Source organism: Microcaecilia unicolor, chromosome 11 (assembly GCF_901765095.1).
Source record: "Microcaecilia unicolor chromosome 11, aMicUni1.1, whole genome shotgun sequence".
Taxonomy (NCBI): domain Eukaryota; kingdom Metazoa; phylum Chordata; class Amphibia; order Gymnophiona; family Siphonopidae; genus Microcaecilia; species Microcaecilia unicolor.
Genome location: NC_044041.1, coordinates 78,347,970 through 78,408,917, shown reverse-complemented (window position 1 = coordinate 78,408,917; position 60,948 = coordinate 78,347,970). Strand labels below are relative to the sequence as shown.

General features: G+C 45.1%; 1 protein-coding gene across 5 annotated transcripts; it reads right to left on the bottom strand.

The window, feature by feature from the left end:
* Nucleotides 1-21,054: 21,054 nt before the first annotated feature.
* LOC115481183 (AN1-type zinc finger protein 5-like) lies at nt 21,055-41,716 on the bottom strand. Of its 5 annotated transcripts, none has more exons than XM_030220257.1 (8): nt 41,320-41,716; nt 40,569-40,819; nt 38,469-38,646; nt 26,296-26,395; nt 25,765-25,901; nt 24,759-24,815; nt 24,373-24,483; nt 21,055-21,936 (listed from the first exon to the last, which is right to left on the bottom strand). In XM_030220257.1, the coding sequence occupies exons 3-8, from the start codon at nt 38,617-38,619 to the stop codon at nt 21,788-21,790; spliced, it is 705 nt and encodes a 234-aa protein (XP_030076117.1). In that variant the 5' UTR covers nt 38,620-38,646; nt 40,569-40,819; nt 41,320-41,716; the 3' UTR covers nt 21,055-21,787. The 5 variants fall into 5 exon arrangements, with proteins under 5 accessions (XP_030076117.1, XP_030076114.1, XP_030076115.1 ...); XM_030220254.1 differs by having other exon boundaries at nt 40,592-40,819; XM_030220255.1 differs by lacking the exon at nt 41,320-41,716 and adding an exon at nt 41,199-41,217 and having other exon boundaries at nt 40,592-40,819.
* Nucleotides 41,717-60,948: the final 19,232 nt, after the last annotated feature.

The window sequence follows — 60,948 nt, the reverse complement described above, 5'->3', positions numbered from 1 at the left end:
ATTAAATACTTATTTCCCTCTGCAGAATGCAAATAAATTCATATACTTTCCACAATGTGATTTTCCGGATTTAATTTGTGATGTGCTATCTCTCACTGTTACCAATAACCTACCCTTCAATTATGGGCTGCTCATGTCTTTGTCAGTGGGCAAACTTACAAAATCAGCAAGGGATCAAATACTTATTTCCCCCACTGTATGTGCTAGGGGAATATCCAGACACCCAATTTTGGGTGGGTCTGAGCCCAAAGTAGGTGGGCATGAGAACCCCACTGGCATCTCTCCTTCCCCTCCCCCTAGTTGATTGGGGTCTCTTAACTCCACTCCCCCTTGGTACGTTCCCCTCCGTTTCCTCAATCCACTGACTGCCACCACTCTCAGAACTGCGTCTCAACTCTTCACACTCTACTGACTTTCATTTTCTTGGTGCAAAACTCTGGAACGACTTCCCACTTCACATCAGGAACCAAATCAACTCTCTCTGCATTTAAGATAGTGCCCAAATCTCATCTGTTTACTCAAGTTTTTGGTCCAGAACACAACTAGTTGTGTTTTTTTTTTCTCTTTGCCTCTATTTTTCTCCTTTTATTTGCACTGTAAACTGCTTTGAAGCCTAGTACAGGCCATATGGCGGTAAAGCTCTTCATAAAGACAGTTAATAAATCCCAATAAATAATATAAATATCAAGTGGAAATAAATAAATACTGGTGTAAGTTGGCAGTGGCATGTCCCTGTTTGGGTATGCCCTCTTATGCCATGTCAATGCTTGGCATAAGTTGGTGCACCTAGAAGTGCCAAGTGACATGCATAGTTTATAGTACTCTATAAACCACCTGCATACCTGGGAGATACACCCATGGTCTACTTACTTGTACACCCCCCCTTGCAGGTAAGTGCCATAACATCTAAGTGGTGGGTGCCAAACAGGAACTATCACCGGGCTACCACAGCAGCCCAGTGGTAGTTCCCACCCCCAGCACATGCCATTTCTGGTGCTACAAAAGTATTTTCTATTTTTGTAGCACCACTTTTTACCCAGTGGTAATCGGACAGTGCCACGAGCTGTCCAGTTACCGCTGGGTTAGCGCAGGAACCCTTACGGTCACCTCAATGGGTGGTAGTAAGTGCTCCCCTCTGAAATGGCCGCACGGCTGTTTCCTTTAAAAAAAAAAAAAAAAAGACCACCCGCTGTGATAAAAGGGGGACTCAGCATATGTCAAAAGCATGCGCTGATGCTAGCATAGTTCCCTTTTACTGCAGCTTAGTAAAAGGACCCCTTAGGTTCTATCTTATAGGATAGTGCCCTAGTGCACCACTTATAGGACATGCCTAAGTGGTGTCTACCTCTAGGTGCCATGCTAAGCAATTGCCCCCACTGCATATTCAAGTAACAGCAGAAACTCTCTGCTATCTGGATAATACTGCCAGTCCATTCTCCTGCTGCCCCTCAACTATATAGATAGTGCCCAATGGTTAGATATATTTTGAGCTCAGCATCATCCATATAGCTATTAAAAATCTACACTGGGAATTTATATATTCACCACGCACCTGTAGATGTATAGCTTCCTTTGAAAATTGACCTGATAGTGTTTAATAGCTGTGACATTCTAGTACCTTCAGAAAACAAAAGAGGTTTATATTATTTTACCATACTTACCATTGCACCAGTTGAGTGTATAGCCCAGGGCACTGGCAATTAAGGGCACCAAAATATCCAGCCTCTGACCTCACCTGGTCTACAAGCCTTTCTTCTCTCCCCCCCCCCCCCCCCCCAGTCTCTCCCCTTCTCTCTCCCACAGGTCCAGCACTGTTCCCTTACCTCTCTCACTCCATAAGAACATAAGTGTTGTCATACTGGGACAGAGTAAAGGTCCATCAAGCTCAGTATCCTGTTTCCAAAAGTGGCCAATCCAGGTCACAAGTACCTGGCAAGGCCCCAGAACAGTAAAACAGATTTTATGCTGTTTATCCTTTAAATAAGCAGTGGATTTCCCCCAAGTCCAACTTAATAATGCCTTATGGACATTTCTTTTAGGAAATTTTTAAACCCTGTTAAGCTACCTACTTTTACCACATTCTCTGGAAATGAACTCCAGAGTTTAATTATACGTTGACTGAAGAAATTTTTTCTTTAGTTTGCTTTAAATTTACTACTTAGTAGTAGCGTCATTGTGTGACTCTGAGGCATATTTTCAAAGCACTTAGCCTTCCAAAGTTCCATAGGTTTCTATGGAACTTTGGAAGGCTAAGTGCTTTGAAAATATGCCTGCCCTTGTCCTAGTATTTTTGGAAAGAGGAAACAAGTGATTCATGTCTACCCATTCCACTTCACTCAGTATTTTATAGACCTCTATCATATATCTCCTCCAAGCTGAAAAGCCCTAGCCACTTTAGCCTTTCCTTATAGGGAAGTCATCCCCACCCCTATATTATTTTCGTCGCCCTTCTCTGTACCTTTTCTAATTTCGCTATATCTTATTTCAGAATTGCATACAGTATTCAAGGTGCGATTGCAACATGGAGTAATAAAAAGGCATTATAACATTCTCATATTTGCTTTCCATTCCTTTCCTAATAATTCCTAATATTCTATTTTCTTTCTTAGTCACCACTGCACACTGAGCAGAGGAAGGGTTTCAACGTATCATCAACGATGACACCTAGATCTTTTGCCTGGATGAAGCGGTTACAGGACCTGAGGCAACATGGCTTTACCAAAGGAAAATCCTGCCAAATGAATCTTATTGACTTCTTTGACTAGGTGACCAAAGAACTGAATGAAGGACATGCGCTAGATGTAATCTACTTGGACTTCAGCAAAGCCTTTGATATGGTCCTCCACAGAAGACTTGTGAATAAGCTGAAAGGGTTGAACTTAGGACCGAAAGTGGTGAACTGGATAAGAAACTGGTTGACCGACAGGTGGCAGAGGGTGGTGGTAAATGGAATCCACTCGGAGGAAAGAAAGATGAGCAGTGGAGTTCCTCAGGGGTCGGTGCTGGGGCCTATTCTGTTTAATATATTTGTGGGAGATATTGCTGAAGGGTTGGAAGGAAAGGTGTGCCTTTTTGCGGATGACACGCAAATAGCCAATAGAGTGGATACCCTGGAGGGAGTAGAAACGATGAGAAGGGATCTCCGAACCTTAGAAGAATGGTCGAGGGTCTGGCAGTTAAAATTTAATAATTAAGCAATTGCTTAATTGTTCAATAAAGGAAACCGTTTGTGTGATAAACCCAGTTTATCAATTAGTTAAAATTTAATGCCAAGAAGTGTACAGTGATGCACTTGGGGTGCAGAAACCCGAAAGAGAGATACCGAATAGGAGGGGAGAGATTAGTAAGCTTGACTCAGGAGAGAGACCTTGGGGTGTTGGTGTCTGAGGATCTAAAGGTGAAGAAACAATGCGACAAGGCGACAGCCATGGCCAGAAGGATGCTAAGCTGCATAGAGAGGGGCATAACCAGCAGAAGAAAGGAAGTGTTGATGCCCCTCTACAAGTTGTTGGTGAGGCCCCACTTGGAGTATTGTGTTCAGTTTTGGAGGCCGTATCTTGCTAAAGATGTAAAAAGACTTGAAGCGGTGCAAAGAAAAGCTATAAAAATGGTAAGGGATTTGCATTGCATACTGTACAAGGAGACACTTGCTGACCTGAACATGTATACCTTAGAAGAAAGGAGAAACAGGGGGGACACGATACAGACATTAAAATATTTCAAAGGTATTAATACGCAAATGAACCTTTTTCGGAGACGGGAAGGTGGTAGAACTAGAGGACATGAATTGAGGATGAAGGGGGGCAGACTCAGGACTAATGTCAGGAAGTATTTTTTCACAGAGAGGATGGTGGATATGTGGAATGCCCTCCCATGGGAGATGGTGGAGATGAAAATGGTAATGGAATTCAAACATGCGTGGGATAAACACAAAGGAATCCTGTTTAGAAGGAATGGTTCCGCGGAATCTTAGCAGATATTGGGTGGCGACGCCGGTAATTGGGAAACAAAATGGGAGCTGGGCAGACTTCTACAGTCTATACCCTGATTGTCACTGGATAGGGATAGGCTGGAGTGTAAATTTTAAGGGGCTTCGACATTACCTCCAGAATTTAGTACAAGAACAATGCTGGGTAGACCTCTACGGTCTGTGCCCTGAGAAAGGCAAGGTCAAATCAAACTCGGGTATACATATAAAGTATCACATACCATGTAAATGAGTTTATCTTGTTGGGCAGATTGGATGGACCCGTACAGGTCTTTATCTGCCGTCATTTACAATGTTACTATGGATGATAATTCCTAATGTGGAACCTTGCATCACATAGCTATATTTTGGGGTATTCTTTCCCACATGCATCACTGTGCACTTGCTCACATTAAATGTCATCTGCTGTTTGAATGCCCAGTCTTGTAAGGTCTTCTTGCAGTTTTTCACAATCCTCTTGCAATTTAACACCTTTAAATAACTTTGTGTTATATCAGCAACTTTACCTCACTAGTTATTCCCATTTCTAGGTTATTTATAAATATGTTAAAAAGCAGAGGTCCCAGCACAGACCCCTGGGGAACCCCACTATCTATTCTTCTTCATTAAGAATATTGACCAGTTAACCTTACTCTCTGTTTTCTATCTTTTAACCAGTTTTTAATCTACAATAGGACATTGCCTCCTATCCCATGACTTTCTAATTTCCTCAGAAGTCTTTCATGAGGTACTTCATCAAATCCCTCACAGTCTTGTAAACTTTATGTCTGTAGCCGGCAGCAGCAACATGAGCTCGGCCAGGCACTAATGTAATTTTCTATTAGCAGGACATGGCCGAGAGAAGACCCAGGGGCTGGCCGAAGGTAGCCTGTCATACTGCTGCTGCCGGCGATCGATGTAAATTTTACAGGACTGTGTGGGAAAGAGAGTTGAAGGAGTAGTGACAGACCTGGAGGGAGGGAGGGAGACAGATGAGGATGAAAGAGAGATTGGACTGGATGGGAGATGCTGAACACACAGAGAGGGAGGGGCACTGGAAGCAATAGAATGGGGGGGGGGGGGGGGGGATGTGCCAGCAAACCACATTGGCTCAGCGCACCACTAGCCCTTAAGCTGGCCCTGATAGCAGAGTACAAGATGATCCATCTAGCTACAATGCTAATATACTAGTCTCCTCAGTATGTCGATATCAAAGCTCCATCCGCAGGACTCAGCACTTAGAGAATTACACCCACAAAGGGACACTCTGCCCAGCTCACCACCGCCGAAACGGGGGAGGGGAATTAACCCAGCTCATCCCCACACAAGTGGGGGAGGGGAATCCGTCCAGCTCATCCCCGCGGAGCGGGGGAGGGACACCACACCCGCCGATGCGGGGGGAGCTGACTGACCCTAACACCACCGAAGCAGGAGGGGTACAAAGCTGCCCTTCAGCCGCACGAAGCGGGAGGGAGCGCCGGCAGAATTTAGGTCTCAATCCAGCCCCGTAAAACGGAGGGGAGAGGAATGCAGCAGCTCACTGTAACACAAAATCGTCTCAACTCCTGAAGAATCCAATTGAAAAAACTTGAACACGAAGTCCTCCTGAACAGGAACTGAAGACTAAACTTCAACCTGAAATGCAACCAGAATATAAACAGTACAGATATCTGGGAGGGGCTATGGATTGATCAGCTATGATTAATGGAAAGAAAATTATCAGGTATGATACATAATTTTACCTTCCATATCATCATGCTGATCAATCCATAGACTGATGGGATGTACCGAAGCAGTACTCACCCAGGGCGGGACATAGAAATCCCTGACCGCAACACTGAAGCTCCAAACCGGGCCTCCGCCCGAGCAGCCACAGTCAAGCGGTAATGCCTGGAGAAGGTATGAGCCGATGTCCAAGTTGCCGCCTTGCAAATCTCTTCCAAGGAGACGGACCCGGCCTCTGCCATCGAGGCCGCCTGCGCTCTAGTGGAGTGAGCCTTCAGCTGGATAGGCGGCATCTTCCCCGCGGCCACATAAGCCGCTGCAATGGTTTCCTTGACCCATCGTGCTACTGTAGGCTTGGCAGCCTGCAGACCCTTACGAGGACCTGCGAACAGCACAAACAGATGATCCGACTTCCGGAAATCATTGGTCACTTCCAAGTATCTGATGATGACTCGTCTCACATCCAGATATTTGAGAGCAGAGTACTCCTCTGGGTAGTCCTCCCTACAAAAGGAGGGTAGGCAGAGCTGCTGATTCACATGGAAGCGAGAAACAATCTTGGGCAGGAAGGAAGGCACTGTGCGAATAGTCACTCCTGCCTCAGTGAACTGCAGGAAGGGTTCCCGACATGATAGCGCCTGGAGCTCGAAAACTTGTCTGGCTGAAGTGATAGCCACCAAAAAGACTGCTTTCAACGTCAGGTCTTTCAGAGATGCCCTCGACAAGGGATCAAAAGGAGGCTTCTGCAAGGCTCTTAGCACTAAATTGAGATTCCACGCAGGCACCACCGAGCGCAGAGGGCGTAGGTGATTAACTCCCTTGAGAAAACGCACCACATCTGGCTGCGAGGCCAGGGAAGCACCCTTCAGGCGACCCCTGAAGCAAGCCAGAGCCGCTACCTGGACTTTAAGGGAACTGAGCGACAGGCCTTTCTCCAGACCTTCTTGCAGGAACGCCAGCACTGAAGAAATTGGAGCAGTGAAGGGAGAAAGTGAGCCTGCCTCACACCACGATGCAAAGGTACGCCAAGCCCTGGCGTAAGCAGTAGAAGTAGAGCGCTTCCTTGCTCTCAGCATAGTGGCGATGACCTTGTCTGAGAAGCCCTTCTTCCTCAGACGCTGCCGCTCAATAGCCAGGCTGTAAGACCAAAGGGGGAGGGATCCTCCATCACCATGGGACCCTGATGCAACAGGCCCGGCCCCCGCTGGCAGCCGCAGAGGGCCGTCCACTGAGAGCCTGATCAAGTCCGCATACCAGGGACGTCTGGGCCAGTCCGGATCCACCAGGATTATCCGGCCCGGATGCTTTGCCACCCGGTCTAGCATCCTGCCCAACATGGGCCAGGGTGGGAACACATAGAGAAGCTCCTGTGTCGGCCACTGTTGGAGAAGAGCATCTACTACTCCCAGAGATTGAGGGTCCCGTCCTCTGCTGAAAAAGCACAGCACTTGGCAATTGGCCGATGACGCCATCAGATCTAGGCTCAGCTGAGCCGATAGCTGCCACTCTCCGGGATCCAAGGTATGGCGACTGAGAAAGTCCGCCTTGACATTCATGACTCCAGCAATGTGGGCCGCCGACAGCTATTCCAGGTTCGCTTCCGCCCACTGGCATAGATTCATGGCCTCCTTGGCTAGAAGGGCGCTCTTGGTACCTCCCTGGCGATTGACATAGGCCACAGCCGTGGCATTGTCTGACAGGACCCTTACTGGCTTCAACGCCAGTACCGGGAGAAACTCCAAAAGCGCCAACCGAATGGCTCTGAGTTCTAGGAGGTTGATAGACCACTTTGCCTCTGCAGGAGACCAGAGCCCCTGCGCTGTCCTTCCCAAGCAGTGGGCTCTCCAGCCCGTCAAAGAGGCATCCGTCGTGACGACAACCCACTCCGGGGTCAAAAGAGGCATCCCTGCGGACAACTTGTCTGTCCTCAGCCTCCAGCTCAGAGCCTTGCGCACCACTGGGTCCAAGGGAAGGCGCACAGCATAATCCTCCGACACTGGAGTCCAGCGCTGCAGCAGAGAGAGTTGTAGTGGTCTCATATGAGCCCTGGCCCAGGGCACTACTTCCATCGTGGCCGTCATAGAGCCCAACAGCTGCACATAGTCCCAAGCCCGAAGAGGAGAGGCTACTAGGAACTGGTCCACCTGAGCCTGAAGCTTGACAATCCGATTGTCTGGCAGGAACACTCTGCCCACTTGGGTGTCGAAACGAACTCCCAGATACTCCAGGGACTGAGTCGGGCGCAGCTGGCTTTTCTCCCAGTTGATGATCCACCCCAGGGAGCTCAAAAGAGCAATCACCCGGTCTACAGCTCTGCCGCACTCTGCATAAGAGGGGGCTCAGATCAACCAGTCGTCCAGATAAGGATGGACTTGTACTCCTTCCTTTCGTAGGAAGGCCGCGATGACCACCATTACTTTGGAGAAGGTCCGCGGAGTAGTAGCCAACACGAACGGAAGGGCTCTGAACTGGAAGTGTCAGCCCAGGACTGCAAAACGCAAAAAGCGTTGATGAGGAGGCCAGATGGGAATATGCAAGTAAGCTTCCTTGATGTCCAAGGATGCCAGGAACTCCCCTGCCTTCACTGCCGCTATAACAGAGCGGAGAATCTCCATTCGGAAGTGGTGAACTTTCAAGGCTCGATTGACCCCTTTGAGGTCGAGGATAGGCCGTACAGAACCTCCGTTCTTTGGTACCACAAAGTAAATGGAGTAACGTCCCTTGCCAAGCTGATCTTCTGGCACCGGAACGACCGCACTCAGGCGGATCAGATTGTCCAAAGTCTGCTGCACTGCCACAGCTTTGACCGGAGACTTGCAGGGAGAGTGCACAAACCCGTCTCTTAAGGGTCGGCAGAACTCTAGCTTGTAGCCGTCTCTGATGACTTCCAGCACCCAAGCGTCTGAAGTTACCCTGGTCCACTCGCCCAGAAACGAGGACAGGCGTCCTCCAATCTGCACTGGGCCATGGACCAGGGCCCCGTCATTGGGTACGAGACCCTGGGGGAGGACCGGAGGTCGCACCTCCGGGACGGCAGTCTCTGTGAAAGGAATGCTGCTTGGGGGAGAAGTTCCTCTTGAAGGAAGAGAGGGCAGACGAGCCCGACTTGCCCGGGTGATACCGACGGGCTTCCTGAAACTGTCCTTTGGAGGAACCGGGGCGGGCACCACTGGCCCGAGCCCTGACCTCTGGTAACCTCTTGCCCCTAGACGTGCCGAGATCGGTCACAATTTTGTCCAGCTTGACCCCAAGGAGCAGCTTGCCTTTAAAAGGCAACTTAGCCAGGCGAGACTTAGAGGCGTGGTCAGCAGACCAATGCTTCAGCCAAAGCCAACGCCGTGCAGAGACTGTCTGAGACATACCTTTAGCCGAGGCTCTCAAGACATCATACAGCAAGTCTGCCAAATAAGCCAAGCCCGATTCCAGGGCCGGCCAATCAGCCCTCAAGGAAGGATCCGAGGGGGAAGCCCGCTGCACAATCGTCAGGCACGCCCTGGCCACATAGGAGCCGCAAACTGAGGCCTGCAAACTTAAAGCAGCCGCCTTGAAGGATGACCTTAAGGCCGCCTCCAATCTTCTGTCTTGGGCGTCCTTTAGGGCCGTGCCACCTTCCACTGGCAACACCGTTTTCTTAGTCACCGCAGTGATTAAAGAATCCACGGTAGGCCAAAGAAAGGCCTCCCGTTCACCTTCAGGCAGAGGATAGAGGCGGGACATTGCCCTAGCCACTTTGAGGCTCGCTTCTGGGACATCCCATTGAGCCGAAATCAAGGTGCGCATGGCCTCATGCACGTGGAAGGTTCTAGGCGGGAGCTTCGTCCCCAGCATAATGGCGGAGCCAACAGAGGCTGAGGGAGAGAGATCCTCCGGAGAGGAAATCTTCAAAATGCTCATGGCCTGCACTAACAGGTTGGGCAAATCCTCTGAGCTAAAGATCTGCGCTGCAGAGGGGTCATCCGCTCCATCCGAGCGGGAATCCATCTCCTCCAAGTAATCCCCAAAGGACCGTTGGGAGAACTCAGATACGCTGCCCTCATCTACATCAGAGGAGACAGAGTCCTCTAGGGCCTGGAAATCCACCCGAGGGCGTTTGCTTCCGGAGGCCTCAACCCCTTTATCGGACAAGGGAGCAGGGGCAGCGTTTTGCATAAGGAAAGCCTGATGCAGCAGCAAAATGAACTCAGGGGAGAAACCCCCCAGACTGTGCACTTCAGCAGCCTGGGCCACGGCCCTAGACGCACCCTCAACCGGCGCTCGCGAGAGCGGGGGAGAAACATGCTGCGCATCCAAAATGGCGTCCGGTGCGAAACTCCAAGGAGCCGCGCGGGAAGAACGGCGCTTAACTTTGGCTGCTTTTTTGCCGTCGCCCGAATCAAGGGCGACCATAGCATTAACGTCTCCCACCTCGAGGGCGGCCCAAGAAGAAGCTGTCCAAGCAGAGTGGCCGGCCAAAATGGGGGGGGGGGGGGGCGAGCAGCGGGGGAGGGGCGTTTATGGTGGGAAAAACCGCCGCACCTGAGGAAGAACCGGGACACTGACCGGCCTCCCAACTGATGCCCAAAAAAGGCGATTCAGGTTTTGAAACCCCCGCATCCCCGCTAGATGCGCACACGCGGTCCGGGGAGCGATTCTTCGCGCCCTCGCCCTCAGACGCCATAGGCCACGTGGAGACCGATCGGGGAACCCCCTGCCCGCAACAAAAGGTAAAATTACCTGCTTCTCGCTCCGAGCTGTAATGAACTGGTGTCCCAGTGAGCAGCTGCAATAAACGCTGATATAAACATTGAAATAAACGCCCTTAAAGGACGTCCAATTTTTTTTTTTTTTTTTTTAAACGGAGCCAGCGGGAGGGGGGAGAAAAGGAGGGACCTGGCACCACCAGGTTTGCACTTGCTCAAGAAGAGCCCTCAACCCCAGGTACTCAACAAAACCTAAAGATTAGGCTTGGAGACCTAGCCAGAGCTGCTACTGTGTGTGACCACCACCTGCTGAGATAGAGAACATACTGAGGAGTTTCCGGCAGCACATGACCACATATAGGGAGGAAAAAGGATTGCTCTCTATCTCCACCTGCTGGTAGATGGACACAACCCACCAGTCTATGGATTGATCAGCATGATGATATGGAATAAACTATTTTTTAAGCCCAGCTACACTAACCGCTTTTACATCATCATCCAACAATAAATTCCAGAGCCTAACTATGCATTGTATATTCTCCTATTCGATTTTAATGTACTACTTTATCACTTCACAGTGTGTCTCCGTGTCATTGTACTTGTTGAATGAGGAAACAACTGATTTGTGTTTACTGGTTCCACTCAGGATATTACAGATCTCTATCGTATCTTCACGCAGCCGTCTCTTCTTCAAGCTAAAAAGCCCTAACCTCTTTAGTCTTTCCTCATATGAGACTCATTCCATCCCCTATCATTTTGGTCACCCTTTTCTAGCGCCGCCGAGGCACAGAGCCGCCGCCGCCGCCCCCCCCAACTCGCACCGTCACTCACACCCACCCACCCCCTTACCTTTCTGTTTTACCTCCAAGGGGGGGCCTGGCCCAGGAAAGCTGCTTCCTGCATGCCTGCTCCCTACTCCTGTCCATGCCGGGAGTCAGAACGTGGATGATTGCATTAATGCAATATCATGCTAATGCAGTCATCCGGGTCCTGGGCAGCATACAGGAGCAAGGGAGGACAGATCCGGAAGCAGGCAGCAAGAATAAGCTTACCGGGCCCGGGATGTCTCCCCCCTTGGAAGCGGGGCCCGGGGAATTTTGTCCCCCCCCCCCCCCCCCCCTTGGCAGCCCTGCCCTTTTCTGTACTTCTCTAATTCTACTATGTATTTTTTCAGATGCAGTGACCAGAATTGCACATCGCACTGAGGAGCAATACAGAGGCATTATGATATCCTTTGTGTTATTCTTTATTCCTTTCCTAATAATTTCTAATATTGTTTGCTTTTTTTTGGCTGCCACCACAAACTGAGCAGATGATTTCAACTTATTGTCCATAGTGATGCCTAGATCCTTTTCCTGGGTGATGAGTCCTAATGTGGAACCTCATGAAAGACTCCAGAGGAAATTGGAGAGTCACGGGATAGGAGGTAGTGTTCTATTGTGGATTAAAAACTGGTTAAAAGATAGAAAAACAGAGAGTAGGGTTAAATGGTCAGTATTCTTAATGAAGAAGGGTAGATAGTGGGGTTCCCCAGGGTCTGTGCTGGGACCACTGCTTTTTTAACATATTTATAAAATGACCTAGAGATAGGAGTAACTAGTGAGGTAATTAAATTTGCTGATGACACAAAGTTATTCAAAGTTGTTAAATCGCAGGAGAATTGTGAAAAATTACAAGAGGACCTTACGAGACCGGGCATCCAAATGACAGGTGATGCTCAATTTGAGCAAGTGCAAAGTGATGCTTGTGCAAAAGAACCCGAACTATAGCTACGTGATGCAAGGTTCCATTAGGAGTCACCGACCGAAAAGGGATCTAGGTGTCATCATTGATGATATGTTGAAACCCTCTGCTCGTATGCGGCGGCTAAGAAAGCAAACAGAATTATTTAGGTATTATTAGAAATGGAAATAAAAAATGACGTTATAATGCCTTCGTATTGACCCATTGGTGCAACCATACCTTAAATATTGTGTGCAATTCTGGTCACCACATCTCAAAAAAGATATACTGGAATTAGAAAAGGTACAGACAAGGGCAGCGAAAATGATAAAGGGGATGGGATGACTTCCCTATGAGGAAAGGCTAAAGCAGCTAGGGCTCTTCAGCTTGGAGAAAAGACGGCTGAAGGGAGATATGAAAGAGATCTATAAAATGAGTGGAGCGGAACAGGTAGATGTGAATCACTTGTTTGCTCTTTCCAAAAATACTAGGACCAGGGAGCACGCAATGAAGCTACAAAGTAGTAAATTTAAAACGAATCAAAGAAAATATTTCTTCACTCAACATGTAATTAAATTCTGGAATTCTTTGCTAAAGAATGTAGTAAAAGCAGTTAGCTTAGTGGGTTTTAAAAAGGCTTGGATAGCTTCCCAAAAGAAAAGTCCATAAGCCATTATTAAAATGGACTTGGGGAAAATCCACTGCTGATTTCTAGAATCCAAAAATACAAAAACAATGGCTCAGCTTTGTCCAAAAATAATTTGTAAGAATACACAACTCTAACCGGACAAAACAAATTTACTGCAACACAGATATGTTGACCGATGAAGGTGTCTCATAACATCAATAACGTCTGTATATGCCAGCTTGTTATGCGGCTCACAGGACTGTAAAAGTTTGTAATCATAGACCACCTCCAGCCAACCAGTAGTGCCATATAACAATTGTGTATCAAAGCCTGAGTATCAAATTGGCTCTCATTTATTAATTAAAGCGTTGGTGCTCAGGCACAAAAAACAATAAGTGCACTGCTGTTCAAAAAATAAACATTATTGCAATAAATTGACAAATAATGCACAAAATCAACTTAACTTGATAGAAGACGGCTCACAGAGTTCGGAGCTAAGGCTGGAGCTCATCAGGTTTCAACGGTACAATATATCACTGTACTGGCAACTCCGATAGCGCTGTAAGCCCGACAGGACCCTGTTTCGCGGTCAACTGCTTTTTCAAGGGCATAAACTTTGCAACAGCCACTGATGTCGGTAAATCGATTTACCGACATCAGTGGCTGTTGCAAAGTTTATGCCCTTGAAAAAGCAGTTGACCGCGAAACAGGGTCCTGTCGGGCTTACAGCGCTATCGGAGTTGCCAGTACAGTGATATATTGTACCGTTGAAACCTGATGAGCTCCAGCCTTAGAAGACGGCTCACAGAGTTCGGAGCTATCAAGTTAAGTTGATTTTGTGCATTATTTGTCAATTTATTGCAATGTTTATTTTTTGAACAGCAGTGCACTTATTGTTTTTTGTGCCTGAGCACCAACGCTTTAATTAATAAATGAGAGCCAATTTGATACTCAGGCTTTGATACACGATTGTTATATGGCACTACTGGTTGGCTGGAGGTGGTCTATGATTACAAACTTTTACAGTCCTGTGAGCCACATAACAAGCTGGCATATACAGACGTTATTGATGTTATGAGACACCTTCATCAGTCAACATATCTGTGTTGCAGTAAATTTGTTTTGTCCGGTTAGAGTTGTGATTTCTAGAATCAGCAGCATAAAATGTATGTACTGTTTTGGGATCTTTCCGGGTACTTGTAACCTGGATTGGCCACTGTCCCAGTATGGCAATACTTATGTTGTTAATATATTGTTTGGGATTGATTTTGAATCTTGAGTGATTTCTTCCTATGGGGTTTACTATTTGAATCAAAATTTAACACAATCACTTCTGTTTAGAACTGGCAAAGAAACAGCCAAAAACGCATCTTAAAATGAACATGTTTACAATACAAGGACTGTTTTGTTAAAATAAACCTCCCTCAAAATTCGTTTTTAGTGCCTAACACAGCAGGCAGATTCAACTATCCCATTTAATACACATGGCAAATCCACTCAGTCTCAGGTCATCTGGTAGAAAGGACAGACTAATGGTGTTAAATATTTGTTTTATGAGGGGTGGCTATGAAGACGACAAAAACAGAAAGGGACTTGGATTAATGTTTAAGGAAACAAGAGAAACAAGGTGATGGAAAAAAATCTTTTATTCATTTTATACAAGGAGATAAGTTAAAAAGAATTCAGCAGTGTATGCACAAAAGTGTGATAGAGATGCAGTACCGAATGGGATTATTTCTCCACTTGCAATGAATGAAATCATGGCACGATCTAGCTGTTGTCTTCCTTCTCTCCACCTCTAATCAAACTATACATGGCACCTTGGGTGCTTATTTAAAACATTTTGACAGTAGCAAACAGGGCTTGGAAGTCGTAAAGCAAGCACCCAAGAAACCTTCATGTGAGAATAAGGAAGCCTGCTGGGGATCTCTGCTCAGGTCTCAGAAAAGCATAAAAGTAACTCCAAACCAGAGACTATCCTTGATAAAACAAACTTGGATTTGGAGAAAAAAAGTTTAGAAATAGGACTAGGTTGAGAACCCCTGCTCCCAGGACACACCCAGACAGTCTGGTTTTCAGGATATCCACAATGAATATGCATGAAGTCATATGTACTACCTCTGTTGTATGCAAATCTCACACATACATATTCATTTTGGTTATCTTGAAAACCTGACTGACTAGGTGTGCCCCGAGGACTGCGTTGAGAACCACTGAGATAGAGGGTTCCTAGTGATATGGTATATGGGTCTAGGGTTGCCCCCTGAATCAGATCAGTACTGAGAAGCTGATCCAGGTCTGCTTGAACTACACTCCATCAATGGCCCTGAAATCCTGCTTTTCCTAGACCACTGCTGCTTGCATTCACACTAAAAGGAGAGCGGAGAGCAGGTTCCCATTACTGCCACTCATGGAGGCAGTTTAATTTCCGGACCAGTTATTCTAGGAGTAACTGCTGCTGCATTAAATATATCCGAATGAAGTTTTGGAGTTACTTCCGACATAACACAATGGGAAATTATACCACACCTAATCTTGGAATAGGTTCTACAGTGCAATAGGACCAAGGACCAAAGCCAGTTTAACCAATACACAACTGAATAGTAAATTAACTAGTCTGGGATTAGAAGGGCTTGTGTGTGAGAACAGCATACACGTCAATACCATTTCACTTTGGTTGAAACTGCCACTTTTTACCACACTGCCCTCCTGCCAATTGCATGAAAAGTACCAGCAGATAGAATAGAGCAAAACACAATTATTGCTCTGGTTCCAGAACAAAGACGACTATGCGTGTCACCTGTGACATCACTCACATTCAACTGCCTTTTGTCTTTACTGGTAGCTTGGAGAATGCTAAGTCCAATACAAGGCAAGTCAGACTATCAGCGAGAGCACATTATGGAGAAATACTTTGCTTTTATTGCAAAATCAAGCAGCAGCAGCAGAGGAAACTGATGTGGGATCAGGGTCCAATGTTATGCCCGATTTGATAATGCATGAGAGTAAAGGGCAACTTGCTATTTCACTCCTCTAAGCAGGAAGAATGTGAAAACACTGGAGCCATTCTGTAGGATTTGAATTCAGAATCAAAAATAAATCTGGAACAAAAATCAATGACCCTTCGTTCCAAACATATGGCACACTGAACATTTTGTTCTTTAATGCAAAATATCAGTGGGAGGTGAGTGCATGCAAGCAAGCACACATGCCATCCAACTTGGACAAAGGTTGTTAGAATCGGGTGGTCAAGCTACAATACAGGAAGGGAGCTCAACAGCAAAATATGTTAGCCCATATTTTCTTCTTATTAACTTTGGTGGATTATTTTTCAAACAGAATTTAAAAAAAACTGTTATTGGTGGATCACCGTCTTTCATATTACAAATTTTGAGCATTTAGGTGAGCATACGTTTCAGGCAGACAGCACTTACAGGGATACGTATAGCTCTGAAACAAATTATCTTCCCCCATCTCAGCCACTCCAAACCATTCCCAATGCAGCAACAACACAGGACACATGCCCAAGGCAGTCTGGCAAACATCAACACACCAATATCATTTCAGTCAAAAATAACAGATCAAAAAAAAAGCAAATGCATGCAATGGAAAACTAGAATATATTAATATTTATAGATCTTGTATTGGAGTTCAGACAAAAAATAAAATCAAAAAGAGCAGAGGAACAGCACTTCAAACACGCCACATTCCCCCTCCTCCTAATAACAAAACAAGGGATGAAAACAGCCCAGAACTAAGAATACAGCATGAGATGCAACCAGGAATATGAACTCCCCTTCCCACAATATCCTCCGTTTCATCCCAAAAGACTTATGTTGTAGATTCAGCTGTCCAGAGAAGCATTTTTTTCCCCCCAAGAGAAACAGATATTTGGAACTTCTTTTCATAATGCTGTTGGAAAAAGTCACCTTGAGAGCATAAAAACATTGGTAAAATAAGAACATCTGCTCTGTACATTTGAAATTATAACTTATTAAAGGTTGCATAGTGCTGTACTGTTTATGAGCAACTGATGGTATTGCAGGAGGAAAAAGAAAAAAGTCTCAGCTTCTTTCTGCGACCTGAGAAGACCCTTCAAATGCTAAAGTGGGTTAAGTCCATGCAATTAGTTTTAGGGGCGATTTTCTTCTGTTCCTTGTGTACAGAATTATAATGACCATTTAAAAATACATGAAAATAAAACTCATTTAGCCCCTCATTTGGCTGTTGCTAACAGAACAAACCACAACCATTTACTTTTGTACTATTTTAAGGGCACTATTCAAAACCGCTTATGCAGCCAACTCTCTTTATATGGTTTCCGTCCCACTTTTAATATTTACTCCTTTGTGGGTTTTGTTTGTGATGCAGACAGATTAAATTGTAATACTGTGGTGAATATTCCTGTTCTCTCACTGCAGATCCTCATAAATTTTATTTGGTGACTGTATGGAGGGAACAGATAATAAACACCAGGAAACAGTCCCCCCCCCCCCCCCCCCCCAAGAAGTCATCAGAGAACAGGGATGGTCAGGTCAGGAAATGATAACACTCAACTCTACAGTTGATCTGCACTATGTGGTAACAAAACGTGATTATAATTAAACGTCTCCAGATAGTTCTAGATTTGCAAGAGACAGGAAAACCAGCGCTGGTTATGACCCCCCACTGGATGTAGGGAGAGCTATCATTCTAATCAGATTTTGAATTCCAAGATGCAGTAAGGTAAAACTTGGAAGGTTGATGCAGAAAGCTGAGCACATGGCTTCTAAAGCAGACATTAGAGAACAACTAAAACCACATTTTTATGTTTCATCCAAAATCAAATCTGAAACGGAATTTTATTGCTCGGTTTTGGCTGAAAATGAAACCGGTCACTCCTCATCAGAGATATGTCCCCACCCCTTCCTTCCACCCTGAACAGGAGTAGCCTCCCTCAAGGACCACCCCCCCCCCAAAGAGTAACCTCCTCCCTCTGCCACCCATAGACCGCTCCCACCTACCTTACGATTGTTGATAGTCCAGTGCTGCAGTCAGGGAAGGAGTAATCCCCAGTTGCTCCTGCCCATGCCGGCTCCATTGTCAAAATGGCTGCCTCGACTTCTAGCAGCAGTCTTGCGAGACCACTGCTAGAGGTCACAGCAGCCATTTTGAGACTGAAGCCAGCATGGGTAGGAGTTATTAGGAATTGCTTCCTCCCCGACTGCACCACTAGACTACCAACGACTAAAGCAGGCCTGAGGTATGTGTGTGTGTGTGGGGGGGGGGAACTACTTCTGTCAGGGAGTGGGAGCTTCTACTGTTTGAGGGACACAGCACTGTAAAAACACACTGGCATTTTCAGCAGAAACCAAAACAGGACCAAATATGAATTTTGGGCTGGTTTTGGTGTCAAAACCAAAATTTGGTTGGCCTCTATAGAGAATGTAATGAGAAACTTTTGCAATATGCTAATAACATGCAAATCTGAAACACAAAGAACCTGTGTACTAATAAAAGCAAGAATACTATACACATGCACACAAGGTTCTGTGCAGAAGGCAGCTAGTACTGTGCAAGTATCTGAGCAAAAAAAGCATCAGCCCATATCTGCACATGCTCTGGAATGTTATTCTGCACCTATCAGCATCACAATACAACAAAGCAGTGGGTAAAAAACCAGGAGTTCCAGAGTGAAGATGAACCAAACTATTAATCAGTATATTGAGTCAATATACTGATTAATAAAGTTTGGTTCATCTTCACTCTGGAACTCCTGGGTTTTTTTACCCACTGCTTTGTTGTATTGTGACTATCCATGGGATTTCGTTGAGTTCTCCACGTTTGTGGATTCTCTACTGATATCAGCATCACAAACATTTCTTGCACCTTACATTTTTGCAATGCCAACACTTATGTACAGTACAAAATCCCAGTACAGGCACAGGTCTGAGCAGAAAAAAAAATTATATCCGTGCAACCACCACCCCTTGTTCTGTCCTAAAAGTTGCAGGTACTGTTATGCTCACAGCTAAAAGGAGAAACATGAAATCCTCATATACCCTTCTGCAGAAGAATGAGCATTCTTGGATTACTTCAATGTCAGTCCTCGAGATCTGCAACCCAGGTCAAGTTTTCAGGATTTCTACAACGAATATGTGTGAGCTATATTTACATACAATGGTAGCAGTGCATTTTTATTGGGGAAATCCTAAAAACCCAACTGGGTTGCAGACTTGAGGACCGACACTGAGCACGCCTCAACTAACCCTTCCACCCCTCTTCAGACCTAGCATTCAAATTCTTGCATTGTACTTGCCTTAAAGTCTTCTCTGCACTTCTCTACATCGAGGCCAAATAGCTAATAGCCTCAGTACTATTTGTTTTAATATGCTGTATGCTAATGTCTAATGGGAGGTTTTGCGAGGTTCAGCTTCTGCACCAAATCTTTTTCTGTATCATGCACCAAGAAACTCGTGCACAGAGGTCTCACTAATCATAAGCTTCCACTCGCACTAACTTTCTGCATCTACCCCTAGCTTAAACTCAACCTGTCCCTGATGACCTGTAATTATCTGGTCACTGGACTTCATGTGTAGTCCAGTACCCGTTACCGAAACCATCCACTGTCAGATAACCTAAATAATTTCATTCTGCAAAGCAAGCATGATTGATGGAAGAGCCTCTTAAAAGGCAGACAACCTGAATTAGTCTAGGTTAAGGGGATATGACAGGACACCTATAAAAAGTTTCAAAAATGCAGCTAGTTTATAAAGGCAACAAAGGTGGATAGGTGCTTTTATAAAATAGACTCCCAGAGCTATCTGCAACATCATACAAATGTACACCTGCTCCACAGAAGGTGTAAATGAGTATGTATGCGCAAAATACATCACAACGCCATTCCTGCTGCACCCAAAGCACATACCTGCATCCATGACACACAACTCATGACTTAGGGCCCTGTTTACAAAGGCACGTTAGTTTTTAGCGAACGCTAACTGTATAGATGCCCATAATATTCCAACGGGTGTTTACACGGTTAGTGCACGCTAATTTTTAGCATGCGCAAAAAACGCTAGCATGCCTTTGTAAACAGGGCCCTAAGGCTTTCATGCACCTACTTTAAGTGCATATACCCCCACAATTTTATAAATAACCCTTTTCCATATGTAAAGCATGGTTTCCATATAGAATATGCTTTTATAAAATTATCCCTAAGTGTCTTAGCTTCCTGTTGTTTATTTTCATCCATTTTGGCTCATGAGCACATAAATCTTCCACCTTAATAAAATCCAGCTTTTGTTTGTTTGTGTTCTCTTCCTTTCACATCCTTCAGTACAAAATGTTTGAAGAACCTCTTAAAGCCACAATGCTCACTTAAGGAAGCATCAAACAACTGATTCTTGCATGTTGATTATTTGTTACCAGAGTAACCATTAGACTATTAATAATAAGTACTACAATAATGATTTTAAAATAAGCTGAAACATTCAAAATTCACAAGAGCACCACCAGGGATGCAGATTAGTCTGATAAATTGAGTGGAACAAAGTTATCGGACCAGACTGGTGTGCAAAGGATGCTTTCAAAAGTTCTTCTCACAGCACAGGCCAGATGCACTTACAAGGCGAGGCTGTACAGAGAAGGGAAAAGGCTCCAGGAAGGACACACGGGCCACAGCATCAGAGCCAATTCTAACACAATCACAAAGGGCCAGAGGAAGCTGGTAGGAAAAAAAAAGTGATTAAAAAATAGCAATACATCATAGTCATGAGGAAAACTCTCGGGTACAGTTGCACAGCAAAGGAAGTCTGTCTTCCACAGTACAGTAAAATCTTGCTACAAGACACCGGTCTTAATAAAGTCACTAAGAGTTGCATTATTAATAGTCCCAACTGGGATCAGTGTCAGTGTTTCCATCTTACCTCTCTTCTTAAAGTCATTGGAACTATTTCAGCTTTTGTAGGGAATGAGGTAAGGGTGGGGGGGAGTTACCAACTTTGCCCATGCTTACTGACATTTCTCTCATAGTTTACTCATGTGGTAAAGGTTCTGGACAAGTTCTGAAGATTATGTCTGACCAACATTAAATGAGACAAGTATATAAAAAAAAACTAGCTGATTTAAAGACACTTTTGTGCTAACATGTTTGTACTGGAAAAGTGGAGATTTGATGATATTGTTTTACTCACCAAAAAAAAAAAAAAAAATGCTTGGATAAATGTAAAACAAACACACTCCCAAAACTGCATATAGTTATTAGAAATGCCTCCCCCAGGTTAGTATCACGAACTCACTTGGTGCACAGCCAATATTAATGGGGGGGGGGGGGGGGGGGGGTGGGGGGGGGGGGGAATAGGCAGCAGCCAAGGAGGGTAGGAGGTGGTTCAAAGTTATGAGCTGTACGTTAAAAAGGTGTCCTCTTGTAGGCAGAGCCCTGTTTTCCCTGAAAGGTACAACATCAAGCCCATAGCTACAAATTCAGCTTCTGGTTACTGGACAAACAATCCAAAATGTTTAATGCTACATTATCATTTCCTTCTCTCCCCAGCATCTCCAAGCTGTATAAAAAAGGATCAGTTTCTAAGGCTAGACCCTGTGGTAAAGGAGATGATTCTTTCACATTATCTCTGATCTTCTTCCCTTGAATGCATTTACTGAAGATATGGAGGAGTTTGTTTATCAATACAGCAAGAAGAATCATGGTAAAAACCTTGCTTGCAGATAGGGCCTACAGGCAAAAGCCTTCTTAAGCCACCAGTACAGGAGAGTTATTGGCCTCTCTACTTTCAGGACCATTTCATAGGCAGTCACTCTTACAGAAGTCCAGCCTGCTGGTGTTAATTCCGTTTTTAGCATCAGGGCTAACTGGACGATCAGTTTAAGGCCCTAGAAACCAGTTTCTTGTAGGCGACTAAGGAAAGAACATCACAGAGATACAGCATCACTGAGGAGCATGCACTCCATCCTCCACGCTGACTAGGCGTTCTAGTTCAAACACATCACCCTTAACTGTGTTTGTTTTAATCAGAGGGGGAAGAGTAGTGAAAACCACTTATTTGTCCATTTCACACGCAGAGCTCTTCACAATTTCTGGATTTTCTCAGCCACAATGATAGGGTTTTCCTTACGGATCTTCTCTGCAGCTTCGGTTTTGTAGTCGTAAGGACACTCGTGCTTGTCCGAGTATCGGTGAATGGCACAGAAGAGGTTACCGCAGCGGCAATCAAAGCCTAGAGAACAGGAGTGGTTGGAGAGATTTTAAGACATCATCATCTAAGGTGTCAGATGCGAGGGAGGAAGGATTATTATAGGAAATACATTTATTAATGCATTTCTGCAGAAGTTTTATGTCAGCTGCTAACTAAAAATAACTGTAGCAGAGAGGAGGCAGCATGAAGCTTATTAGGACCATGGGGCTCATTTTCAAAACAGAAAAACGTCCAAAAAGTGACACAAAGCAGCAGATGGATGTTTTTCTTGCAATGGAGGAGTGGCCTGGTGGTTAGGGTGGTGGACTTTGGTCCTGGGAACTGAGTTCGATTCCCACTTCAGGCACAGGCAGCTCCTTGTGACTCTGGGCAAGTCACTTAACCCTCCATTGCCCCAGGTACAAATAAGTACCTGTATACAATATGTAAGCCGCATTGAGCCTGCCACGAGTGGGAAAGCGCGGGGTACAAATGTAACAAAATAAATAATATAAACATCCAAATCGCTATTTTTGAAACATACTTTTAAGACGTTTTTCTATGCAGTTCATCTGCAGTGCGTCCAAATCACAAAGGGGCATATCGGGGCGGGGTTTGGGGGTTCCTGCAACTTGTTTTTCTGCCATAATAGAACAAAGCAAAAATGTCCAGGGCTGTTTCAATCACGACCAAGTCATAAAAAGGTGCTCTAAATGACCAGATGACCACTGCAGGGATTATGGCATGAACTCCCTCCTTTACTCCCCCAGTTTTTTATGTTTATTCCACACTTTGATGTACCACCTTTCTGTAGATACAGTAAAAAGCAGTTTACATATACTGTCCCTAATGGGCTCACAATCTAAGGTTATTTGTTCCTGGGATAACAGAGGGTTAAGTGACTTGCCCAGGGTCACAAGGAGTTGAAATGGGATTTGAACCCAGTTCCCCAGCTTCTCAACCCACTGCCGCAACCGTGGCCACTAACCTCCTCCCACCCCCCCAAAGATGTGAATGAAACAGTACATACTAGCCGTTATGACAGCCTCAGATGTTATGGCCAGTCCTATTAAAGCAACAAGAAGGTTCCTGGAGTAGCCTAGTGGTCGGTGCAATGCACTGTAGAGAAGGGGACCCAGGACCATATCCCACTCTGTTATAATTATGGTGGAAAATGTGAGCCCTCCAAAACCCATAGTTGACACCTGCAGGCATAAGGGCTACTGGAGTGGTGTACAAGTGGGTACAGAAGATTTTTGGCTACTAAGACTGCTGGCCCTCCATATGTTCCAATGGCTTGTTTTGTGTATTTTTCCCTTGAGCTTCCCCCTCCTCCCCCGAAAAGGTCACAAAAGAAAAATGCCCGGAGTGCGAATTATCTAAAAATGTCTAGGAAATGGCCATATTCAAAACACAAAGATGTTTTTCAGGTTCAAAAACAGCCACGTTCACCACTTGAATTTTGGACATTTTCAACAAACATCCAAAATCAGATTTAGACGTTATATCAAAAATGCCCCCTATGTATGCATGACAAGGTTTTCTTCTATTCTCATATGTAACATGCAATGAATTTTGCTTTCATCCTATGGAATGTACAATATCAATCCTGTGCTAACTTAAAAAAAAATAGAAAATGAGTAAAATACAGCTTAGAGATTGGGGTTGGATTCATTAAAACCGATGCCTTTAAAAAAAAAAAAAAGAGCAAGTGGAAGTCTCCAGATCTACCAAGAACACAGGGGTTTAGTTTAATGGCTCATGTGGAATACTGTTAACAGCATAGTGCCTACACCACCATGCTAGGGTAGCGATTCAAAATTCAGCACCCAATGTTTTTCATATAAACCCAAGTCAGTTACAGGTCCAGTGCTGAATAAAAGGAGCTGTAAATCCTGCTTACAACTTGGGATCTTAGGATGTACAGCTGACAACCTCAAAACTACACACTTTTTTTTTTTTATACGTTTGGTATATATTTGTGACATTTATATCCCATATTATCCCAAACAAGTTTGAGTTCAATGTGGCTTAAAACAAACAGTATAGGATAAAGAATAATGCATAAGAAAGTAATTTTTTTAATGAACCCAACTATACAATACGATATCATAGACATACTGGGATAGCTATGGATGTTTAACATTTAGAAAATCTATTATGAATGAGAAATTGTAAATGAAGCAAAGAGAAGGTTAATGGTAAATAGAGTAATAACCAATTCAGGTAATAGTTGTTTGAGCTATGGTAGTTCTTTGTGAGGGTTTGCTTGAATAGGAACGGTTTGAGGATTTTGTAGAATCTGGTATATTCCTGTATATTTCTTATTTTGGGTGGTAAGGAGTTCCATCATTTGGTTCCTAGATAATTTTGGTGTTCCTTTCCTTATTTTACCAGAAATTAATATTTTACTGTAAACTGATGTGATCTGTTGCTCCAGAAATGGCAGTGTATCAAGCACACAAACAAAACACTCACCTGTCAGTCCAACCTTCTTCCGACACATGAAGCAGCGATTTCTCTTGGGCTTCGGTTTCTCTGGAGTTTCGTCTCCTTCGGACAAGCTCTGTGATATTTCTAGGATACTTCCTGAAATACAGCAGATAAGGAATACTTGGGTGGTTGTACACTTGTTCTTTTTCTTTCTAAACTTAGGAATCTTTAGTATTTTTTTTTTAAGTTACATAATTTTAGGGGGGTGGAGAGGAAGCTAGGTTGTGTATTGAACCAAAGACAATTATTAGGTGAAAGTCACTGTCCACATGTAATGCAAACCATATTTAAATTGCAATTCCCATTTCTAACAAAAGAAAATCTTGAATAAATGCTAGAAATCATTTAACCTGGGGGTTTACAATACAGACCTTCTGAGCCTTGATCCCATTCTGTTATTTCAGACAATCTTGCTAACCTGGCTCCTCCTAAAACAGTCAGGGAGATTGAAGGGATGGATCAGAAAAACAGCTTCAAGCATGATCTATGGACAAATGCACTACAGTAAGATGATTACAGCATTCTCTGAAGGGGTACAAACCCACTTCAGTTTACTCAAAGAATGTTCCCATCTCCCCACAAGGTTTACCTGCATGCTGTCACTTATGTGTAACCCCTCCCCGTAGGCATTAAAAACTGCTGAACAATAAGATGTAGTCATTTAAGATACCAGTATCTGCATCACACAAACACTAGAGTTAAAAGCACAGAATTGCAGGATGTTCACAAGGGGATGACTAATAACCAAATAATCCACATCCAATTTTGTCCTCTAATACAGATATGATACAGCTCTTAGGGCTATGGGCACCGTTTTGGGATGGTGGCTTGTGTCCTCAAAAGTTGACATAGGCTATTACACTACAAGTAACTCCAAATGATGCAGACATGGAGGTGGGAGGTTCCATTTAAAAACTAGCCAATTTTCAAAGGCATGTTATAATGTCAGTCTGGCATAATAGATACACACCAACCTCAATCGATATGCAGAAGTTGATTTCTTACTTTCTTCTTAACCTGAGTGCTCCCAGGAACTCAGCTTTCAGTATTAAACTGAAAAATCATGCTTTTCAAATCAGTGCAGGGATTATATAAAGTTTGCTGTTGCTTGAAATGTGACCTGTCCCAGAAGCGTAGCCAGGTTGAAGGCGCGCGGGCGGGGGGGGGGGGGGGGGGGGGGGGGGGGGAGGAGGGAGAGAGGCAGCGGACCGCCAACTGCGCATTTTAAATGCAACAGATCGCATAAAAAAATATGCACCGGTGGAAGTCCATTTGGGGGAGCGACGGCTCCCCTGGCGCCCTCCCTAGCTACGCCTCTGACCTGTCCTTGTTCCATATAACCTCTGACCTGGCAGCTGTTCTTTTTCTGTTAGTCACCTGACGAGGAGGAGTCAGTGGCAGGAGGGGAAGCGGTGGAGGCTTCTTCTGTTTTAAGGAAGTCTCCTGCATCACTGCTGCTCTCATCTCTGGAAATACTCATGGCTGTCATTTGACGTGTTACTGGTGCCTGTGGACTGACAGTCAAAAGCTGCATAAATAGCCAATCACCTTATTTGTCATTTAAGAGAAAATATTAGCTCTCAACAGGCATAAAACCAAAATAGGGAGAAATGTCATTAAAACTGAATGAAGGCCATCAAAACGAAAACATGGATCTTCAACTTCAAAATCATTACTTGAATTATATGCTTCACCTTTTCTTTATTTTGTCTGGCATGTGCTGGCAGGGCTTCCCAGCAAATTATACACATGGATACAGTACACTATTCTAGAAACCAGTGCAGAAATTTGGGGTATAAATGCTGCACACAGTGTCAGTGAAGCCAATGCCATACAATGGCCGACCAAGAGGCATTGTACAAATTTGGGCCTGAACAGAAGAATTCCCTAAGGCTAAGCATTACCAACCTGGTTTTCACATCTTCGGCAGCAGGATTTCCTTCTGTGCACTGAACTGGAGGAGTCTCTGCAGTTGCTGAGCTGCCACCACTGCTGCTGGAAACATTTGCTACAAAGAACAGTGCAGAGTATTAAAGAATATACAGTGCCATAAGCATACAGGGTGCATTTGATAATCCAACTTTACTTCTGCAGGATAAGTAGATTGCAGAAAAAAAAAAGCCATCACACGACTACATCTTATTACATTTGAATTGTACTAGAACAAAACAAAACAAAATTATCCCAGTCTTTCCATTTATCAGAAAGTTTGCTGATATAACCATCTCTTGATGATTTTTTCTGAATAAAAGGAGGGGAGTTTCTATCAGCATATCCATATCCAACGCCAGTGCAAATTAGCTGAACATTTTCTTTCTAGCAGCTTGACTATCAAAAGGAATGGTGACATCAATGCCTATTTAGATGATCTAAGAGTCCAAGGTGGTTGGTAATGATGCAACCAGATGTCCATCTATGGGCCCCAAAAATCAATCATCTGAACACTATAGATAAAATTTTGAATTTGCTTCATTCTTCTATAGGCAGCTAATGTAACTCATTCAGAGCTAGAATTATATGACCACAGGGCCTGATACTTAAAGCAAGTTATGTTTTGCCAATAGATGGCAAATGCACAATTCACTTATGCATGCGTTTTCAGCCCTTATATTGGAAAAGGCTGATATTGGGGAGGAATCTTGCTACTATTAGGGATTGTGTACACATACCCAAAGGGAAAGAACACTGACATTTAGAAAAAAAGAGGAAAAAGGACATGGAGGCAGCAGATATCATCCATCAGTGGCAAGGCTATTAGGTCTCTTATAGCACAAAGATATTCCAAATCCTTGAGCCTACTGTGTGCATTCAATCATTTGCCCCCCAGGGACCCAAACCTCTGTTTTACATACCAACTTTTAATTTAAACTTCTATTATAAATACATCTCAAAAACAGAAAGAAAATAAGTTATTTTGGATAGTGTTTGCCATGGTATCAATGCTTATTTGAGCGAAAGTTCAAAATCCCTAGAAGCAGGTCTTTTGATCGAAACGCTGCATTTTATATGAGTGTCAGCGTCGGGTGTCAGAAACCTTTGACCAGCGCTAAGCCTGCAAATGCAGGATAAGTAGTCACTTATTTTCTTTCCTTTTTTGAGCTCATATCAGCCTCACTCCAAGGCCTCCCCCCCGGGCTCAGGACTCTCCGTCTCAGCGGAGGTCGCGCCATGTGGTAAATTCAAAATGGCGTCCGCTGCTAGCTCATAGCGCGAAGAATCGTCGCTCGCCATGCTCGGGCCGGCTCTAACGTCTGTACAGCATGATTTACAGAGCCCCGCTGCTGATCTGCGCTTGCCACACTTGGAACAGCGCTTTACATTCTCTGCAGCCATCACCGAAACGGCGGTAAAATTCAAAATGGCGGTTCGCACCAAAATCGCCCCGATCGCGGGCCCACCCCGGAGGAGTCAGAAAACTCTCTTTTACCTCACTGGACCGAGTATCACAGCTCCGGTCCCACAGAAAAAGGCAAGGACAAACCTCTGTTCCTTTTTTTTTTTTTTTAACGCTGTGAGGAAAGCAGAGGTAAATAGAAACTCCGGAGGCTCAGGTGAGTAGGAAAGGCAGGGAAAGGGCGAACCTATGTGCCTGCATCCACTGTTGGTGGGGAAGGACAGGGAAAGCTAAGCAATGTGTCCACATCCACGGAGGTATGGGTAAGGCAGGGAAAGGGCGAACGAACCTATGTGCCTTTAAAGTGAAGCTGCTATAGCCTCCAACACCCCGGCTAACAACTGGCAAGCCAGAAGCCACCTCCAGGCAGATTTTTGATGGAGCTCGAAGATGCTACAACCACTCTGCTAGGGGAGATAGAGAAATACTGAAGGAGAGGCAGTGGAGCAAGCTGGTATGAGGCACTGAAAAAAGTGTGCTCTCTATCTCCCTCTGCTGGTTGATGGACACAACCCATCTGTAATGGCTGCATCTGCTTGATGACAAGGAAACAGAGGTTTTGGTCCCTGGGAGCAAATAATTGATTATATGCTGTAGGCTCAAAGGTTTGGAACAGCTTTTTCCTCTTTCTTCTAAATATGTCACAGTGTTCTTTGTTCCCTCTAGGTATACACTAAGGTTTGAGGAACAAGATTTTTTTGTTTTTGCTGTTTCCCCTTTCTTCTGTTTACTATTAGGGATTCTGCCAGGTACTTGTGACCTGGATTGGCCACTGTTGTAAGCAGAATACTGGGCTGTATGGGCCATTGGTCTGACCCAGTATGGCTGTTCTTATGTTCAGGCAGAGCTGGCACATATAGAATCAGATGGTATTCAGACACTAACCCCTGGATTCTATATATGGTGCTTTGAGTTGCACGCACAAGTTTGGACGAGTGTCCAATTTGCATGTGCAACTTAATTGACTGACAAGCCAATCAGCACCAATAACTGAGCAGTAACAAGCAATTATCAGTACTAATCGGCAATAATTACAATTTATACGTACACCTTTTTTACTATATTCTATAAAATGATGTGTGTAAATTCTAATGCATGGATCCGAAAAGGGAGAATGGCCAGGTTGGGACAGCTTCTAAAATGTATGCGCGTTGTTATAGAATTAGCAGGATCTGCAGCTAATGTACGTATGGGGATTTACATCTGGTTTTCACTGGTGTAAATGGTCACGCTTAAATGTAGTTCCCGTCGCTAAGTGTTATTCTGTAGACCGCGCCTAACTATAAGTATGGTTTATTTTTTCAGTGCCATTGATAGAATCTAGGTCCTAAATGGGGAGCTGAAAGTGTTGTGGATTCATGCTACAAGGCAGTAATCAATCTGACTCATGACCAACACACGACTAATAGTTTCTAAATCTTTTTGATTTAATAAGAGATGTAGATTATGTATTTTCTATAGGCACATAACATAGCTCCTAACAACTGAGAATATGGGGTATAACATTTTTTTTAAATAAATAAAAATGTTCTACTCCCATTTGTCTGTTATTCTTTTCCAATTTTCCAAGTCCCCCTACTGGAATTTCAGCAAAGACAAAAACTAAGCCCTGATTTAGGCTACAGAGATGTTGATTTTTGTGGCTTCTTGTTTCATGATCTCTGTCTGTGCTGATACTGTTGTTGAAGATGATCTATTGTGCTTACATTGATAATATTGAGTAGATATTTTTCCAGAACGAAACAGTATGAGTCTTGTAGGAAACAATACTATCAACAGCCAGGAAATAGTAGAATAATGGTCCTTAAAGATACAGTTTCCTGCACCTTCTCAGAGATTTTCTCCTGTGTGGAATGCATCAGCTCTGCGCTTGTGGGCATCCTAAGACCAGACACCTTTACCATGCCATTCTTCCTATCGTCATAGCCACAGCTACTCCTCTAGCCACAGGGTCATAAGCATTATACACTGATCTCATTAAGAACTTGGCACACTGTTCCAAATCATCAAAACACAGAAGAATACTGCTAAGACTCCCCCCCCCCCCCACCCCATCTTTGAAGGGATAGAATCTTGCATCTTTTAACACTGTATAGATACTGGGTCATCACAAACTGATAAGCAGCTATCCTGGCATCTGGTAAATTATTTTGCCTAGACAATCAAGTGGTCTTAGCTCTTTCCCCAAAGGAATCCTGAAGCTTTTTAATGCAGACTCAACTACCATTGAAAGATGGGGAAATTGCAAATTCTCATGGCCCACAATGGGTTGCATTTTATAACTGGGGTCTAGTTTTTTTTTTTAACTTCTAGGTCTAATTCTCCAGAAATTGTTTGAAGAATTTAAGGTACAAAGTATCTTCTGATTACAACTCAGTGGTAAAGGATCTGAAGGAATTTCTGAAGACCATTCTAATTTTGGAGAAACTTAAAGATCTGAGGTTCTGAAATTATGTTTGATGAAGCGGACTCCATATCAGAGCGTAAGAAATGTGTTCTTGGTGAAGAAGGGAAGATATTCTCCATCTGCAATCAGAGAGTGACAATTCTCTAAAGCAGGATTGGGCAACCTCAGTCCTCAAGGGCTGCAACCCAGTCAGGTTTTCAGGATTTCCTCAATTAATATGCATGAGATGTATTTGCATGCAAACAGATCTCATACATAGTCATTGGGGAAATCCTGACTGGGTTGTGGCCCTCAAGGACCAAGGTTGCCCACTGTAACAGAACAGTGTGTTTTAAGCCTGTGATAAGTGAGAGAGAGATCTTTGCTGAAGCCCTGTAAAAACAGTTGTATTTGATAACTGCTTAACAGCTATATGTCCTGATCTCCCCCGGTACTACTTAGATAGTAAACAAATGTCTAGTTAGTGTTGTAATTAATCCATATTTCATTTATCTGTTATTGTTCTGCTGATTGTACTTTTTTCTGTTCACTGTTCTAATTTTTCAGACAATACACATTTCTTTTAGTTTACTGCTTCTGCTTGCTTGGACTGATAAAGAATCCTGGTGGTTTGTGCGATGGGTTTGTGAGTGCTTTCTGGGAACTGTGGGACCACTGGGAGTGTAGCCTCCAGTAAACTGATAATTTTAGAGTGGGAGACTCTCCCACAGGTGGTTGTGACCCAGTTGGTGGAAGGAGGGTACAAGGCATTTTGTGACACCTACTCAAAAGTCTGACTGCACTGTGCCATAGTGAACTTTGAGAAATGCTCTCTATAATTCAGTAAATATAGGATGAGACCAAGATGAAGTTGCTATTGGCAGCTCTCTTGATACAGATAAAAGGTTTGGAGAAGACAGACGCTGCAAAAGAATCTTTGAGATGCCTGGTACAGCATTCCTCTTTTGATTTTGTCAGCACGGATTCATTTAAATTATGTCGGTGACACTTCAAAGAGGTCTTCAGGACTATTCCCATGTCCGGCTCCACCTCCTAGACACTGATTGAATCAGTGTTCGAGCCAAGAGCACTCCTCATGTATCATTTCTGCAATGGGGAGCTCCTGCCATATTTGGCAAATGTTCCACCCTTCGGGTGCAGACACTGGTGCCATGCACTTGCTTGGACAGAAACAGCTTTTGTTTGTAAGAGATGCAACATTTCTCTTACAGATGCTGCCAATTTGGAAGACTTATTTTTATCTTTGGAATGACTTGCCATTTTGGTGGAATCAGAAATCTTTGCAGATTGGATAGAGCTACCTAATCAGCTAGCCATTTAGAACTCATTAGCGAGCCTTCCTTTCCATATAAATAATCCTTTACTTTAAAATCTCTAATCCTCCTTGCACATTTGTTACAATTTTGTAAAGTCATGCATGTCCGTAATAGATATTTTTGGTCGCACGCTGAGCACCATTTAAAAACAAGCTTCACTTCTGGCCATCACAAAGAAAATTAGAAAGTTTGGCTAAAAACAACAACAAAAAAAGTGAGAGAGAAAAATAATAAATGAACAGAGAAACCAATGAATCCAACTTAAGTTATTATGGATCAAACACAACTGGTGTCAACAGTCATAGGCAGTAGCGTGGGACCTCCTGCATGGTAGTAGTCCATTCTATAATATTGTTAAGCTTGGCACCATCATGCAATGATGTCACCATCTGTTTGGCTGCATGGATCTTAGCTGTCCATGAAGAAAGTATAAAACAAAACCAAATGTGCTTGCAAAAGTCGTAATAACCCATCTCCCTATCAGTGAAGGCCACTAAAAAAACCTTGCAATACTCATAGAAATAATCCAATTTATTTCACCTCCAATGAAGCAAACCTAGGCTACCAACAAGACAAGTTTTTTAATTTCTTCCAAAATGTCAGAAGGTTTAATTCAGAATATCTCTAAAAATGGAAGAGTTTCACAGCCTTGATGCTACTAATGAAAAGGCTTTCATTTGTCAGCAACTCTATTCCAAACAGCTGCATGATGTTAATATGACTTGCCAGACCAGGCCAGATGAGTGGGTTATGTTCCCCTGCTAGCAAAGAGTGAAAAAGGTTACAGTGGGCTGGTGCTGCATTCTGCTCTTCAATATTTGTCTGTCTCCAGCAGTTGCGGGATACATCTGTCCCAAGCATAGCCTCTTCTGTGAACTTTGGATGTTGCACCTTTGGTACAAGCGAACATGTGGGTCACATTTTCATTTTCTGCAGACAGCAGATTTGGGACCCTCTGGATGCTCCCAGGCAAGTGGACCTCAAAAAGTATTTACCGAGGGGATATAATAATTCTCTCCTTGGATGTGAGCCTTGTGGGTGGAGAGAGAGTCCTTGTCTATGCCAGCCTTTAAGGAAGCACTGGCGCTAGATGGTCAATGGATCATTAGCTAGACCAGGGGCAGAGTCAATTCTCTAATGGTGTCGCATTCCTAGATGCAAATCTGGGCTCATGTGGTCCAGGAGTCTTCAGACTATACAACATCATTAGCTGATAGGAACAAGCTGGGAAACCATTCTAGCATGTCAGGTACTAGGGGGAGCAAACTAGTTTTGGACTAGTATGGCCCCTATAGAATATCTACAGCTCACATAGCTGGCAATATTGGAGTGCAGCTGAATTTTCTCTTTAAAAACTGGTGTTGTCTGCAAGCATACATAAAATTTGTCCCAATGCAGACACAACATGAAAACTACCACCTTAGCAGTTTGGGGGCAGTGAAGGAATTTAAATCTGGGCCTCAAGGCTTCATAGATGTGTGCTATTACAGTACAAAGCTAGACCTTACCAGGGCCAACATCTCTACTTGCTTTCAAAAGGCAAAATTAGTTTCTTACCGGATAATTTTCTTTCCTTTAGTGCAACAGATCAATCCAGGAGAAGTGGATTATGCCCGTTTACCAGCAGGTGGAGATAGAGGACACAGAATTTCATATGCCTTAAACCTCAATGCTCAGTGTCACCTCCCAGTATACTAGTAACAAAACAGAGGAAAAGGATCCAAACCACACAAAAGCATCTCCTTCCTCAGTCTTCAGAGCCATAAAAGGCTGTTATCCACAGAACAAGTAACATCCACATCTAAAAACAGAGAAGTCAAGGGCCGCAGAGAAAACCAAATGAGCAGAAAAAATTTGAAGAGAGGGTTGATGGATTGACCTGCTGAACTAAAGGAAAGAAAATTATCTGGTAAGAAACTAATTTTCCCTTCCTTAGCATGGCAACAGATAAATCCAGGCCAAGAGGGATGTACTAAAGCAGTCCTTATGTAGGGTGGGAACCAGCCACTCCCTTGAGGAGGACTGATACCCCAAAGGAAGCATCCCACCGCGTCGCCACATCCAGGTAGTAATGCTTCACAAAGGGATGTGGCGAAGCCCACGTAGCAGATCTGCAAATCTCAACCAGCGGCACCGCACAGGCTTTGGCAAAAGTCGCAAGCCCCAAAAGCAATGAGCCCGAACAGGGCCGTTTCCCCAAAGCAAGATAGGCTGAAGCAATCACCTCCCACATTCAATGGGAGACCGTGGTCTTGGACACCACGTGACCCTTCCGAGGCCCTGAGAACAGCACAAACAAATGATCTGACACCGGAAAATCAGTAGGGCAACAAGACTCACCGAATGTCCAGAAGGCAGGAAATGTTAGACTCGTAATCCTCCCTACAAAAGGAAGGAAGGAGCACTGCCTGACTGAGGTGAAAGGAAGACACCACTTTAGGCAGGAGAGAACCGTGCGGATTGAAACACTCCTCTCCATGAAGTCCAAGAAAGGATCCCTACAAGAGAGCCAGCGGCTCAGAAACCCTGCGGGCCGATGCGACAATGACCAAAAACACCATCTTAACAGTAAGATCCTTCAAAGTAGCCCCCTGAAGGGGCTGAAAAGGAGTTGGCTGAAGGCTCTGCAGGATCAAGTTAAGGTCCCACTGTGGACAGGTGGGGCACAGCAGAGGCTGCAAACAATTTACACCCCCCTCCCACAGAAAGCGGACCACGTCAGGATAGGAGGCCAACGAAGAATTGTTCACACGTCCCCTGTAAGGTCAAGACCTCCATTTGAACCTTCAAGGAATTCTAGGTCAAGCTTTTCTTAAAACTGTCCTGCAGAAAGACTAAAATCTGCGGCAAGGAGGCATGAAAAGGGGAAACTGTCTGATCACCACACCAAGCCTCAAGAAGCCTGTACACCATAGCATACCAGTGGAAGTAGAGCACTTTCACGCTTACAAAAGAGTGGTAATAACCGTCTCTGGGTAACCCGTCTTCCTCAGACAGGACCACTGAAGAGCTAAGCCGTAAGACCGAAGCGAGACAGATCGTCCAGCAGGATGGGCCCCTGATGCAGAAGCGCCACAGCTGGAGGAAAAGGCAAGGGCTCAGACACCAGAAGACGAATGAGATCCGCAGTACCATGGCCAGCCTGGGGTCAACAGGACCACCCTGCCTTGAAGGAGCGCCACCCTGCGCAGAACATTGCCCACCATGGGCCAGAGGCCAGCAACTGAAGAACCTTGGCATTACACTTCTGCACCATAAAGTCCAGAACCGGGACACCCCATGTGGAGGTGATAAGGGCAAAGGTCTGAGCAGTTTTCACAATCTGATAGATCCAGTGCGTGCTGACTTAGGAAATCCGCCTGTGTATTCAGACTGCCCGCAATTTGTGTGGCCAAAATCTCTAGGAGATACTTCTCTACCCAGACAAAGAAAAGATGAGCCTCTAGGGCCAGAGACGCACTCCGAGTGCCCCCCGACTGTTGATATAAGACACAGCCACTGCATTTCCCACTGTACTTGGACAGCTCGGAGACCACAGCTCTCCGAATTGCCCTGAGCTTCAGTCAGTTGATCAGCCACTTTGCCTTCAAAGCCGACCATATGCAAAGCACCACCAGATGAAGATACTGGGTACCCCAGCCCAATAAGCCATCATCTGTGGTGACTATGATCCAGTCCAGGGCCGCCAGGGACTGGCCCTCCAATAGGCTGCCCAGAGCCAACCATCATGACATGCTCCTCCTGCTGAGTCCAGGGAACCCGAACCAAAATGTCCTGATGAAGCAGGGACCAATGACTGAGAAACGAAGCCTGAAGAAGCTGCATATGAGCCCTGGCCCAAGGGACCATGTCCAATGCAGCAGCCACAGAGCCCAGAATCTGCATATAATCCCACGCCCAAGGGGAACTAAGGCTCAGTAGCCACCAAACCTTAATCTGCATTTTGCAGACACGGAAGGAGGGAAGAAACACCTTCCCACCCAGGTGTCAAAACAGGCTTCCAAGAATTCAAGGGACTGTGAGGAGACCAGATGGCTCTTGGAAAAATTGATCATCTAGCCCAAGGACTGAAGAAGCGATACCACCTTTGCGGTCGTAGCCAAGCTGTCCTGCCGTGACGATACTCGGATCAACCAAACGTCCAGGTAAGGATGCACCCCAATGTCCTGCTGGTGGAGAAATGCTGCCACGACCACTATCACCTTGGTGAAGGTCCTGAGAGCCGTTGCAAGAAAGGTCCGACCAGGACCGCAAAGCGCAGGAGCCACTGGTGGGGACCCCAAATCAGGATGTGAAAATACACCTCCTTGAGATCCAAGGAGGTAAGAAACATGCCTGGCTGAACCAAAGAAATCACCAACTGGAGAATCTCCATCCAAAAATGTGTGATCTTGAGGGCCTGGTTGACATACTTAAGGTCCAGGATTGGACGGAGTCCTGCTTCTTGGGGCACGATAAAATAGATGGAATACCTCCCCCAGCCGAACTCGGCTGGTGGAACTGGCACCACTGTGCCCAGACGCAAGAGCCTTGAAAAGCAGCCCTCTTGGTCAGAGTACTGCATGGAGATTCCAAGAAATAAATCTGCAATAGGGCAGGCAAACTCGAGCTTGTGCCCATCCCTCAAAACCTCCAGGACTCACTAGTCTAACGTGATGTGGACCCACTCCTCTAGAAAGCCAGACAAATGGCCTCCTATGGAAACCGAGGAGGTACCCTTGACACCTTCATTGCTCGCCTGCTTGTCCCCTCGAAAGGAAGGCTGCCAGGACTGGAAGAGAGACCTGGAAACCCTGGTTGCGAGACCCAGCCTATACCGCCAGGCATCCCTAAAACAACAGCGCAACAGAGGACCTCAGCTAGTCCTCTGGTGGGACTCCACTAAGTCCCCCAGCTTTTCCAGATCCTTGCCAAACAGAATCTTAGTGAGAGTGGACTTCGAAGCCACATCAGTCGACCAATTGCAAAGCCAGAGGGACTGCTTGGCTGAGACTGCCAAAAAGCCATCTGCTTAGCAGAGGCCCACAGGACGTCATAAAGACCATCCACCAAAAAGGTCAGACTTGCTTCCAGGTAAAGAAAATTCAAGGACTCCAGATTCAACACCCCAGCAGAATCTACTGTTGGACAGCACCGAGGCAGGCCCAGGCCCATAAGAACCAGACACAGAAGCCTGAAGTGTCGACACTGCCATCTCAAAAGATACCTTCAGGGCCACCTCAGTCTTACGATCCTGCATGTCCTTAACAGCTGTGCCCCCCTGCACAGGGACATTCTTAGTCACTGCTGTGACCAAGGAATCCACAACCAGCTTGAAAGACTCCAGCTCCTCAGGCATCAATGGGCAGAGGCGAGACATAACCCGTTAAACCTTGAGACCTGAATCAGGCATGCTCCATCAGCTCGTGCATCGCCTCATGAATATGGAATGTCTTGGGTGGCTTCTTAGTACCGACATGTTGGGATTAGATGCCGCGGAGGCTGACTACGCAGGAGATGGTGGTGTAATATGCAGAATTTCTAAGGCCCTAGTAATCAGGGAGGGCAACTCCTCCTTGTGAAAAGCCATGGAAGGATCATCCCCCTCATCAGGTGGGATTTTGCCCTCTTCCAGGGAGTCCCGAAACACAGACCCTCAGACTGAAAGGAGAGGGCGCTCAGTGAGGGGCATCCCAACGTCACAGATCCTATCTCCCACTCAGGCTGCTCCTGTACACACCCCCTCTTAATGGCCAGAGGTCCCAGATCCTGAGTGGCTGAAACAGACAGTGAAGAAAGGGACAAAGAAGGCCGAGCACGTTTCAGGAGAAAAGCCTGGTGCAGCAGCAAAACGAACTCAGGGAAAAAGGGAACCGCCTCCTGTGGGCCCTCCCCAGCCATGCTCCCTTGCTCTGACGACAGCATGAGTCCCACAGTCGCATGCTGCTTCATGGCCTGCTGCATAAGAGATCCAGACCCAGGTGCGCAAGAAACCATGTTTCCCATGCAACTTGCACTCACAGAGGAAGACATGTTGCACGCTGCCGGAGCAGAAATTGTCAGGGAAGAGAGCCTGGAGTGGGGCTGTCACTGAAAAACCCTCCCCTGATGAATCCTGCTGCTGAACCGGAAGTGCAGTCCACGCAGGGGAAAAAACCCCAATGCCAACTTTCGCACCCTGCACTGCGAACAGTGTTTCACTGTTTCCAACAGGGCTGACATGGTTACTCACCACCCAGAAAGGAATCCTCTCCATGATGCCCGGAGAGAGATACCAAACTGCCCGGAGACAGCTGCCTTGCCGCTAGCACTGAAAACACAGTGCTCAGGTTTTTTGGGGGTTCTTTTTTTTTAACAAGGAAGGAGATCCAAGGCAGGCAAACCAGGTACACCATGTGGATGTGTGTGTGTGGGGGGGGGGGGGGGGGGGGGGGGGAGGAGGGAAAGGAAGGGACCTAGCACCACTAGGTAGTCCCCAAAGCAGCCACTACACCCCCAGCTCCACTGAACCCAGAGCTGAGATCAGGAGACAGGCCCAAACCAGGAGAAATTGTCAGACATGTCTACCACTTGCTGGAGATAGAGGTAAACTGGGAGGTGACAGACACTGAGCACTGGGGCTTAAGGCACAGTGAAATTCTCTCTCCACCTGCTGGTAGATGGACATAATCCACTTGACCTAAATTAATCTGTTGCCGCAATAAGGAAGTGAACATTCATGGGATACAAATGTATTAGCCGAAGAACAGTATGCCCGATGGTGACCTTCCAATTATTTTAAATAGTAACTTCAGCTTAAATAATGTTACCACAATAATTCAGCCAAAGCTTGTTTACTGTAGCCTCCCCCTACTCCCATCAATATTTTTTAAAAATGCACTAACATACTTCCTAAATATATTACTAACTATATGGTTGTCCCTAGAACAGTGTTATGTTTGAAAAGACCCAAAGGTCCTGCACATATCACCAAAGAGTGTCCTACCTGGTGGGCTTATCCTGCCGCTGCTCTGCTGCCTCTGTAGGAATTCTTTATAGCAGACAGAACACATTCCATTTGTCCTGGGGTTGCCATAGAATCCACAGCCTGTGGTACACAGCATGGGCACCTGCGTTTGATTTGTCTCCTGGGCCATTTTGCTTTATCTAAAGGTGCTCAGCAACTAGCGAACAAAAATTAGGTCAGGAACATGACATTCGGTATAAGGGAACACACTTGTGATTTTATATGAGAGCAATACAAAAAAATCGTAATACAAACTGCCCAATTCCTATGTTATGTTTTGATATTTTAAGTGCACATTATTATTTATGCTTTTATCAATTATGCATATTTTATTTTAACCCACTTAAATGGACAGATCGGGAAATAAATTCATAAAATAAACAGAATAAAAGACTGGGCACGGATTCTTCTAGCAATGTGTGCAGCAGGACTTTTTTTTGTTCTTGCACGTGAAGGTTCCTATCAATAACTTTACAAACAGCAAATCTTTTAGCCCGACATACTACACCAACAAAAACAGAAGCTTGCCCTGAATAGCTACCTCCAAGACAAGCCATAGCTTTTCTCTGCTATACATGATACATTAATATTCAGCCTATCTTTGCTCTACAAAGCAGAAACCTTAGGTTGCTATGAATGGGCCTTATTCAGAAAGGACTTCACACCTCTCAGTGCTTAGGGAAAAAGAATCTTTTTTGGCCCAATAAACAGACTTCAGATGACATCTTTTTATTGGACTAACTTAGGGGTGCTTTTATGAAACTACATTATGTATGTAACACAGTTTACCATGCACTGCCAGTGCAAAGCAGCATTTAAGGGGATTTGCAGTATTTTTGCAGCTAACATGTGGTTGCTTTTTGTATTAAGGGTACATCATGGATGGAGAATAGGCATGGAAGGTGTACTGTGATAGTGAGATGCAAATAATGAAGTCTAATCAGCACTTTTGCTGTTATCAGGGCCCACTTAGTGCCTCCTAAATAAGACGCACTAAGGGGTTCTTTTATTATCAGACTCAGCACCTGTTCACGATTAGCATGTGCTAAATGATAAGATGTCCATTATATGCCTACGGGTGTCTTATCATTTAGTGCGTGCTAATCGCTAGTGCGCCTTAGTAAAAGGACAAGTGCTTCTGCGCTATCTGCAAATTTAATGTGGCATCTAGGAGGGTAAATGCTGGGAACGCCCTCAATGATTGCAGTCTTAAATTTCCAGCTACCCTACATTAAAATCTGGTGTTAAGATACAGTAACTACAAATTGTACTGTGATTTTGTAAAGGGTCCCTTAACGTGCCATCCTCTCTTCAGGAGGACAGTGATGAATTCTGCCCAATGACTGGAAAATATTCCAGCAATAACAAATAAAGAAACATTTAAGGAATAATTAATAAAATGGTTCTTTAAAATAGGAATGAAAAGATTTATCACATACTTTTTTTATTTTTTAAATAAAAGAGGCACAATACAATTAGGTCACAAGAGGTGAACCCATACTCCTATCCCACTCCAATAGGTTTCCATGAACCCTCCTTCTACAAATTGGTTGTGACAGACCAGGACTCCCTTATTCCTGCACGTCAATAAGAAAAAACTGACGATACATTGCTTTAAAACAGATCTACTTCAACTGAATACCTAACTGCACATTATATTTCTGTATTTATTTTTAATTTCCATTAACTGTGCCACGGCATGCAAGGGGGAGGAGAGCAGAAGTAGAAGAACCAAGATCTATATTTAATGGGGTCTTTTTTTTTTCTATCAAACTACTAAATACTGGAATGCTTTGCCAACAAGTTTACAAAGAGTGGATAATTAAAAGGCTTTTAGGAAAGCTTTGAAGACCACCTATCTTTTTAAATTGTCCCTGCCCCGTTCTATTTGACTTTGTAAACAAGACAAGAAGGTATAACAAAAAGGTCCAAACGTGAACGATAAATTGAGGAAATATAATAGCAGTCAGTCAAAACAAAGTAACTTTTCTCCAGAAACCGAAAGCTACACACTTTAGTTATTGTACCCAGTTTACATAGAAAATTTTTAATAGCTTTTAACATTATCTTTCGGCTCACTTAGAAAACTTTGGCTAACTCACGACAGAAATAGATCCGGGTTCGCCTGGCCACGTCACGGCGTGATGACAGATAGCTTTCTAACCCAACCAAACGTCTTCCAGCTGTCGGCGCCAGCCAATCAGAGACGAGCACCGGGGCGGAAGACAGGACTCGCCGGCAGCCGCTCAGACAAGGCCAGGAAACGGCCGGGAAGGTCAACTCCAGGCTGGGGATGCGGGGCCTACTCCGTCACTCAATCCCGACGCGACCTTTTAATTGAGGGGAAAGGGATGGAGAGTAAAAAAGAAACAAAGCACAAAATGTTTAAACAACAGTAGATTACTTAGCAGCGATCTAAAGTACCTCCAACAACATGACAACTTATATTAAACAGATTACGTGGAGGGGGTATAAGTAACATTAACGTACACTAGATAACCTGAGAAAATCGGTGTTTCCTCATTTTAAGTGCATTAAAGGGTAATTTCTTTAATTTCTGTTTACAGGTACAGCTTTATTTTTCAGAGGAAAATAAAAAGATACATACAAATGCAATATATTAACATTTATCATTTAAACAAACGGGAAATAAATTAGGGAAGGGAAGGAGGGGGATTGGGAGACGAACGATCCTCTCATCCGTCTCACCCTTCCAAAGGCGTTAAGTGCCGTTAGAAACGGACTGGCCTTTAATGTATGACAAGAACGGTTCTGTACCCGTTAGTAAATCTCCGCGTTTTCAATCTATAGTTCCGCCGTTGTTACTCACCGCTGGAGTCCAGCTCATGGCCGCCACCGCATCCCGCCCCGGGAGAGAAGCGCGACAACATTAAAAATAATAATAATAAAAGAAAACCCAACTAGCTCCACAGGCGGAAGAAAAAAATACCCTCACTACACAAAAGGTAACAATAGTACGTTGCCGTTAATATTGTGCTATTTTTCTTTTCAATCTCCTTAAAAGACTTTTTCTTTTGTGGGAAACCAGTAACAAATAAATTAAGAAAATACAACAACCCGACTGACTGCTGGCTGTGGGGGGAAGGCTAGACGGGTGGCCGCTCGGGGTTGGCGGGGGAATATGGCGCCGGATGAGCATGAGCCCGGGCCTGCTGGCAGGAGGAGGAGGAAGAGCAGGCCCGGTCCCCGCCCCCGGCACCGGCCCTGCTGTGTAAAGCCCACTGTGCTTGATCCAGGGCTACCTTCGGGCCCGCACCCTTACTTAGCAGAGACATCAGGTTTAAAAAGAAAGAAAGGGCACAAGAGGTATATATATATATATATGAAAAAAAATCATACGAATTGTCAATCTAGGAGTTTTTATTATTTCTATGCAGGAAAACAACATGAAAAAAAAAAAAGGTTTATGTATTCATTTACTGTCATCAGGTGTGAGTCCCAACTCTTCAAAATCCTTTTCTTTGGCTGGCTACACTGTAGGACCTTTTGTAATTTATTTAATTTAAATTAACAAATAAAATGTCAGTTTCCACTGCTTGATTCAAGTAGTGTTAGTCAACTTGAATACACTGATAAAAAAAAAATAATATATATACACTAGTAAAAAAGGCCCGTTTTTCACACAAATGAAACGGGCACTATAAAGGTTATCATGTAATGGCGATTATGTTTTTAAGGGAACCGTTAGGAGAAATGTTCTGTCATGATAAGTAATAATTGGGAAGGGTGTATAATGAGTAATATGCTCCAGGTGTATGAGATACAGATTGTTTTATCGTTTTTTTTTGTTTTAATCTTTCTTTTTTGTGATTTTTATTTATAGTATTTTTTCAAAGATAAAGAGTACGCAGATTCCATCCATGTCCAGCATTTCTTCCCTCTTCCCTCCCCTCAATGTATGTCCAGCATTTCTCTACTCTTCCCTCCCCTCCATCCATGTGCTTCTCCTTCCTGACTTCCCTCACCTCCATCCATTCATGTCCAGCAACTCTCCATTGTCCCCTGCCCTCACCTCTATCCACCCATATCCAGCAAATTTCCTCTCTCCCCTGCCCCCATTCATCCATCCATCCATGTCCAGCAATTCTCCTCTCTCCCCTGCCCTCCCCTCCTGTCCAGCGATCTCTTCTTCCCCTGCCCTCCTCTCCAATTCTAGCCATCTCTTCTCTGTCCCTGCCCTCCCATTCATGTCCAGCGATTCTCCCTGCCCTCCCTCAGCTCTCTGACAGCCCTCCTTTCCGTTCCTCCCCCCCCCCCCCCGCGCATTTAACCCTTTTACTTTCAGGCGCAGCAACGGCAGTAAAGAGGACAACACAGCTTCTCCCTTCCCTCACACAGTGTCCCGCCCCCGTGGAAACAGGAAATGCATCATCGCAGAAGGCGGGACACTGTGTGAGGGAAGGGAGAAGCTGGAGGCGAACTCGCTGTGTTGTCGTCTTCACTGCCATCACTGCGCCTGAAAGTAAAAGGGTTAAACACGTGCAATGGGGGGAGGAACGGAGAGGAGGGCTGTCGATCGGGGAGCTGAGGGCAGGATGGGAAGAGAGAACTCTGGAAGGCAAAGTGCTTCTAGAGGGTAGAGAACAAGTGAACAAAAATGGGGTTGAGGAGGAGGAGAAAATGAAGGTGTTTACTCTGAAAAACAGGTAGAGAAAGCCAGGGACTTATTTTTTTTAACAGGGGGAAGGGCTACAAGCTAAAAGAGAAATGGAGAAGGTGGAATCTGAAGAGGGAAACTGCTGTGGTGGTGGGAATATTTCAAGCCTGGGGAATTCTACACAAGAAAATTACAAATAAAATGTGCAGAATTCTGCCTAGTATGTGTCAGCCAGAATGATTTTGAAACTCCTGGGGCATGTTGTGGCAACCATCTATGTCATCCTCCACATCAGACTCCTCCTGCATCCCCTCCAATGGCTCCTAAAAAGGACTTGGTGTCAGAGTATGCAGCTACTGATCACCAGAATCCCCGTACCATCAAACATTTAAACAGGCCTTCCTGGGGTGGTGAAAGGGCACCTGGAGGATAGGATAGAGTGTTGACACCACCCCGATACCTCAGCTCACACTCAACCATCACATCCACCTCAGGTGGGGCACTTGGATCAAAGACTTTTGATTCAGCATGAAGCAGGCCTCCATCTCATTCTCCTGGAGCTCAGTGACCTGGTTTGTTCTTCTTGCATTTGCTCCCTAGCTCCGGACAATGATGTCCTCATCCAAACCAACAATCAAGTCACCATGTATAATGTCAACAAGCAGGGTGGCATGGGGTCCCATCGACTATGCGACAAAACTCTCCATATCTGACACCTGGCCTTGACCATTCCAGTCCACATACAAGACACCTACCTCCAGGAGAATGCAGCTGGCTTGCTGATTCCCTCAACTGGCTGGACCCACACAAATGATCTCTTGACCAAAGGTCTTCCAATCACTATTTGCCCACTGCACCACCCCGGAGAATCGAAAGTGCCATTCTGCTTCATCCATCCAGACTCGTTCTGATATGCACAATGCCATTGCTATACTATGGGACATAGGTCTGCTATACACCTTTCCCCTCTTCCCTCTGATAACCAGAACATTCCTCAAGACTCGGCAAGGCAGAGCGCACCTCATCCTCATTGCGCCCAAATAACCTAGACAACCCCAGTACCTGCTCCTCTGCATGCAGGCTGACCAGTGTCGTATGTCTAGGGGGTCTCTCCCTCTCCAGGTTTCAGTCTCTAGCAATAATCCAGCCCAGGCTTTTCCTCTTTTCTGGGAAGAATTCTTCAAGTAATTATGAGTTCAGAGTTGCTCTAACTGAGAGCATGAAATCCAAAATGTTACAAGCATTTAAGGCAGAAGTACACAAAGAACACTAAGCAAACAGGGAGCGGGGTTTTCCTCTGATTTAGCTTAGTCTCTTAATGGCCAGTAAAACCATAAACCCCCTTCCTTTAGCATAACTGTTCTTGAAATGACTGCCCTACTGGGATATCTCCAAAACCACAGTAAGAGAACTTTGGAAGCTCCCTTTCCTCTTCCCTATATTTCACCATCCTGTTCTGGTCTTGTTAACAAATATATCTGCTTTTCAATAAAGCTCAGGTCCCAACTCCTCTGTTGGACCTGCAGCCTTCCACCCTCTTGCCAGGAGTTTTAAACTTTTCCTTCACCTGGCAACCACCAGCAGAGCTGCTTCTTACCGAGTAGCAAGATGCAATCCCATGTGTAACAGAAGTAAGTTTAAATCCCTTACGAGTAATCTCCATAAGCTCCTCAGGGCATAGCTCCCATCCTTCTTCAACTTCCATACTGTATTCAGGCTGCAAGGAAAATGGCTCCAGACTGCTCTTCTACTATTTGCAGGGTTGCCAGGTGGAAAATTTTTTTCCCACCCAATCCAGCCTAAAAACAGCCCAAAACCCGCCCAAACTCAAACCCCGCCCCTGACACCCCACCCCCGCCTCCCCTGTCATCGGCCCCGCCCAGAACGTCACTAACCCCGCCCAAAACGTCACTAACCCCGCCCCCCGCGGCCGAAAAAACCGCCCGAAAACCGCGGAAAAGAAAAGAAGCCCAAAAAACCGCGACCCGCCGCGGGCAAAAATTTCCCGCCGCGGGTCGCGGAAAACCGCCCAATTGGGCGGTAAAACTGCCCACCTGGCAACACTGGCTATTTGTAAAAGGCTTTTTCCCAAGGTGCATTTTGGTACCCCTCCCCCTTCCAGCCTCACTTTGGTTCTAGCTCATACTGCCTAGTCACCCAAGGAAACTGCCTTATCTGAACTCCTTCCCCTACTAGAAGACTGACGGCTGTGCTTCCCTGAGTTCTGGAATGCTTCCCCTTGAATCCTTTCCCTGAGACAGGCCAGGTATTCTGATCTGTCTTGGGTATTGGCATGTTTTTGGGGCAGACTAGTGCACATCCTATCAGGAATAAGTTCTATTGTAAGTTTGTAACACACTCACTGGTCTGACTATAAAGGGGAAATGGGACTTGATATACCGCCTCTCTGAGGTTTTTGCAACTACATTCAAAGCGGTTTACATATATTCAGGTACTTATTTTTGTACGCCCCTATCCGTAACCTCCGCTCACAGGACAAATCCCTCCTCTCAGTACCCTTCTCCGCCAACTCCAGGCTCCGCCCTTTCTGCCTCGCCTCACCCTATGCTTGGAATAAACTTCCTGAGCCCATACGCCAAGCCCTCTTCCTGCCCATCTTCAAATCCTTACTCAAAGCCCACCTCTTCAATGTCGCTTTTGGCACCTAACCATTATGCCCCTATTTAAAAAATCTAGACTGCCCCAAATTGATTGACTGCACATTTTTGTCCTTTAGATTGTAAGCTCCTTTGAGCAGGGACTGACCTTCTTTGTGAAATTGTACAGCGCTGCGTAACCCTAGTAGCACTTTAGAAATGTTAAGTAGTAGTAAGTGACTTGCCCAGAGTCACAAGGAGCTGCAGTGGGAATCAAACTCAGTTCCCCAGGATCAAAGTCCACTGCACTAACCACTAGGCTACTCTAGGTTACACCAGCTCCAATTGATTCAGAATGCTGCAGCAAGAACTAATAGAATGTTGTAAGCAAAGTGACCACATCACACCATTTTTGCATAAACTTCACTGGCTATCATTACAACACAGAGGGCCAGATGCACTAAACTTTAACGACCCTTTTACAACCCTGTACGAACAAGTTTTAAACCCTGACATGCATTAAAGGCCTTTTTCCGAAGACGACAGCAGCTAACGAAAATGGAATGCAGATGAGCAAATTATTTAGAAACCCTATTGGAATGAGATGCATCAAAGTTTACCGCTTGCCCTAACGCAGGAAAACCACCGGAAAGCTAACGAGAGGTCTGTACCTCTCATTAGGGCTGCCTGGCTTCCAAACTGTAATGTAAAAAAAAAATCGGGAGGGAGGGAGGGAGGGGGCAAAAACGCTTGTCAGGAGCGTCCTTTATGAGCGTCCTTGCCCCCCCCCCCCCCCCGCCCGAGGTCACCGCTGCTCCCCGCTCCCCCTGCATTAAAAAGCACAAAACTTACAACTTTATCAGCCACGACCCCCCTCCCTCCCTCCCTTTCTCCTTTCTTTCTCCCACAGCTCCGCCCCCATGCCCCCCACCCGAGGTCACCGCTGCTCCCCGCTTCCCCCTGCAGCATAGAAATCCAAACTTTAGCAGACCCAGCCCCCCTCCCTTCTTCTCTTCCTTTCTTTCTCCCATAGCTCCACCTCCTGCCATCCTCCGCCCCGGGCCCCGCCCCTGCCGCCCCCCCTGAGGTCCTCGCCGCCGCTCCCCCCTCCAACGGGCCCCCCTTCCGCCTTACCGGGCCTGCGCAGTGCCTCTCACCTCTGTGTGAAGGTGCTGCACGGGCAAGAAGAACATCTGATCACCGCGAGACTTCAGGACGTCTCTCCTTCTTCCCTGAGCTGGGCCCACCCCCGTCTGACATAGGTAACCTATGTTACTTACGTCATAGGGGCGGCGGGGCACGGGGGCGGAGGGAGGCGGAGCTGTGGGCGAAAGAAAGGAAGAGAGGAAGGGAGGGGGGCAGGGGCTGCTAAAGTTTGGATTTCTATGCTGCAGGGGGAAGTGGGGAGCAGCTGTGACCTCGGAGGGGGGAGCAAGGCCGTCCATACAGGACGCTCCTGACGAGCGCCTTTGCCCTCTCCCGAAACACACGTGTTTGTGTTTTGGGTTTTTTTGTTGTTGTTTTGACGTTTGTGGCATGCGCAGAGCAGCTAGCATAACGCTTGGCTGCTCTGCGCATGCTTTAGGGGCTGATTACCGACGGGGATTATACCATTTTAATGCATTGTACTTTTCAATACAGCACCGAACATGTGCGACTTGTTTTTTTGGTGCATTCTTTTTTTTTTCAAATTCATTAGGAACTTTTATGTTTTAGATTTATTTATGTTTGGTTGATGCATCTGGCCCAGAGTCAAGTTTAAAACTCTCTGTTTGAGTTTCAAGGCCCTTCAAGGAAATGGCCCAAAGTTCTTGAAGAACAGGATCTCCCTCTATACACCTTCAAGGTTACTGAGGTCCTCCCAAGGAATTTCCCTAACCACACCCTCTCCAAAGCAGGGGCGTAGCCAGACAACAGATTTTGGGTGGGCCTAGGCAAAAATTGGGTGGGCACCAAGTGTTCTACCCTCCCTAAAAAATAAATTATCTCAGCTGGTGGGAAAATGCTTCTTTCCACCTTGGCAGCAGGCATGCACTGAAAACTGAGCATACGCAGGTGCCGGTGTCATGGAGAGTAGCGTTTTCGTTACCATCAGGGGAAAATATTCAGCTGGCAGAGCTTGGGATTCCCTCCAGTTACCACTAAACATGTGCTACTGTTGGGTGGGCCTGAGCCATAAAGCCCACCTGTGGCTATGCCACTGCTCCAAAGGACATCACATGATGTGATACCTGCAAGCGAGTAGCCCCCCACACATAAGACATCTCTACTTCAGGAAACAGGTGAAAGCTTGGCTCTTCAACCAGGCCTTTAACGAAAGAAGTAAATGACACCGGCTGCACATATTATAGCATGTGCTCATGTGCGCCTCCTTTGAACCTCTTGGCATGGCTTCCATCAAGCATTTCACTTGGAAGACAGTGTTTCTTATAGCCTTCAAGTTGGCCAGATGTCTCGGCAATCTGCAGACTCTAGTAACCTCAGCCTTCTTTCATCCAGTTCTTCCTCAATACGGTGTTGCTCCACACTTAACCCAGATTCCTCCCAAAGATTGTCTCCAACTTACACATGAACCAATCCATCATCCTCCCTGCCTTCTTCCAAAAACCTCAATGCATGTAGAAGAAATGCTTCATATACTGTAATCATGACTTGCTCTATGTCAGGGAGACTGAGACCGTTCGCGTAGGCTGCCAGCCTCTAAGCATACCATCTCCAACTAGATGTTGGACTGCATCTGCTACCAGAAATCCACTCTCAATCCACCCTTCTAGGTGGGCCCTCATCACCTCCAAGCCACTGCTACATCTGTGGACATCTGCAACACTGTTTTTGGAGTCTAATTTTGCAAAAGATGATGCTTTTGTACAAGTAATACTTCGTAACCTCTTCATCTTATGATCGTTGACTCTACTGCCCACACTCCGTGGGTTGCAACACAATGACAACCATGACAGTCTGCAGCTAGGGATTCACCAACTAGTGTGTTTGCATTTCCTCTGCTAGTCTGGGGGGGGGGGGGGGGGGGAGGGGAATCTCTGTAGATAGCAGGGAAATGCAGCCAAACTACCCTGCCCTCCAACCCCATTGATCTACTTCATCTCCATTTCACAGCAGCTATAGTACAACCTGACCTCATTCTGCTCTGGCGGGAGTCCCTGCATATGCTTGAAACAGTAAAATTTGAATTTAAGCTAGGGGAGAGTTTGGTCACAACTGCTCCATCAGATGACATCTCCAACCAGTGTGGCTGCATTTTCCTTCTGTCTATGGAGAACCCCCATTACAGGTAAGCAACTTTGCTTTATCCAACTAGCAGGATCTGCTATCTGGATAACTAGCACTAACTGGGCCCAAGCAGTGTATTCAGCGGCATTATCTGGATAGTGTTTATTTTTATTTTATTTATTTATTACATTTGTATCCCACCTTTTTCCACTTATTAGTAGGCTCAAAGTGGCTTACATAGTTCTGGAGAGGTGGTTACAGACTCTGGTGTGAACAAATGCAGTATAGGGGTACTATTACAATGACAAGTACAGTAAAGAAGTATCGGTAAATAGGTTGGGGTGATTCAGACAATGTTAGGGTGTGATCATGCGTCGGGGGTTGAAAACTGTCCATTTCCTGATTAAAATGCCATATTTCATTATTCAGTGTTTATGTCAGATACTGTGGGGGATTCCTTCTTGAACAGGTGATAGCAGCAAACACAGTCATTGAATATGTCTGATTGCTTTAGCAGTATCTGGGTAGTGCCAGAGCTGTCTGTGAGCAGTGCAAAGATTGAGCCAGAAGTTATCAAGGTACTGCCAAATTTCAGCACCAGCATCTAGATACCTATCCTGCAAGTTAGGCCACATCAATAGCTGTCCTATCGTACTCAGGCGGCTCTCCAGGATCCAGAGCTATCAGCAGTACCTAGATGACCTCCAGTAGCTGCCAAATAGATCATGTTTGATCTATTCTTACTGTACACTGCCTTGAGTGAATTCCTTCAAAAAGGCAGTAAATAAGTACTAAAAAAAAAAAAAACCTCATTCACCAGTTTCCAGGTACAGCCCAGTGCAGAATATCCAGGTATAGAAAACTCTGCAGCAGCCATCATTTAAAAAAATGCTGATTGCTATGGGTTACTGCATGTGTTTTTATGATATTTTTGTAACTCACTTCCTAGATTTTAATTTGAGGAACAACTGTATAAGCCAGTTAAATAATGGAGTGGAGGAGTGGCCTAGTGGTTAGGGTGGTCGACTTTGGTCCTGGGGAACTGAGGAACTGAGTTCAATTCCCACTTCAGGCACAGGCAGCTCCTTGTGACTCAGGGCAAGTCACTTAACCCTCCATTGCCCCATGTAAGCCGCATTGAGCCTGCCATGAGTGGGAAAGTGCGGGGTACAAATGTAACAAAAAACAAATTAAACAAATGACATGCTGGATGTCTACCAGCAGGTGGTACCAATGTACTGTCTCTGACAAGCAGTAAAGGGTGGGTGACCAAGTTGCTTGTTTCAGTTCTGCCTGTGAAATAGCATTTGTCTTCCCTCCATTCCGTTTCTCAGGGTTCTATGTAACTTTTAAGTAATATTATCTGACAAAGTTACCTGGGCACACAGCCCTGTGCTTTTCCACTGCAGTTGGGAAGTAAAGGTTAGAAGAAAGGGATGTGAGTATGATATACCCTTTTCAATGGACTAACCTTTGTATCATAGTAACAGATTAAGGGGCTCATTTTCGAAACAGAAAAATGTCTAAAAAGTGGCACAAAGTGGCATTTGGGTGTCCCCTCCCCCCCCCCCCCCCCCCCAAAAAATGTCCAAATCGCTATTTTGGAAACCCATTTTAAAATTTTGCAGTTCATCTGAAGTGCATCCAAATCACAAGGGGGCAGGATTTGGGCATTCCTAACACCTGGATGTTTTTCTGCCATAATGGAAAAGAGCAAAACCATCCAGGGCTAAAACCAGAAAGCAGGTCCCTGGAGTAGCCAAGTGGTCGATGCAGTGCAATGTAGAGAAGGGGACCTAGGACCATAACCCACTCTAACTGTTACACTTGTGGTAGAAAGTGTAGCTTTCCAAAACCCACCCAAAACCTACTATACCTACATATAGTTGACACTTGCAGGCATAAGTACTATTGTAGTGGTGTACAGGAGGGCTCACCATACAATATAAGGGGGTAATGGTGAGATGTGTACCTGGAACCTTTTATGTGAAGTCCACAGCAGTGGCCCCTAGGGTGCTCCACAGCTCTGCTGTGATGTCTGTATGGCTAGTCTACTAAGAATGCTGGCTCCTCCTATATCCCAATGGCTTGATTTTGTGCATTTTCACTTGGATATTTTATTTTTGAAAATGGTCCAAAAAGATAGATGCACTGAGCACAACAATGTCTAGCAAATGACCATTTTTGAAAAAAAGGACGTTTTTCAGGTTTGAAAATGGTTAAGCTCGCTACTTGATATTTGGACATTTTCCACAAAACGTCCAAAGTCGGATTTAGACGTCATATTGAAAATGCCACTCCACATGATGGCAAATAAAGACCAAAATGTCCCATCCAATCTATTTAGTAGCAATCAGCTTTAGACAGATGCTCATTAAATACATGTGTCAAGTTCCATATTCCCATATGCAACTTGACACCCGCGCCCCATTTTCCCATATCCCTCCCTCAACCTAAGATGCATTAAAACTTCCTTGATATGGCTATGATGACTAACTTTAAAGGGGCACCAACAACCACTGTTTTTAGGGGAGGGGACAGCTGGGAGAGCAAGGCATTGCCAGGGCCGACTTTACCATTGGACCAGGTGAGGCTCTGGTCCAGGGCACCAACAATTAAGGGCACCAAAATACCCAGCCTCTGAACTCACCTGGTCTAAAGGTTAAGCCTCTTCTTCTGCCCCCTCCCCCCAAGTCTGGTCTCTCCCTCTTTCCATGGGCCCGGTACTGCTCACTCACCTCTCTCACTCCTTTGCGGTCCTGTAAAGTTTACATCAGTTGGCGCCAGCAGCAGCAGCCGCCTTCAGCCAGCTCCTGGATCTTCTGTGTCCTGCTTCTTCCAATACAATTTCCTGTGGGTGGGACATGAAAGGGGGAAGACCCTGGGGCTGGCTGAAGGCAGCCTGTCATGCTGTTGCTGGTAGCTGACAAACTTTATAGGATTGCAGGGGAGTGAGAGGTGAGGGAGCAGGGCTGGACCCCAGGGGGAGGGGAAAGGCAGAATGGATCGGAGGGGGGGGGGGAGGTGCCAGAAGCGCTGCAATGGGGAGGGGGCGCTGCCCAAGCACATTGGCTCAGGACGCCACTATCCCCTGAGCTGTCCCTGGGCATTGCTACCTGCAATCCTCTGTAAGGGACCCTCTTCAACCATTGAGCCAATGTCCCTATTCCTGCACACACGTCTGTTTTTCTGATAACATAGAACTTAAGCATGTAATTTTGAAATTTAAACATGCGATTTGGTAAAGGGCATGGATGGAAATTGTTGTGAGCATAAAACATTCTCCAGAACTTCCTGTAAAGGACGCCTGTCAAGGCTGCAGGATTATTATTAATTTTTAAAGACTATTCTTTTCTCTTTCTTTGTTAATCTGCTGCTATACTAGCAGCCCTAAGCTGCAAGATGGACAAACCTAGCTCCCCTTACCTTTCTCTAAATCAGTCCATGAATCTTAGATATCCCCTCCACACTAATGACGATCACAGAACATCTGAATATCTTTATGTAAGGAAACCAAGTGGTGGGAAGAGGGAGGGAGCTAAGCAAGAAATATCGATTGCCCATCCAATTATCACAGTTAGGAAAAGAATACAATTAAAGAATGAATCAGAATCTTTTCCAATACAGCTGTGGCTTGTTCCAGGGCAGATGATTCAAGGGGGTGGGGGTGGAGGAGGAGGTGTGGCTGTTGCCTTTCTATTATTTCTTTCTACTTTTATTTTATTTTTTCCATTCTCTGTTACATCTAATTAGATTGTCTTGTCAATACAAAATCCTCTTTCTTCCTTTCCACTCCTAAGCCAGGCTTGCCTTATATGAGGTAAACATCTCTCATTAAAATGAATGAAAAACACTGTTTTGAGTCAAATTTTTGTTCAAAGAAGGTATTATATAAATATAGCAGGAGAAGAACTTTGGATACAAAGGCTCTTAGAATTTTTCTAAATGCACACATCATAAAGGGGCTAGCCATAGTTCAAATAAGGTGCCCCCTGAGTCCCCCATATCACAAACCCTCTGGCCAAAGGGCCTGCCATCTGTAACGCCTCTCCCAAAGGGCCCTACTGTTCAAACCCCCCCCCCCCCCCCATGAGCATCCCCTCCTGGAAACTTGACCCCCTAGTGATAATACTGAGAGACTACCACTAGGGGTTGCTGGTGCCATTTTGAACCTGGGATTGGTAAGGGCTGGAAGGGAAGCCTACAATGGAGGCATTTAAAGGGAATTCCATGGAGACTTGACTTTGGAGCATCTGGATTTAAGTCTGGAACTAGGGGGTATTGAAATGGGGGGACTTTGTGATTGAGGGGGGCTTGGAGGCACCTTATTTAAACTTTGACTGGCCCCTTTAAGATCTAGCCTGGGAGCTTCAGACCACTGATTTGTGAATAACATGCAGTATAGCCATAATGCAGCTTGATAACTTACCACCCCCTTAATATCCTAACATTTTGGGGGGGGGGTTTCTTTCCTTCTTTGACATTGTCCCCCTCCCCAATTGACATGCCCTTGTGGCTGAAGGGAAGCCTTCGAAGAGGCCTCCAAGATGCAAAAGGGGCTGTCGCAGTAGTATTGGCTACCTTCTCTCCCTCCTCTAGACCTGAGATTACAATTGCCTAATATTATATTTTTGTATAATTATAGAGAGCCTTGCATGTTTTTAAGGCTTTTCATTTTCTTATTTTCCCAGGAAATTTATCAACGTTTATTGTCAACAACAAGAAAAATCGGAGGAAACTGGCAGAATAAAATATAAATATCAGGGTTATTGGCTGTGGAGGAGGGAATTTGAGATCATAAAGGGGCGTGTGGGTAGACATACCAGTACAGGAGGAGGAAGAGGAAGCCCAACTGAAAGAGTGTTCAGATCTTTGAGTTAAAATTGGTAAAACAAATGAATAGATTTTGTAAAACCTGGAAATTATTCTAGTAAAGTTTAAATTAAACTGAAATTGTTGGTCCCACTCCCTACATAATTTTAGTCTTTTGTGAAGTTTTAGGTTACTATTATTTTTGCATTAAGGGTGCCTTTTAAAAAGCCATGCTAGCATTTTAGTTTATGGTAAAAATCATCTGGTGATAAATGCTGAGACGCCCACATGAAGATAATGGGCATCTCAGCACTTACCACCAGTAGATTTTTACCAAGCTAAAAATGCTAGCGCAGCTTTGTAAAAGACCCCCTAAGTTTGATGAGTGTGAAAGAATTGAAGCCTGGTTATGCCACACTGCGTAGTCCATATTTGTTAATTGTTTTACTTGATAGCTTGCACTAGTTTTGTTGTGTTTAATTGAGGTACGTAAAGTTGCACTTCTGATGAAAACGAACGTGAAAAATGTTACCAAACAGTACTTCCAGGGCCGCCGAGAGCTAGACCTGGGCCTGGGAAAAGGCCGCCCCCGGGCCCCCCCCACCCGAGGTCGTCGCCGCCGCCGGGCCCCCCTCCACCCGCTACTGGGCCGGGCCCTGCACTAACCTTAAATGCCTCCTTTCAGCACGTTTGCAGCAAGCAGCAGCAGGGCAGACCTCTCCTTCCTTCCGTGCCCCGCCCTCGCGGACGTTACGTCAGGCGAGGGCGGGATACGGAAGGAAGGAGTGGCCTGCCCTGCTGCTGCTTGCTGCGAACGTGTTGAAAGGAGGCATTTAAGGTTAGTGCTGGGAGCTACGGAGGGAGGGCGGGTCGGACTGCGGTGTCGACGGGCACCCTCCGGAGGCCCGGGCCCAGGGACCTTTGTCCCCCCTGTCCCCCCCTCTCGGCGGCCCTGAGTACTTCAGTCACTGAACAAAGAAACACAAGTTATATTTCTCTACGGACTAAATCCAGTTGAAATTTTGAGCATGTTCTGAGGGAAAAGAACATCTAACTGAATTTCTTAGTTGTGTTTAAATTTTGCCAAGGGTTCAACGGTGAAAAATTATGCAAATAAAAACAGGATTGGCCCATTCTGCTGAGCTTGTTCTTGTTTATTATTTATCAATCTTATATACTACTGATTACTGTGGTGTATTTATGTTGTTGCTGAATATTTTGCTTCTATTTGCATATCTTTGATGCTGCATAATAACTTTGAATATATGTCATCCCAAATATCACTGCATGCCAGCGACTCCTCCTCTGATGCTCCATTGGATTGTGTAAGGGCCCTGGTTGCGGCTGAAATTGCATCAGAACTCTCTGCTCCTGCTCTCCACACTGTTCAAAGGATTTGGGGGGGACACCGGTGCCGGAAAGAATATTTGAAGCGGGGGAGTCGGAGAAACTAAACAAATTCTCTGTAACCTTGAAGGATGTAATGGGTCAGTTCAGCAAGCTGAAGAGTAGTAAATCACCGGGACCTGATGGTATTCATCCCAGAGTATTAATAGAACTAAAAAATGAACTTGCGGAGCTACTGTTAGAAATATGCAATCTGTCCCTAAAATCGAGTGTAGTACCGGAAGACTGGAGGGTAGCCAATGTTACTCCGATTTTTAAGAAGGGTTCCAGAGGAGATCCGGGAAATTATAGACCGGTGAGTCTGACGTCGGTGCCGGGCAAGATGGTGGAGGCTATTATTAAGAATAAAATTGCAGAGCATATACAAAAACATGGACTGATGAGACAAAGTCAGCACGGATTTAGTGAAGGGAAGTCTTGCCTCACCAATCTAATGCATTTTTTTGAGGGGGTAAGCAAACATGTGGACAATGGGGAGCCGGTTGATATTGTATATCTGGATTTTCAGAAGGCGTTTGACAAAGTGCCGCACGAAAGACTCCTGAAGAAATTGCAGAGTCATGGAATCGGAGGTAGGGTATTATTATGGATTAAGAACTGGTTGAAAGATAGGAAGCAGAGAGTAGGATTGCGTGGCCAGTATTCTCAGTGGAGGAGGGTAGTTAGTGGGGTCCCGCAGGGGTCTGTGCTGGGTCCGTTGCTTTTTAATGTATTTATAAATGACCTAGAGATGGGAATAACTAGTGAGGTAATTAAATTCGCCGATGACACAAAATTATTCAGGGTCGTCAAGTCGCAGGAGGAATGTGAACGATTACAGGAGGACCTTGCGAGACTGGGAGAATGGGCGTGCAAGTGGCAGATGAAGTTCAATGTTGACAAGTGCAAAGTGATGCATGTGGGTAAGAGGAACCCGAATTATAGCTACGTCTTGCAAGGTTCCGCGTTAGGAGTTACGGATCAAGAAAGGGATCTGGGTGTCGTCGTCGATGATACGCTGAAACCTTCTGCTCAGTGTGCTGCTGCGGCTAGGAAAGCGAATAGAATGTTGGGTGTTATTAGGAAGGGTATGGAGTCCAGGTGTGCGGATGTTATAATGCCGTTGTATCGCTCCATGGTGCGACCGCACCTGGAGTATTGTGTTCAGTACTGGTCTCCGTATCTCAAAAAAGATATAGTAGAATTGGAAAAGGTACAGCGAAGGGCGACGAAAATGATAGTGGGGATGGGACGACTTTCCTATGAAGAGAGGCTGAGAAGGCTAGGGCTTTTCAGCTTGGAGAAGAGACGGCTGAGGGGAGATATGATAGAAGTGTATAAAATAATGAGTGGAATGGATCGGGTGGATGTGAAGCGACTGTTCACGCTATCCAAAAATACTAGGACTAGAGGGCATGAGTTGAAGCTACAGTGTGGTAAATTTAAAACGAATCGGAGAAAATTTTTCTTCACCCAACGTGTAATTAGACTCTGGAATTCGTTGCCGGAGAACGTGGTACGGGCGGTTAGCTTGACGGAGTTTAAAAAGGGGTTAGATAGATTCCTAAAGGACAAGTCCATAGACCGCTATTAAATGGACTTGGAAAAATTCCGCATTTTTAGGTATAACTTGTCTGGAATGTTTTTACGTTTGGGGAGCGTGCCAGGTGCCCTTGACCTGGATTGGCCACTGTCGGTGACAGGATGCTGGGCTAGATGGACCTTTGGTCTTTCCCAGTATGGCACTACTTATGTACTTATGTACTTATGGCCTGCACTGTAATCGCTGCTGACTCTGTGCCTGCTCAGCCTATCAAAGAAATCTCTCCCCAGCACTGCAGGTTCTCCTGCTTTGCCTGCTTCTTCTGGTTCAGCCTCTGAGAAAGGGGGAGGGAGTTCTCTTTCCTGTCTGCCTTCTGCTGACCTCTCTGGTTCCTTTGGCTGCAGTTCTAGGAAAACCCAGGCTGACATGCCTTTCCTTCCCAGTCAGGGCCCTAACATTTCTTCCAGGGACAGGAAGGGGCCATGCTTTTACCCCCCTCTCCCCCAGGAGGGATCCTTGGGAGAGGAGGGGGAGGATTATTACAATTGGTTGCCTGCCTCTTCTTGGGGACACAGTCACAGTGCACCCTTTCCCCATCATCTTAGTGGGATCTGCTCAGATCTTGCAGGTCCTGGGACTGGTACAACTGGAAGTACCCTGCAGACCTTTCCCCTCATGGACATTCTTGGTACTGGAGAGTTGGTGAGCGCTCTTGCACTATTAGAGATATTTCTCTCGCTTATTCTTTTTCTTTTTAGGATGACCCTGTTGTTGAAGACTATGACGAAGGGCACTGGCAGCCCAGGAGACCTCCGCCGTAAGCTGCGTCCAGCTGTTCATCAGGTCCTTGCCTCCAGCTGCTGGGCCTTTGGCTGTGGTATCTACTACATCATCTGTCTTGGCCATAGTTGTTCTGGGTAAAGTTGGGGCCTTGTCCCTAGTGGTTAATAAAAAGAAGTCTAAAATATTACCTAAGTTTGCTAATTCTAGAAAGGAGAAGAGTAAGGTACCTTCCTATTCTTCTTCTTCATCTGATGATTTAGTTTCTTCCACTGCTTCCTCTTAGGGGTCCCTGGTCCATAATTATTTCATGGCAGTCAAGGGTGGGTCTGATAGGGGCCACCTTGCTTTGGTGACCATGACTAAGTTGTGGGAGGCTATCCCAAAATCTATGTGAAAGTGTCACGTCTGTGGCCGTGACCCCTCTCAGACTCACCTTATTTCCGGCGGTCAGCTTCTGAGCTGGCTCCTGTCTGTTTTTCCTGAGTTAGTTTTGTCTCTGTGTGCTGGCTGCATTGGATTGTCTGTGTGCTGTTTCCCATTCCAGACTTCAGCCCAGTCCAGTCTGGGTCTTCTGGCCTGCCAGACTTGCTTGTCTTGTTTGAGCCTGCTCAGCACCCATAGTTGCCGGGTGATTGCTGCATCTGAATCTCAGCTGCTGCTGGGCTTATTAGCCATTTGGAAACTCTTTGCTTTGCCTTTGCATCGCCTAAGGCCCTGGTTTGTTGGTGCTTGCTGCACTTCTGCCTAGTCCAGTTTATAGTCTGTATTCTTGCCTGATTCTAGTTTAGTCTTTCTGTAGCTTTGTGTTCTGTATGCTTGTTTCCCAGTCTTGCTCTTGTTTGTATGCCTTTGTCTAGTGCTAGGTTGTCGGTGTTTCTTGTTCAGTGGTTGTCTGGCAGCTTTCAGTTCTGTCTCTTATCTATCTGTGTTTGTTCCCTGTTTCAGTGGCTGCTTGCAGCTTTCAGATCTGTCCCTTGTCTGTCTGAAAGTCCTAGCCTAGTTTTCTGCCTAGCCTCCCTGTGTGCTGTAGTCCCTGTGTGTATCCTGCTGCTATCCAGTTCCAGCCTTGTCCAGTCAGTCCTGCCGGCCACCTGCACTCAGGGGCTCAACTCCTAAGGAACGGTGGCTAAGTGCAGGTGAAGTCTAGCTGGCCCTGTCAGAGTTCTGCCTTATCTCTGTGTGGGGTGGTTTTGCCTGCCACTGCCGCTCCTCACCAGTGGCCCAAGGGCTCACAAACCCAGTTCCTGCTTTTTGAAAAGTGTGACAGAAAGAAAATCAAAAGGCAGGCGGAAGTCTAAGGCCAAGAAAAAGTCCAAGACTGATTCGGCGTTTGCTAAATCCAAAAAGGCTTCCTGAAATAGTATCACTTGGGTTTGCTCTTTTCTGCGACTTGCTAGTGTCTGGGTAATTAGGACCCGGCCCCATATGGCCTTCTCTTAATTTACTCCAATACCATCCTTGACGCCTATCAGCATTCAGTGATTGGTGTTGGCTCAACTATGATGAAGAATTCCGGGACAAAATGGAGGAAAACTTGCATGTGTCTAGGGGTACCCAAGACATTCACTTTGTGGCTTACTCACATGCAAAAATCCTCTGCTTTTACTCCATTTACTACTAAGGCCACTGGGGCCTTGGTCCTTGCATGAGTAACACAAATACAATTGTATAAACTGACACACAGAAAGAAGTTCATAAACACAACAAAATAAAAAATACCAATAATACCTAACATAAGCTGATAGTTCTGATAATTTTAAATGCTTACTGTTCAGCATAGGCCTATCTGGACAGATGGAATTACTGAGATGTAATTGTACTGCTCTGTTATTGACTCTGTGCGCATATTGATTATATATGTGTATCTGTAACTTGCCTTGTCAAAGGTGGGTTATACATTTTAAATAAATAAAGAAATATCACAGAAAAAGAAATGTATTCCTCACTTATGACTTTCAATAATGGTAATGTTAAAATATAAGCTCTGGACAATTTATGAAAAAAAAAAAAAACAGTTGACCATCTTCTGATGGTCACTAAAAGATGATTCCAAAGATTAGGAATTGCATAAGAGAACAGTCCTCTCACAGTGCAATCAAGGTGGATGGCATCTTTAGAGAATATAAGGCTCCTTCCATGAACATATAGAAATGCTAAATAGTAGTAGTAGTAACATATTTAGAAACCAAATCACATATAAGTGATGATGCAGTGTTATGTACTGCTCTAGAAACTATCATGAAAGCTTTAAACCAATAGAGAAAAGATCACCTGAAAACGGGTAAATAGGAGACAGCTCTGGTCCTCCTTAAAATTCAGTCCACCTTAACAAGTCCAAGGCAAGGAACTTAGCAAATAGATGGGGTCCCAACCAGGAAGTATAAAAGCCTGGGGAGGGGGAAAATTAGGCTCAGAAGGAAGAGGAAGGAGCATCTAGGAACTGATAAGGACTGGCAAACAGAAGTCTGAAGTGTTATAGCCTCAAGCTAGAACAGGTTTTTTTGTATGGTACCAGAGGCTGGTTAGAGAACCTTTCTGAAACTGGTTAGGAAACTAGGCCTCTTTTTCATCTGCACTGAATAATCTTTATGTTGAACCTAACTGACAGCCTGAAAGGAAGACAAGCTTATTTTTGTGTTTGGGCCCAATGCAGTCAACCGATCATGGCATTGTGGGTTCCCTGTAATTTAGCCTGTTCAATAATCTAGCAGCATGGTGTCGGATGATTTGAAGCCCATGACTCACACATTTAGGTGAATCAAGGTAGACAATGTTATTGTTGTCCAATCTGGATAATACCGAAGATTGAACCACAGTCACTAAATAGTTTCTTCATAAAAATGAGTGGGATTGCTTTGCCAATGAAAGCTGATAAAGAGCAGATTTAATAATCACAGACACATGATTGTCATCTTTAATGCAGACTCTATTAGTACTCCCAGACTGCGCCTGTGGAAGTTAATGATGGAAAAGCTGAATAACATGAATAATGACAAACCCTGGAGCTGACCAGGGTACAGATCACCATCTACTAGTATGCAAACCCAAGCTAAAGCTGAAAAACATCAATCCAGTCATTGACGTAGTAAAGTATAATCTTGACAACATACCACCAGAATTTAAAGACCACCTGCGAAATCAATACACCACATTGAATACTAATGATAGAGTAATGAGAAGGGCCATGGAAGGACATCAAGAAAGTTGCACTCGAAGAAAGTGAAAAGTTCTTACAAAAAGTTAAAAAGCAAAAATAGCAAAATGGATGACCAAAGAAACTCTTCAAAATTGCTCAGAAACATAGAGAAGTTAAGGCCAGAGGAAAAAGAGAGGCAGTCATGGAACTTAGCCTAAATTTCCAACGTGCCACAAGATAAGACAAAGAGAAGTGCTACAACAATGTGTACAAGAAAATAGGATTAAAAAATATAATAGGGAGAACAAGATCAGCTTTCTTAAAGCTGCAAGAGTTAAATTTCTGTCTAGAATTGG

What these genes read in the sequence shown, in the direction of transcription:
- LOC115481183 (XM_030220257.1), bottom strand. Translation starts at nt 38,619, where the DNA reads ATGGCCCAGGAGACAAATCAAACGCAGGTGCCCATGCTGTGTACCACA. An exon ending in GCCGAAGATGTGAAAACCAG is followed by an intron (nt 25,902 to 26,295) that starts GTTGGTAATGCT and finishes TTTGACTGTCAG; the next exon opens with TCCACAGGCACCAGTAACAC. An exon ending in ATGGGATCAAGGCTCAGAAG is followed by an intron (nt 24,484 to 24,758) that starts GTCTGTATTGTA and finishes GCTGTATTTCAG; the next exon opens with GAAGTATCCTAGAAATATCA.